This window comes from Wolffia australiana, chromosome 7 (genome assembly GCF_029677425.1).
Source record: "Wolffia australiana isolate 7733 chromosome 7, ASM2967742v1".
Classification (NCBI taxonomy): Eukaryota; Viridiplantae; Streptophyta; class Magnoliopsida; order Alismatales; family Araceae; genus Wolffia; species Wolffia australiana.
Genome location: NC_135841.1, coordinates 9,150,001 through 9,221,305, shown reverse-complemented (window position 1 = coordinate 9,221,305; position 71,305 = coordinate 9,150,001). Strand labels below are relative to the sequence as shown.

Here is a 71,305-nt window from a genome sequence, read left to right as displayed (position 1 = left end):
AATGTCGTCAGATACTCTTCACTTTGTTTGAAGATAATTTGACTTTTGGGTTTTATTATTTCTTTGAACGTGATAGGAAAAAAGTTGAGTATTAACCTGGTATTTAAAAAAGTAATCAAAGAATAATGTTATTGTTTTGTAAATATAATTATACCTATATATAAATGACATACACAAAAGGGAAGTCAACATGGATGGAAAATGATTCAGGCTTATCCCAAATTCTGTATTATATTATTTATTTTCTCTATATACATACCCTCACATTTCCCTAGAAATAATATAAGTCACTGAGGCCTCATTCATACTAGGGCAAAATGAAAACACTTGAAATCTGATTGAGCTACTCTTCTGAAAGATTCTGGTACTCTTCTTGAGACACAGAATCATTAAAAAATTTTAGATGAGTTATTATCCTTCAGACTCCAAGTCCTCTCTTGGATTATTTTTTCAACATGCTTATATTCAATATTTTTTAAAAATAAAAAGGTCAAACCTTTTGACCAAGATTTAGGCCCCTTTAAAAATTTTAACAGATAAAGGTAAACATCTTATTTAAATTTTAGCAGAAAAATATTTACAAAATTATAAGACTATTTAATGTTTATATCCACTTAAATTGGGTTCAATTTTATGTACCAAAAAATTACCTTTTATATCTTTGTTTCTGTTTATTTCAATCATCCCTCATAAAATAGTAGTGTAACTCAAAAGGATTGACTATATTCAATATTTTTTAAAAATCCAAAAGAGAAAATTTGAAAATTAAGTTCATCCATGGTTTTGAAGCTGAAAAACTCTGTATTCACAAACCCAATTTAACTCAATTACTTTATTTCTATATGTCCACTTTGACTTGAAAAATATATTTAAGTCATTCTCTCTCAATGTTTATCTCATGTAGAGTGTTTATGTTTATAATTTTATCAATATAAATGCAATTAAATCAGAATAAAATTAAATTAAAATTTTTCGAACATAAAAATCTGTTTTCAAGCCAAATCATAAAAGTCTAAAAACGTTTCCCTTTTTTCTATTGGTCTTTTTTTCCTTATCCCTCTTTACTTGAATCTCTTCCTAAAACAAATCAATTATTATTATTTAAATTAAACTAATATATAGTAAATTAATCAATAATATAATTTTTAACGAAATTAAACCCAAGGATTTGATTCTTACAGGACAATCTCATACAAGATTACAATTTTGAATTCAAGATAAATGAAATCTGTAGTATGTAAAAATAAATAATATTTTATCTTTTTGTTATGAAATTCCTTAATTATTCTGATTTTATATCTGATATTTAGTTCTTTTATTTTCATGAAACTTACATTGGTGATCAATACATTTTAAATAATAAATACATTACTAAATGGTATTTGCCTTAGTGTAGATTGGAAAATGTGCTTGATAAGTTTGTCCCCATTTCTTATTCTTGATGTAAACTGATATGTTTATTCAATGATTTTTAGGTGAAAGCACATTATAAAATCTGAGGCAAACAAAAAATGCATCATAGTTTAAATGACAATGAAATCTTCCAAGAAATATCAATCAAGGTTGGATGTTTAATCTATTCTAGAGTCAGAACATTAATCTTAGATATTTTTTACTATAATTAAATTTAAATTAAGTCATTTAAAATTAGAAATAATATAGTTATATTTTTTGATTATTTGGAATAATTTTAACACAATGACTTGCCTTTTAAATAACATATTTTAAGGTGAGTTAATGGTTTTCTCATTTTTTGGGTAGAGAGCACGCCACATTTTGCCATTGCATCATGTCCGTACAAGCTCTAATCATGTCTCAACACCTTCACGTCATCATCTTGTCATTATATTTATCGTCATTCACCTTATACAACTTGTAATTTACCTTGCTCCCATGTAGTCTTCTCGTTATTGTCGCTTCATCCTTGCTCTAGCTCAATTTTCTCAAATCTTTATTATTATTTTCTATTATATACTATCATCATCTTAATAATCGTACTAATTATCATGCTCTTGCCTCATATTTTCTCATCACTTGACTCCAGATTAAGAATATCTCATCTCATCACAGGAATCACTATATTAAGATTATCAAATTTTAATCACCGTTCACTGTCGAGATGATCCGTAATCATATCTAGCTAAGTTAACTTAGTACAGATTTATATTTTTATTTATTAATATTAAAATTTACATCTTCTTCCTCTGATTCCTGAAACTTAATTCTAGCTATAACTAACCCTCTATGCGCAACATAAAAATCTTCACTAACAGTATAAGACACTAATATATTAAACATAGATTCAAGACTATCATAAGTAAAAAAAATTTAAAAAAATCTAACCTTCATCCCCCTCTTATACCTCACTCTCTGGATTCTCTCTATAGTAGAATCAAAAGTGTGCTTCATGTAATAATAATCCCAGATTCTCTTCTATGCTAGTTCCTAAATATCTAACCATTCTTGAATGTTGATTCCTTTATATCCACGTTAGCAAGTTCATTCATATCCTCCTCAGGACTCGAAATATGAGTCATAGCCTCCTTCAGTGTTCTATACCAACCATAAATTAAAACCCTAATTCATGAGATTATCATTAGTCATATATCTTTAGAAAAGCTAAATTTTTTTTGAAATGTTATGGAAAAATTAAATAATTCCAGGAAGATATGAATGTGTTAGTATGACTTTATGTCTGTGAAAATTTCCTTCAATAGTTTAGGATCAAATAAATACTACGTTTTTTTAATATGTATTAATCCCTATGTGCTGAAAATGCCATTTGACTATTGGAACAAATTTAGATTCATCTAAAATCCTGATAAATTATAAAATACATCCTAAAATTCATTTATTGATAAATTAAGCCCAAAATATTCTGTTTTGATTCGTGGATGTTGTGGTCAAGTTATAGTATCTTCATAATCATGAAGATTGTAGGTAAATACTCTTTAAGTTTTAAACTCATATCTGTATTCACAAAATGATTTTTTAAGATATATTTTTACATGTATTTATGGTTGAACATGAGTTTACCTATGTCCTACTCAATTTAATATAAATTTATTTGTACATTAAGGAACTCTTTATGAGTTAAATTGTTTTTTGATAAATATACAAGTTGATCGTTGATGTTCGTGAAATCAGATCATCTGGAATACGTTTTTCTCTTCAATTTTATAAATTTAATCTGATTATTTTTCTAATAATTCCTGATGAAAATCTTGGTATTTGATCATTGAATCAAATGTTATTTCTGTAATATTCAAAAATCATAATTTAGTATTTGAGTAAATTAATATATATTCAGTTAATAGACAAGATTATTTTTTCATTTCTCTTTTTCAAAAGGGTATTGAAGTAAAAACAAGATTATTGTTTCACTTTTTAATCTCTCTCCCAATTTTCTCTATCTAAAATAAAAACTCTATCCTTCTCCAAAAATGCAATGATTGATATCTCATTCTCTCGACTGCTCTCAAGATTGGTGTGAAAAAATCTTCCTCTTACTCTTTCCCTCTTGTGCATGAAGTATAACTGATGGGCAACTGGTTTTGAAGCTCTTAAAATGTCTGATTGGGAATCAAGAAACACCCATAACTTTCTCTCCAGGGATCAAGGAAATGCATATCTTCATCTTAAGCTTTCTTGCTTGATCATAATGTGATAAAGCCATCATATGCTGCTTGAAATCACCTCCACAGAGTTTCATATAAAAAAATTGAGATAAAATTGTGATGATTGAGTTCTTTCTTGAAACTGATTTTCGTAGCACACTTCAAAATCCTTGTCCTTAAATCTTAGCCTTCTATCGGGACGGCTATGTCATTTACAATCCCAGAAGTTTTGGATGCTTGAAGGCCCCACTGACCCAAAGTGATTTAGAAAGATTCTTCTTTATGGATGACTTTCATCAAAGATTTTAAAATCGTATCTCTTGAATTCAATTTTCATTACGGGTTTCAAACTTTTTAAATTTGATTTCTAATAAATTTAAGATCGTATTTCTTGAATCAGAATTTTCAAAGTTCATTTAAGAACTCTCTGATTTTGAGAATTTAAAAATCGACATTATTAAATCCCACTTAATTTATTTCAGAATTCTGAATCCTACATTCCCATTTCAAAATCTGATTTGAGAAACTGAACACAGTACATTTCAGTTTCTGATTCCTGAAATTCCTAGATCATATTTCAAAATATGATTCCTCAAATTCTCAGTTCATATTTTAAAATAAAATTATTTAAATTATCAATTCATATTTCAAAATATTAATCCTGAAATTCTCCATTTATCTTTAAAAATTTGATTCCTAAAATTCTCCAGTCGTATTTCAAAATCTGATTCATGAAATTCTTAATTCATATTTCAAGATCTAAACTTTTGACATTCACATTTATCTTTCAGAAATACATATTTTCACTTTAATTTTTTTGTTCAGAAATATCTCACTTGAGTTCTAATTTTTGGTTTCTGAACTCTCTACTCAAAACTATATTTTCTGAAATTTATAAAATACAAATGTTTTAGTGACTAACTTTCAAACTCCTGAACTATTGTTTTGATCTCTTTTAATTTAGGGTTATTAAAATAAATATTAGGGACAAAATTCTGTCCATTTGAATTTTTATCTTGACTACATTTTTTTTCCAATATAAACTTAATTGGTCCTTTGAATATCGTAATTCTCATTTTGAAACAGACATATTCTTCATCTCATCAAATTCTAGGATTTCAATATCTTAAAATTTCTGAATCTTTATCTCCTTGAAATATTAGAAATCGATCTGGATTTCAGTCAAATTTGAATTTTTTGTGAGAAATGTGTAATACTTTTCTTGTGTGGAGATTTCTTTCCAGACCTTACCCTTCAGTTTGACTTAGAAGGACAGTTAGAGATATATCAAGGCAATGAAGTACATATTCCATTCATTAAACATATATACATTTAGGATCATCATAAAGATTCAGAGGGTACATAGGCCCATGTAGGATGATACTTTATATTCTATATGTTAAAAGGCAGATGAGACAAAAGTCCAAGAAGTCAGCAAAAGACTCAAATGCATTAGCAAAATGTCAAGTCAACTTCCTAAAGTCAAAGTTGAGTTTAGGGTTGAATTAGAACACACATATTTCACTCTTAATTGACTTTGGGAAATTTATCCTAATGATAAATGAGAGTTTGGATAAAATAAGTTGTTTAAGGCTCTATTTATGCAACAATATTTATATATTTTTGCATAGTAGAGTGTAAGTAAGAGTGAAATTCGAAGGAGCAGGTAATAAGTTGAATAAATTGCACTTCAAATATATTTTAAAAAATTGTTTTTGGGTGGTTTTCTATTTTTATGGATTTTAAACTATTTTTAAGAGAAAAATCAATGAAATGAGGGAAAATCGGTCAAAACTATTTAAAACTAATGAAATAAATATTTATTTTGTTTTGGATAAGTTAAAATAACATATTATGATTTTTTAGAACTTTTGGGATATTTTAGGGAAAGAAATAAAACTTTAAGTAAAAGTGGAACCTTTGTCTACCCTTCTTGCACCAAAATCTACGGGTAGTCGTGCTGGGTGGCGTGCAACTTATGGCAGTGGCATGCCGCCAGGCAACAAAATTAGGTAAAAATGGGTAGTACAGAAAAATTTGTTACTTTTGCTCCAAGAGGAATTTTACTTTTTTTTCATATTTAAAACTCTCAAATTCAAGTTGTAGGTTGGTTCCATATTTCTTGCCTTAAGTTGACCCAATTCTTAAAGCGTTTTGAATGAACTTCAAGAGTGAGCTTCTTGTGCATTGGGCCTCTTTTTTATTATCTAGGAGGTGACTTGGGTTTCTTCTTTACTCCAATTTATAGCCCAAATCCACCATTTTCTTTACCTAAGTGTTGTATTTCAAAAAGATGTGAGAAATCCACGACTCCTTAGAGTCAAGTGGGGTTAGTCTAAAAAATCAATAAAATATGTAAAAATAGATCCTAGGAAAATAAATCTTAAATTTCTCATTTATCCTTAAATGGTGAATAATATAAAAATAAGTTGTAAAAATGAAGTAGAAAAGCATATATTTATTGATCTAATTTGATGTTATTACCTGACTAGTGAGGGTATGGGCTAGACTCTTAATAATAGGTCTAAGACTGGAGGCAAGACTTCAAAGATACAAGTCAACCCAAGGGGGTAGGGAGTTGTGAGTAGAGCTCTAGAAGTCAGTTTGTGGGAGACACATAAAGTGGAAATCCACCAAAGGACCCAAGAAAAGCGAGGTCACAAACCGAGAGTGAGAGTGAATCAGATCACAATTCATATTGAACTATGACTCGATCAACCCACCTATGTAGTAATTGCTACTGGGGGTTTGGATACCCAGTCCAATATTAAAAATATGGTGCATGAGAGGTGTACGGAATTGAGTGAGTAAAAAAAGTTCAATAAACTAATTAGATAGCACAAAAAGAAAAGAAGGAACTAATTCACACCCCTTTTAGTCTCGATAAGAAAGAAAGATTAAATTTAAATCAAAACATCAAAATTAGACATTAATATATTATATCTCACATGCTTCTTCTAGATGGTATTTTATTTTTTATCTCTCTTTACCTAACTAAGAAGAAAATGTATACATGGGGATTTATTTTAAAAAATCCTCCACCAAAAATTTAACTATTATTGATGTAATATTTTCCATCAGTAGTTGGTGACATTACTTGGATGAGGACAGTTATGGGTCAATGAATTGGGGGAAATTCCCCTGTTATCTAATAAAATAAATGTTCAAAACATAAAATAAATTAAAGGGCATGATCAACTAGTGGTTAAATGAATTTTGACCTAATTCAACTCATGTTCTCACATAATAACATTCCAGCAAGCTTCATGGAGGATGCTGACGTTGAATATCTTCAAGCTACTTTTTAAAAAAAGGATATGATGAATTATCTATCCTTAAAATCATGTTTTTCAGTACTTTTATGCATCCACTGTCCTCTTTTGCGTAGGCATGCTAAATGAAGGAAAAATAAATCATTGAAAATTAAAATAGAAGGAACAAGAAGAGTATAAAGGCGTGTTACCTGAACTACTTTCCATGCAATTTCCCATTTTTATCGCAACTGTTAGTTTATTTTTCATGGAAGAGTGAACATTATGATTTTAAAGATTTATAAAAATAATATAATTAAAGAAGATTGAACATTATGTCAAGCCTTTATCTTGTGAAAGCAGTTGCGAGACACCGACCAACTATAATGGAACATTTAAATGAAATCAAAATAACAGTGTAGTAAAAAAACAAAGGATAAATTGATTAGTAAGTCAAAAGGTTTTAGGAAATGAACTCTGTGGATTAGACACCAAGTTGGTTTGTGGAAGCCCCAAACCTATATAAAAATATTTTTATTCTATTTTATGCACATTAACAATGTGACTAGTTTTTATTAATTGTTACATATATACCTATATTGGTTTAGTAATTTTTTTTATCATTCAAAAACACGGTGCCGGGTACGACCAACCCTACAGTTGTGCCCGTAGACCAACCCATCCATGCCCTGGACACCATCAAGGGGGTTTTTATTGATTAAATAGATTATTTATTAGCATTTATAGGCGTGGAGTGAGCGTTCATGTCCCAATTATACACGTACTCTACTCGCCTACACCCATGATGCAGGAAAAGAAAAAAAATACATGAGTGATACCCATTAAAAACTGGGAGGTGGTCACTCATGCCAGTAGTAGTGTGTGTAGCCTCATAGTGGTGATAATGCTTGGAGTGTGCGCAGTCTTCCCCATGTCCGTAGATGTCGACGTTGAGGTATGCGGCATGTCAGACTATCAGGCGGGAGGACGAGCTCTCCCGCCTCCAGCGCTCCATGCAATATGCCAGTCCCGTGGGCCCTTCTTCGACAGTGTGCGATGCGCATGAAGGGCTAGCAAGCCGAGGCGTTTAACGTGATAGTATCCATGAGCTGTTTGGGGGAGTTCCTGTCAAGAGAGGAAAAGAGAGGAGTGAGTTTGTGTGCATATAGCGTGGTTGGCTAGGGCATCCACCGTTTGGCTTCCCTCGCGCAACTGGTGACAAACACTAGTAAAGCGAGGGTGGCACCACATGATGTCCTGCCATACGCATTGCAGCTGCCACTGGGAGCATACACCTGCACAAAGCATTTCAACTAACACATGTGAGTCCGATTCTACAACGATATTGTGAAGGTTTTTTTCCTCATAGAGGACTAAACAATCCCATATCGCCATAGCCTCGGTTGTTGTATTAGTTTGTATGCCATAAAAAGATGAAAAAGCAAAGAGAATACTCCATGTATGGTCACGGAGGATACCACCCCCTCCTACTGGCCCCGGGTTTCCTTTGGCCGCACCATCTACATTCAACTTGAGGATGCAAATTGACGATGGATACCAATGGACAATATGTAGCCGAATGGTGATGGGGGCGAGGATCACTGGAGTTCCACAAGTGGAAGGAGGTCACATGTAAGGGTTGAGGTGCGGGGGGGGGAGTGATACAAGATGGTGGGTGCGTCATATCCATTGCTTGACTCATCTCATGATGTCGAATGTTCACATGGGGGTCCCTGCAAAACAAGAAGAATTTCACCCTTTCCAGATCTCACATAGTTAGTAAGTTATGGTGACGTGAAGGAATGGGCTCTGCTTAGAGCATGTTGGAGAGAAAAATATTGCCAAAACATACTAGTAGTGTTAGAGTAGCAGGGGTACATAGTAATGGGCGTCAAAGGTGTGTGATTTGGTGCCAACAGTGTAGGACTGTCTGACTATGGAAGAAAACGTGTTATACAGTCTCAGCCTAGGGGAAAGTCGGGCACCAATGGCAACGCAAACTGAGAGAATGTCCTATACGGGTCACCCAATCATCAATCGGGAGGCCACAATGCATAAGTCTCCAGATGAAGAAGGAGATGCAAGGAGGGATCTCTCTCGTAAATGCTCCCAAGAGGAACGACAAGAGAAGGACCCATCAAGGGTGAGCATCCATATAGGTCGGTCATGAGAGGTCCCTATGGTAGTACGTAAAGCCTGGTAATTTCTGGTGGGAGGCCATGCTGCTCCCTGAGGTTGTTTAGTAAAAAATTAAATACATGATATATCACACCTTTAAGGAAGTCCTTTAATGACATAAACAAACAAGACATCACGTTCTTTCTTATAAATATCATTCAAAAAGTCATCCCATCACAAATAGATTTCCATTAACGAGTATTGGAGATGGCATGAATAGAGATCTTACCTATCTTTTTGGCTTGTTCGAGCGAATTCCACATGTTAATAACTCTAAAGTTAAGTGTGTAGGGGTAGGAGAAATTTGGGATAGGTAACCAAATGAGATGTTTGTCAAAAAAATACTCCACCAGTAAAAAAAAGTTTTTTTCTAAAAAGTCATCAAGCAATGCACCAATACCACATCACATGTAAAAGTTCTGGGGGAAATAATAATATCTTTAACAAACCCAAACATTTTCTGCAAAACTCTCTACAAGTATGGAGTTATATGAAACTTAAAACTAGTATGGGCTTATGGAGGAGGGATGCGTCCTATTGATAGTCATAAACAATATGTTATTTTAAATAGTAATTTCATAAATTTTATGTGCTTATTGTTATTGAAATAATCATAAGTTCATGCTATTAAAGATTAAAATGATTTATTGAACTTTTAGAACAAAGTTATGATTTTTATTTTTTTATGGTATTTTGACAGAATTTTCTGATACTAATATAATAATGAGAAAAACTTAAAAGTCAGGAAATACATTTTTGATTGATTAAACTAATTATAGGGATTTATTATATTCTTATAATGAAAATAGGATTCTCCCCAATTTTATGGTAATTTTTGGAATTTTCTGGCGCTAAATTCATAAAGAAGATACTTTTACTAGTTGAATATATTTTTAGTGTTATTTAAATATTTATGAGGACTTTATTTTGGTTCATTCAATTTTAAATATCTCCTCCGCCACATATTGTGATCCAATTCATTTGGATTGTGACCAATGGTTGGTTGTGGCAAATGGTTGGTGTTAGGCAACCGATGATTGTGACATGTACTTGAAGGTACTTTTTTATTATTACTTTTAAGCTCAGAAAGTGTGTAGCCAGTAGGAAAAACGATGAATTTTCTAATAAATACAGTACGATGTCCAGGATGCTTGGTGAAAGTAGAAAAATTAAATATTTATCCTAATTAAAGTCCTCTCACATGTGGAAAAACCAAAACAATGGCTATGTAATTAGGAAGAAAATTTTAATGAGGAAAAAATTTTGTTTTTTTCTCTCTAATTTTCAGGTATACGTAGCACCATGGAATTGGACAAACAAGAATCATGGAAACTTTCTTTACATGTGTTAGCAAGTGTTATAACACACATTTTGATGCTAATTATTAGCAGATTTTTTTCCAACAGTGGAAAGTTTCCAATAGGGGAATTTTCCATCCAGAAAATCTGATGTTTCAGTGCCACATTGGCGATCCATAATGAGGAGAGAAAAAATGTTAAGGGCTACTCTTGCTCCAACTTCAAAGGACAATATCTTATGATCCAATAGGGGTTTTGGGCAGAAATTTTAAGGGTAGCTCTCTACTTACCACCTTTATTTATCTATATTCTTGGATTTACAAATATAACCTCCATCAGTGTAAAAATTCACTTTTAGATTTTGTTTCTAATCCCAATTACCGGAGTAATTTGATCATTTAGAATCTCATGTCTTCATCCATTTTCCTAGGTTATCATCACCAATTTCCTAGGTTTTTATTTTGACTAGTGACATCTTAAACCCTATTGCTTGTTCGCATGCATCTGCTTCCATCTCCATCGCCACTGAGAGATGAAAGAACATTGTGAAATAGAAAAGAGAGGGAAGATAGTCAAGATAAATCATAAACTAATGAATATGAAATAAAAGAGGAGAAATAAGATTGTGAAACAAGGAAGAGGGAGGAGAAGAAAGATTGTATGATATAAAAAAGGAGGAAAAATAGAAACTAGAGTGGGATAGTAAAATAGATATAATAGATGAGAAAAAAGGAGAAAGTAAGGAATTAGAAGAGAGAAGGTGGAGAAGTCTAAGACAGAAATCCGAGGAGAAAGGGGAGACAAAAAAAATATATTTTCATTCTGCCATCATCTGCTTTTTACTTTGAAAATGTTAGGTGATGTCTACTGAGAGCTCCATGTGCAACAAAATGAAACAAGCCAATAAAAAAATTGAGTTATATTTGTTGGGAAAATTATTTTGTTCGAGCCTGAATTTTATTTTATGTTAAGGATTGATGCACTAACCATGGGCCTAAGGCCATGTAACTGTAATAGAATCGTTAGGGTATTAATAGAACTTCTAACTCCCCTTAGAATGCTGCTAATGGACCCCTGGAAGGCCCATTAGCAGCCCAGTAATGGTCCACTAAGGGCCCATTACAATCCCACTAAGGGCCCATTAAGGGCCCATTAGTGAAGGCCCACTAAGGGCGGGAATATCAGGCCCACTAAGGGCCTGATATGTTCTGGGCCTGTCCTGGGCAGGCCCAGAGTCCAACGGCTAGTAAAACTAGCCGTTGGACCCTCCAACAGTTTCTTGTTTAACAAGTAAGACAGTTACTTGTTAAACAAGTAACCTCTCTTTTGAATTTGAAAGGGCCTAGTGCCCTGGATTTTTTGTGTATAAAAGGGGAACTCTTGGCAGTAATAGATCATCTTTTGTGCCCCAACTCTGGTGTTCATCTCTCTCTCTCTAATTCTCTCCCTAGCTTTCTCTCTCCTCGGATTACTCCATTTCACAGTTATTATTCTTATTTTGAACATGAATTATTGAAAATTTTTAAGAAGAATTTGTTAGGAAGTCATTGATAAAAATATTTCAAGGAAAAGATTGAGTGAACAATCTCAAAGAAGATATCATTACTGAAACATATCCTTAGATAATATGAGCTATATATCCATGATAAATATCTGCTGAAATTACTTGGAACATATTCAATTGAATCAGGTGAAAATAAATTCATGTTGAAACTAAGCAGAGAAAATATTTGAAATATGCTAATTGTGATGGATCAACATTGATTCTGAAATTGAGCGAAGAATTAAGTTGAAGTTTTAGGTTCATTAAATTCATAAAAAATCACTTTATGAGCCATAAAAGATACTTAAAATATTTTTTAATTTTCAATCTTCCTAAAAATTCATGCCATGCTGAAATCACCACACAGATATTTAGGTTCATTAAATTCCAAATTCTCCAACTTCAGATGTAGATATCTAACTATCCAAAGTTAAATTTGCACTAATATTTTGAGTTTAATTCTGTCTATACCTTCTCAATCCATGCTCCATCTTGGATCTACAAATAGACTGCCCATTCTTATTAAAAAAAAACCATTGGATTCTGAATCTCATTATGATTAGTAGAGTGATTTCCTCATTTAAAATCTTCTTTTGGTCCATTCATGCATTCTAGACAATCGGAACATCATTTTAAAAATTTTAAAACATTTTTAGCCTTAATAACACATATCATGATCATTTTAATGAAAATAAACATGTCCAAATACATAAGTTACTATCAAGATTAGAATTTTATTTGTGATTTACAAAATACCCCCAAAATTAATTATTGTTAATCCCTTATCAAAGCCCATTAAATTTTTCTTAGGTTATCCATTCTCGCTGAAACAAAATAAGCCATGTACATGAAGTGATAGCTATAAATTTTTAGCATGAATAATCCCTAAAAAAAAATTAGACACTAGCTTTTTCAGGAATGTGTGAAACTAGCTCATGATGAGTGAAGCATGCTAATCTTTGGGTATGATACTATAACCCTAGAATTTCTCACTTGCATTAAAATGATAGGTCTCACACCTCTTGCAAGCAAGATCACTCTCTCACAGGGGTGGTGGATACTTAGTTTATGGGGTCCCACTAACTTCTTTATACCAGGAAAATAGGGAATACATATTCTTTTTCTCATGTACAAACATAAATCATAAATGTGCATAAATGAAACATGGGGGATGAGGCTCCTATCAAACTATGGTGAATAAAGAAGAGAATGGTGGGTGGTACAAAAGAAAGTGTTAGGGAAGGTAAAGGGTGATGGAAAAAAAAAAATGCTTTGATAGCTTACTCCCAAGAATCAAGTAATGATAATAATAAACTGTATGGGTGTTGCTAAAGATAAGGATGGTGGATAATATAGCTGTCCATCCACTTAAGAAAGCGATGATAAAAAATAATGATCAACACATGCTTAAAAAAAATAATTTTTTTTTCCAAAATAAGAAAACACATTTGTCTTTTTTTTGTTTTATTTTATTTTATTTATTTTTTTAAAAAGGGTGATAAAATACATACAAAGATGGAAGGGTTGATTCATAAAATAAAGGAAACACTGATCAAATACATAGTTATTTTCTAATTCATAACATGTTAGTGAAAAAGAGAAGAATGAATTGAAAACACGTAGGCAGAAATCAAAGAAGGGGATAAGAAGGAAATGATATCATGAAGGACTGATCTCAAAAAGGGATAGAAGAGAAAAAACATGGGATTAAAGAATATAATAAATAATTTGGGATAATGGGGAAGAGATGGTTTCCTATAGGGATAAGAAACAAGTGGGTGAAATGGTGTAAGGTAAGCTGGGGAAAATGTATGAAGAGAATATATAGGTTTAAAATATACTTTTACGATTCTCAGGAATGGTGATTATTCACTTATAAACTTGAAGAAATGCATAAACCAATCCCAGAATAAGGTTCATCTAGTGGGTAGACAATGCACTAAGTAGGGTTGACTCATAGAAGGTGGCTGTGAAGTGGTGGTTCACACGAGTCACTGATCACTCCATCTTGGATAATGATACTTCAACCCTTTGATTTTTATGTCTGAAACCCTCCACATATTGTCTAAAATCATAGTTTTTACCATCTATAATTTTTTTTACTAATCTGCTTTAACTTTTTTAAATTCTATGGATAAATCTGAGTTGAGGGGAAACAACTATTTATCTCCATCATCATTGACTTGTTTAAAATTTTGAATTTTCTTCCCATTTATTTAATTTTATTATAAATTAAATTTTTTGAAAAGAAAAAGAACTAAGAAAAGCAAAGGAAAAAAACAACAGCAAGAACATTAAGGTAAAAAAAAACACAATTTTAGAAGAAAATTTATTTTTAGTTTTGAGAGGAAAATCCTGGAAATAAAGTAGAAATCATGGATTTCAAAAAGATATGTTCAATAGCCATATGAACAAATTTATATTTAAAATGTGGTCTCAAAACTAGATTTCTCCGGGATTTTGATGACCATCATATTCTTCTTATAGTGTGAACTATGGTATATTTAGAAGTTAGGTCTTTTAAAACTAAAAACAACTCAGGATAAGAATTTATGAAAGATAATGAATGATCATCACGTGCTATATGAATTTTTTTAATCTATTTAAGCTGATCAATATATTTTAATGATATTTCATTAATAGTTGTCTCATCAGTCATATCCAATTTTTCCTTCTTATCTGTGTAATAAGAATCATCATTAGTAATGAAAATAGCCTTCCCCAATATCTGTTTCATCCAAAAATAAACTATTTATATGAAAATTAATATGATCATCTCATTCTTCAAATGTCGTGTGTATCTCATTAATAAATTCTAACAATATTTCATTAATCTTAATCTCATCAGTCATATCTAATTTTTCCTTTATACCTTTTAAATAATAATCATCATTAATAATGGAAAAATTAGGGACACATTAATGATATTCCAATTAGAAATTACATTCCCCATTACCTCCTCACTCCAAAAATAAACTATATGTATGAAACATAACATGATCATCACATTCTTCAAACATCATATGTATGTCACAATTTGTTTCATCCACTTCAACCCCATGATATTCTGTAATTAGTTTTAGATTTGAATTTGTTGTTGATGATGATAATGATCATAACAACAATGGATTATGATTTAATAGACTACTTTGTAGAGGATTAATATAAGATTGAGTGGAGGATTGTCTTACAGCATAGTCCATCTTTTTCTCTTCATTTTCAGACTTTTTGTTGAAGATGAAATTAACCTGCTTCACTTGTCCTTGTTTGAAGCCATTCATGTCATTATGTAATTTCCCTGAATGTTGATCACACAGACTTCCAGGTGGAGAATCTATGTGATATTCTCCTTGAAAATGCAAAAAGGACATTCTTCTTCTTTATGATCATAAGTAAAACACCAAAAAATATAAAGGAACAAAGTCGAATTTTCATATGCAATATTTTGATCACAACTTTGTGCAGAGTTTATGCTCTGATTTTACACTCTATCAAGCCTCTTCACCAGCTCCTGAATTTCTACGGTTTCTCCCGCATCTTATGAAAAAACAGTTATTTAAATTAGGAGATTTTGATTTTTGAAAATGTTTAGAAGATGAAGCTTGTTATGAATAATTGTTAAAGTGGGGAGGATGAGGTTTTTTCTGAAATGAAGGTCTAAACTTACTGTTGAAATGATGGGTTTACTTCTGAAATGAAGATCAAGGTCTAAACCCACCTTGACCCTAGTCAAACTTGATGACATTGTCCTCCTCCATTTCTTGATATTCACCATCTTAATGATCATCTCTAAAAAAACATAACAACAACTATTTTGCGCGCATGATTTAAAATATAAATAGGTTGTTTTTGCTGAATTATTTTAAGCCCTATACTCATCAATAATTTATGAATTTTAATTTCTTAACATCCCCATTTCTTTTCAAAATAAAATATTTTTAGCGTCGTTTCATTCCTCAAGATATATCCTTTACATCATCCAATAGTTTTGAAAGACATTCTGCTGTTGTATATGAATCAGTATATTCAGCACACACATTGTTAACAAAAATGAAGTCATTGTATAAACAAAGACATTCATACTTGATATTATTTTGATTTCTCCAAAAATAATGTCTAAAAGTATTGGTCATTTTTAAGAGATTCATTCAGCTGAGAAATTTTAATTTTCATTAAATCCTAAATATTCTTAGAAAAATATCTGGAGGAACAAAAATTTTCTTAGTAGGCTTATAATTATAATGGTACTGTTCAGATGACACATATAATGGCTTCCATTAGATCTAAGTTCACAATTTCTTCGACATGAATATGAAAACATTGCATTTACAACTCAAAAGATAAAGGGAGTAGGTATTACTGAAGTCCTCCTTTGATTCATTTCTACACTAAAAAATATATGTGAATGAATAATAATAAATTAGAATTCATTAACTTAATGAAACCCATTCCCTGGCAATAGGACTAATTGATGAACCAAAATTTGAGCTTAAATAGCACCATTTAAGGCTTATGGTAATACAACAATATTTTTATTTTTATTAGGTGCATATAAACAGGGGAAAAGTATTCAATAAGTCAATATATTATTCATGATACATGTATATATATATTTAGAAAATTAGACCTAATTGAAGAAAATTTACTACTGAAAACTTATTCAAAACAATTATAAATTAACAAGAAGATAAAATTTATAACTAAAATAATTTATTTCAATATATAAATAAATTTGGGGATTTGAATAGAATTAATAGTAAAAAGTAGGGTGATGGGAGATGATGTGGTGTGAATGGAGTGAGTTGATGAGTTTGAGTGTCATAAATTGGACTAGAGAAGGCTGTGAATATGCATCGATGAGAGGAGTTTGAATCTCATGATTAGGGACTCGTCAATCATAGTAAAAATATAGTTGTGCATCTACAAGATGTCATTGGTGTCTCAGGCAAAAGGACTACTCAGATAGATGTGACAGTAATTAACTTGATCAACATTTATATTAGGGAAGGTCCAAATGTGCGAACGAATTTTTTTTGTGCGTTTGTGCATTGCGGTGCGCCAGAGAAGAATGCGGTGACATGGACGGCGGTCGTGTCAGGGCCGGCGCAGGCGGGCCGGCCAGCAGATGCACTGACTTGGTTCGCGGGGATGCAGCGTGCGTGGGCGACGCCGGGCAGCGCTGGTCTGGTCGGCGCTGGCCTGGTCGGCGCTGGCCTGGTCGGCGCTGGCCTGGTCGGCGCTGGCCTGGTCGGCGCTGGCCTGGTCGGCGCTGGCGTAGGGCCAGTGGCTCCACGGCTACACTGCCGCCACTGCCATCGGGGTCCAGCTTGGCACGGCGCTGATCAAGACGTATGACAAGTACGGCAACAAGGTAGCAGCGGAGGCGGTCTTCGAGGAGATGTGGGAGAGGAATATGGCGGTGTGGATGAGCATGGTGGTGGCGATGGCGGCACACGGGCGAGGGCCGGCGGTGGTGGCAAGGTTCTGGGAGATGGAGACGATGTGCGAATTCGTGCGATGTGCGGTGTGAATTTCTTCACGAATTCACACCGCACATCGCATGGAGCCTTTCGTGCGATTGAAAGTTCAAACGGGCGGTGCGAAAATTTGCACCGCACCGCACGACATTATCTAATTTATACTGAACTCCTTGAATACTTTCAATGACTTGGGGAATTATGATATAATCATTATACAATGATTCAGTAGTCTTTAATCATGTGCTCATGTTTGAATCAATTTTAGCATGAAATGGTTTCTTCACTAGGTTAGGATTGGGACACATATCATATTTACTAGCTGAGCTATGATCTGCAACAATGGGTATCCTACCTGTCATTTACGATAAAATTACATGAATAATTGAAATGGCCAAAACATACATTTGGATAATGTTAGAAATTATTTTAAAACTTTTATCAAACATGATGGTATATTATTTAAGGCACATTTTAATAACATAAAATTAAAACTCATAAAATCCATAACCTGGAATAAGCTATGGCATCCATTAGTCAACAATGACATCTTTTGATAACTCATTAATGATTATGTCATAAGAGATAATGATTCAGTTGAATTATAGTATACCTTCTATAGGTTTTGAGATATTTTTGGACACTAATGTATGGATATACATAAGAAAAACTTGGGATAAAATGATGAGTAATATAATTGTGGAAAGGATTGAAGTCATGAATATAAATAAAAGACTAAGGATGACTCTTTAGATGTGAGAGGAATTTTGGAAAGTGCAAATGATATAAGAATTAAGTATTAAACATCAGTACTAATAAATATGTAAAAATATTTATTGACTTTATTTAGGAAAACAAAGACAGTCCAAACCAACTAGAGATTAGAGAGCCAAGGAAATCATTTTTTTCCATTGTCAGGATCCTTTTCAGTGCATTAATCTAGCGATATATGATCTGAGAAAAATTTGAAAAATTATGTAAATCCACTCACTTAACCTTAAAAGGTAATAAAAATTTTAAAGAATACATCGATTGAATTGGGAATTCACAAGAGGGCCTTTAATAAGATCTGCTTTGGTAACATAGGCTATTAGTCAGGTCTCTTCCTGAATGAGGAAAGAGGTGTGTGAAATTGGGAATTTTATTTTGAGGTTTTATTACCTAAAATTACTATCCAAATGAAAAAATATATTTATAATGCCATTGTATTTTTTCCTTATTTTCCTATCTATTGATCTCTACCTGCATGTCATGTGAAGATTTACACTGATGTGACCTTATATACTTGGGTAAGGTTACTTTTGTGAATATCCATGTGGTCCACTAACAGCTAATATGATGTTTGATAGTATCTCAATAAAAGTCAGTGATGAGTAAAGACATGGAGCTTCCATGTTCTCAATTTTATACAATCAGGGGCCTCTAAGATCTTAAAATAAACAGTACACGGACTAAACACTGCACCCATCCCATGTCATCATTCAATTCCAATAAGCCCATGTGTTATACATCAGTATTTATTTCATCCCAATCATGGTCTAACCAGTGTCCTCATTATGTATCCCATGTATTTCATTATTTGTGTTATACACCATTATGTATTTCATTCCAATCATGGTGCTAAAGATGCACCAAAAAACATGTGTACAAAATTCAGAAGTTATTAAAATATTAAAACTGGAAATAACCACTCTGCATTATTGAAGTCATTTGGAATTGTTCGGGAAGAATACGTAAAATTTCAGAATCAATGAAATATAGGTTTAACCATAAAATGGGTAAACTCCGACCAAATTGCATGACAATACGTATTATAGACTACATGTATAACTTTGGGTGTGGGACATAAACATATAATACCTTCATTTCCAAGGTCCAATAGCCGTTCTATACCACATAGTTATTTATTCATTATTCTTCCACAAGCTCATATTCTACATATTGGATCATACATAATCCTTGTGCAGGCCCCTAATCTATTCACTCATGATTGGAGTCACAAGACCAAGCATACATAGAGAATAAACCATAAGTATATAATGACCAAATTAAGGTACATATTAAAATATGAAAAAATGTAAAATGAATGACAACGTCCATTAAACAAACTAAGTGAATGTTATAAATAAGTTATAAAACGGTGCATAATTATAGGTGGAAATGTATTCAAACAGAAATATTATTAATCTAAGCCTTTTTGGGATAGAAACTCGACTAGACCATGGTGAGAAAGTGAGTCTTTAGGGAAATATAATGCCAAATAAAAATATGAGTATTTCAAACCTCTATTGAAGTGTAGTATTTATATTCATATTGTTAATCCAAAAAATGGGTTTGATTCCAGTTATTGCATCTTCAAAACTGGCAAATCCTATTCATTATATCTTCCTCCTCTTTCTCCTCCATCTCACCGCTAGCTCAATAGAGTTTTTGTGATATCAATTTTCCCAAAAGGTGCATCGTGATTGGCATGGAACTTTACACCTTTTACGCAGTCATATTGACATAAATAAATCTGTCCATGTGTCTCTACACAATCCAATCAAGAATCAATGGCTGTTAGATAACTAACATGCATACATCTTCCTCAAATTGCAGAGCTTTATACATCTTGGAAAATTTGACATGTGCCACAACAAATGATGTTAAATTATCCCCTTTTATAAGGCCACATTGTCACAATTCAGTATGCATTTATTGAAAAAGAAATGTACCTTTTCTCAGTAGATCATGTCATTTGCGCTTACATTCATTGTAGAAAAAAGAGCAACATTTTTTTCTATTTCAAACTCATCAACAAATCGGTAATCATATGTAATGCCATTACAAATTTTGTTTTTTTTATTGACATGTGTCCTTACATGCTAAACATGTCTTGATTAGCATCCAGATTGTTCGTTTGGGCTCACATATCATGAGGCCAAAATGATGTGTCTGCTAATGATTGTGAAAACCAATCATCACCAAAAAAATTTTAATTTTATTGCGACACGTATTGGAGTAATAAAAGCCAAAAAATCCCATAATTTCATATAAGCATATTTTTCAACTGAAAAATTACTTGATGTCTCTATGGTCAAAATTTTTTTCAAAAGAGCCGTAAAAAATTCTTCAAATTAATACATAATTTTTAAATTCAAAATAAATATTATATGATGTATTAAGTAATTTCTAACTGAACCTGTAGTCAGAAAATCTGTAAAAATACTAAAAATATTTAATATCACATAATTTTATTCCAGGTGAATTTAATTAATTTTAATTATGATAGCATTCAAATATGATCCCTTAAATGCATAAATTCAAGAAATATGCATAATTTAATTGCAAGAAGCAGCATGTTATTTCATATCTCCTTATATAGACATTATAGTTACTTATTGGATATCTAGTTACACATCTTTTGCAAAACGTTTTAAATAACAAATTCAACTCTTCTTAAATCATTCCCCATTTAGTATAACCTGCTAAATAATATGTACATTTAATTATTTTATCATAGAAATAAGAGAAGATGTGACGAGTTAATTAATTAAATTAAATAAAAGTTCAAGATATACTTGAAAATAAATATTGTATGAAATAAAATTTTTAAAAATATTTTAAATATAAATTCAGAGATAAGACTATATATACAAGTATGAAGAATTAATGACATAGAATAAAGAGCATATAGCAAACTTGGGACCCTTGTTTAACCATGATCATGCAATTTTCTCCAAAAATATGATATCTTCTTATCTTAGATAATTCACACCTTCACCCAATTTCAATCATTCACAAAAATAATATACCCTAAAGTATAAGTTCTCACCAAAGCTGCTTCAGCCTACACTAGGTTCTTTCGTATGCTTGCACATCATGTCTACTAGACATGGCTGCTTTAAGTGGTGTACCTGCTGATCATAGCTTTAATCTTCATTTTTTGTTCTTCTCCAACTCATTTATTTTCCTAATACCTTAAAATCTAAAAGTCTCAAGAAGACCATTAGTCCCTCATAAAATTGACCTGAAAAGTCAGGGATTACAACAGAATATGCAGCCAATTTAAGAGAGCTGTGAAATATAAATGTTTAGACTATGCAAAAGCCGTGAATTATGATCTCTGTGGTTTGACTCCTCACAATATATTTTTCATGAAGCATTTAAAATGATTTTATGAATTTATTGCATACATCCATTTTACAGAACAATGATATATTTTACCCTAAATAAGACTTATTTGCACCTACCAAGTCTTTGGGGGAGTGGAATGACTAGGAGATTTTCTTAGATTTCTAGCAACCCTATTCTGGAATATGGATGGGGGATTCGATCTAATTCGATCTAATTATTCAATTCGTACTCAATCTTCACATCAGATTCAGATCATGGTTTTTCATGTGGCCCAATGTTCTGATCAAATAATCCATTCTGATTCGATCCGACCAGCTCGGATGGGACCAGATTGGATTGTTAGAATTACCAACTTAAAAATAATTTGTAATAAATGAAACGGGGAACCTAGAGAGAGAGAACAAGAGGTAGAGAGCAAGCGAGAGAGAGAACAAATGAGAAATCAAGTGAGAGAGAAGAGAGAGAGAGAGAAAGAGAGAGATTAACAAGAGGGAGAGAGAGAACAAGAGATAGAGATCAAGCGAGAGAGATCAGCAAGAGGAGAGAGAACAAGAGAGAGAAAGAGAGAGATCAGCAAGAGGGAGAGAGAGAAGAGATAGAGATCAAGCGAGAGAGATCAGCAAGAGGGAGAGAGAGAGAGATCAGCAAGAGGGAGAGAGAGAAGAGATAGAGATCAAGCGAGAGAGATCAGCAAGAGGGAGAGAGAGAACAAGAGATAGAGATCAAGCGAGAGAGATCAGCAAGAGGGAGAGAGAGAACAAGAGATAGAGATCAAGCGAGAGAGATCAGCAAGAGGGAGAGAGAACAAGAGATAGAGATCAAGCGAGAGAGATCAGCAAGAGGGAGAGAGAACAAGAGAGAGAAAGAGAGAGATCAGCAAGAGGGGGAGAGAGAACAAGAGGTAGAGATCAGCAAGAGGGAGAAAGAGAAAAAGAGAAAGAGAGCCAGAGGGGATAGAGAACGAGAGAGAGAGAGAGTCAGAGGGAGAGAGCCTGTGAGAGAGAAAGTCAGAGGGAGAGTGCCAGTGTGTGTGTGAGAGAGAGAGAGTTAGAGGGAGAGAGAGAGCCAGAGTGAGTGAGAGAAAATGAGAGAACAAGCGAGCGAGAGATAGAGACCACGAGAGAGAAAGAGCGAGAGAAAGAGATATAACGAGAGATAAAATGTGTGTTAGAGAGAGCATGAGCGAGAGAGCCAGAGGGAGAGGGAGAGAGAGAGAGAGAGAGAGAGAGAGAGAGAGAGAGAGAGAGAGAGAGAGAGAGAGAGAGAGAGAGAGAGAGAGAGAGAGAGAGAGAAACAGCCATCTTGTTCGAAAAATCCGACCCAAACAGACACGCAGATCGTGTTTGGATTCGGATCTGAACTGGACAGATCGGTGTTTGGATTCGTTCGTTCCAATGCCCGATCCGATCGAGCATTCGAACGATCTGTCTGAATCCGCGATCCCTAGAAGGAGGGAGAGAGAGAGGGAGAGAGAGAGAGAGGGAGAGAGAGAGAGAGAGAGGGAGAGAGAGAGAGGGAGAGAGAGAGAGAGAGAGAGAGAGAGAGAGAGAGAGAGAGAGAGAGAGAGAGAGAGAGAGAAAGAAAGAGAGAGAGAGAAAGAGAGAGAGAGATCACATGAGAAAAAACCTGAGAGCATGAGAGAGAGCACGAGAGAGAAAATGAGGGAGAGCCGGAAGAAAGAGAGCGAACATGTGCGCGAGAGAGAACAAGCAAGAGAGAGAGACACAGGAAACGAGCAAAAGAGAGATAAAGAGAGAGTGAGAGGGAGATATGAAAGAGGGAGTTCTCATTTTTTCTCAAGCTGTTTGATTTCATTTGAACAGTTCAGATAAATTTTGATCAATTTCGATTTTTCAAATCGAATCTACCAAAAATCTGGATCGAATGCGACCAAACACCTTGTTCAATCGAAATATTTGATATGTTTGGATTGAATCTCATTCTGATTAATCTTAACATTTTATCTAAATATCTGGAATGTAACAAAATAATTAGAGAGCTATCAAGGTTCGCGTGGATACATCTATAACCCATGCAACTGGGCGGCTTGAAAAAAGTCATTGAAGGGATCATTTGAGTGTGGATTAGACTCCGCATAGGGTGATTTGTTTATGGACATATTTTTTTCATTGGGAAGATCAAAATTTTATTTGATTATTTCCCAATGAAAAAATCTAATGTGAAACATAATTCAAAACACAAAGTTTTTCCCATGTAGATTTATCCTTAATAAAAAAAATTTAGAGTGAACAATATAACTCTCATGTCTTCAGGAAAATAAACTAATTATTTTTCACATAAATAAACTAATTATCTTTGGCATTTTAAGGTTGACGCACAATGATAAAAAAATTAATTAAAATTGAGTTACCATATATTTTACTCTCTTGATTTCCAAAGGAAATATGAGACTTTATCTCTAAGATATCCCATTTGATTCATTGGATTTTATTACCGCAACATTTTATTTAACATATTTTTATGCACAAATGGAACTCCAGATGACAAGATAGATGTTCGTTTGTGAAAACCTACAAACATTCATAATGACTGTAAAGTTAATTAGATGATTTCAATTTAGTAATTATTTACAAATACATACTAGACATTAATGAGTTGTTGATTCCAAAAAACTAGATAATATTTCTTATAAAGGCCACTTCTTAACATTTAACTATTGTCTTTGTGGACCCAAGGAAACTCACGTCCTGTATTTATTGGGGCTCTCCTCCTTTTCTCTGCATAGAGGCATACAGAGGATAGAGAATACTAATTACATAATATTTATATATAACTAATATAAAATAATTTGGTTTGTCATCTGTTGACGTCATAAGTCAATGCCAGTGATGATGGTCAATGCAATGTATAACGTCAACGGATGACGCAGACAGCTTCCTCACTAACAACAATGACACCATCAAACTGTCCGGCGAAATGACAAATGACGATAAGGATGCCAACGACGATGACGTGAAAGATGAAAAATTTCAGAGACTCCACAGATGGACACTATTGACGCCAATTGAAGATGACCTCATTGTTAGTTGATGTTGACGTAATCATCCCATATGACGATGTCTAATTGTCCGGTGACAATGACGACGACGATGATGATGACGATAAGGATGACAATGATAATGACATGAACGACGAAAAAGTTCAGAGACTCCACAGACGGACAATATTGATGCCAATTGACGACAACACCATCGTTAGTTGACGTCGACGTTGTCATCCCATATGACGCCATCTAATCGTCCGGCGACAATGACGACGATGATGATGATGACGATAAGGATGACAATGACAATGACATGAACGACGAAAAATTTTAGAGACTCCACAGATGGACAATACCGACACCAATTGAAGGCGACACATCATTAGTTGACGTCGACGCTGTCATCCCATATGACACCGTCTAATCATCTGGCGACAATGACGACGACGACGATAATGATGACGATAAGGATGCCAACGACGACGACGTGAATGACGAAAAAAGTTCAGAGACTCCACAGACGGGACAACATTGATGCCAATTGAAGACGACACATCATTAGTTGACTTCGACATAATCATCCCATATGACGCCGTCTAATCGTCCGGCAACAATGCCAACGGCAACGATGATGATGACGATGACGTGAACGACGAAAAAGTTTTGGGACTCCACAGATGGACAATATTGACGCCCATTGAAGACAACACCATCGTCAGTTTACGTCAACATTGTCATTCCATGGATCCATATGATCACGCTGATCCATGGAATTAGATCCGACCCGACCCGACCCGATCCGATCCGATCCGCTCGTAGTCCCCAATTGTTGGCCCACATTGGAAATGGGCCAATTGGGCCGGGCAGGAGCGTAACGGAAACTAAGTCACTGTCTCACCGACGGTAAATAAGAAGCGATCCGAGTACAAATACAACAGAAACAACTCGGCAGCTCTGGTTTCGCGACGAAGGGAAATTTCCTCGTTGAAGGCGGTCGAGCTCCATCGCCCTCGCATCTAGATCGCCGCCATCGCCGAGATCTTCCTCCTCGTCGGGAGCTTCGTCGACCTCGGCCATGGCTTCTTCCTCGGGGCCGCCGTCGAGGCCTCCTCCGGGCTACATCCCGCCATCTTCCACAGTTCGGCAGCCGAATCCGGCAACCCTCGCTGGTCCGATGCAGAACCTCCAGATCGGGCAGCCTATGGCTCAGCCGGGGCCGAATCCTGCCCCCTACGGCGCGTTTGCAGGCCAGGGACCGATCTCTCGGTTCGGGCCGCCCGGCCGGCCTTTGGGATCGCCGGCGATCGCCCCAATTGGTCCGATCGTCGGCAACGGGCCTTCTTCATCGGCAATTCCTGGGCAGCGGTTCCCTCCGCCGGCCAATTCGCAGTATCCTGCTGGTAGAGGGCCCGCCCCCCCTTTCCAGTCCCAGGTTCAACCCGGCCGTTCATTTCCAGGAAGCCCGCCTTTAGGCGCTTCTTTGAGCTCCCAGACACTGCCGCCTGCCCAGAATTCGGTCCCATCTCAGCCAATTCCTCGAGCAGTTGCCGCCTCGCCGCCGTTCGCTGGGCCTCCGTCTCAGTATCCGCCCGGAGTGCCGCCCTTTCAAGGGTACCCGGGTCGGCCTTTGCAGCAACCGCCGCCGGCAATCCCCCCCGCCTCCTACTCAGCTACCCCCCAGCCTGCTCCTCAGTCGTTCTCCGGCCCGCCGCCTCCGCCTTCCTTTACTGGGTTGTCCAGATCTCAACCATTTGCGGCTCCTGGGCCATCCCAGATGTTTTCAAGGCCGCCGATATCTTCTTCTTCCTATCAGGTTTGTTAAATCAATTCTTATTGATCAGTCATCCTATTATGATCCTCTCTTGTTTCCTAAAATCGTTTGAACCAAACGGCTACTTTGGTCTTTAATTCTATGCCCAGATGGCTTGTTTTGTTCTGACAACCCTGTTCTTTATAGGCTATGAGAGGGTACTTGGGATTTATTTACTCACTTCTGTTTTCATCAATTGAGGGGCTCTAATTTTTACCTTACCAAGTGTATTTTAAGACACATGGTTAATTACTTTTCTGTCACTCAAGGACCTTGTTACATGTCGTATCGATAAGTCATTGTAATATGATCCTTCCAGTTCGAATGGACCATACAGATAGACGCCTTTGGGCCGTATTTGTCTAATTTGGAGTTTTATTTTCCATACTGGTTATCTGGTCGAAAAAATTCAGAAACTTAGAAACATTGTTACATCAGTCATGGTTAACCTTTGCTTACAGATCACTCAGTCTATTAATATCCTTCACGATATCCGATGGTCAAGCTCAAATTAACAGTACAGCCGTAGTTATCTGACTTGATGTTTAATTCTCTATACTTTGGTTGTGTGGTTAGAATTTAATTGTGGAACTTCGATATCTTGATGCATGAGTTATACGGGTATCTTTGGGATTTCTTTTTTTTTAAATGTATGGCATCTTTTGGATTTAGGTTCCTCCAAGCATGCCGGGTGTAATGCAGGCGCCGCCAAGAATGTATGGGATGGCGGCTCATGGACAAAGTACAGGATTCCCTACTGCAGTGGGGCAGTCTCCTATAGCTGCCGCCCAAGGGTCATCGCCTTCAAAGATCGACCCCAACCAGATCCCAAGGCCTGTGCCTACGCTCTCAGAGACCATCTTTGAAACACGACTGGGCAATCAGGCAAACCTTCCTCCTGTAAGTATCTGAAATTCCCCATCTTGGGCAATGCTCAAACTCAGCTGTTTCTTTTATGTTCATGTCGTGAAGTGGATTTTTCATGGCCATTTTTTTTCTTGTTAAAAAATCTGACTATGTTTCCTTGTAACTGTTCTTCTGATTAAGCCTGCATCGAGTGAATATGTCGTACGAGATAATGGAAACTGCAGTCCTCGCCTCATGAGATGCACTGTCAACCAGGTGAGCAACTTATATCCCTCATTTTTTTGACACCCCTATTCTTTTGGAACAGATACAATTGATTTCTAAGGTGTCATTTTTTCTTATTTTTTAAGAAATTCACTGGTGTTTGATTTCTAAGGTGTCATTTTTTAGATTCCATGTACCAGTGATCTTATTTCGACATCTAGCATGCCACTGGCGCTGCTCGTCCAGCCTCTGGCTCTTCCTCACCCATCAGAGGAGCCCATTCAGGTCCAACCTTCAAAGCTCTTTCAGTTGTTTTTCTTGGTGAAGGGAACTCCTTATTGTCTCTTGATTATTTTCTTCTTTTGTGTAGTGTCTCTCGTATTCTATTGTTTTAAGCCTTTTTTTTACTTTCAATGGTTTGATATGTTTTTGAGAGCGGTAATAGTTAAGAATGACGTTCATTGTTTTACCTATCGATATCTTAGTTTATGCCCAAATATGGTAGAACCCTTGTGTTCTGGATAGTTTTATGTTCAAATTTTACCGTGGACCCTTTAGTGTGCAGTATATTTGGATTGTAACTTTAAAAGAAAATCTCAAATAACTTGAAATTACAACAATCTTTAAAAAAATATACTGGGATTGTAACCTAAAATCTGCCCGAGTTAGCCTAAAATTATTTTCATGAGAGCTGTTTTCCTCCAGGAAGCTATTACTTGGCGATCACTTTCAACTTGAAGACCTACGCATCTACTTATTTGTTCCAAAGTGAAAACAAATAACCTTATTATTTCTTCAGTAGTACAATTCAAAAAAAAAAATATTTCTTCAGTAGTAGTGAACATCGTACTATTGCGTGCAATGGGTATTTTCTTCCAAGGACAGATGAAGAGTTTGAAAGAATCAATGTGTTGTTTATTTAGGCTTTCCATTTACTCACGGTCTATGCCTCATCATGCACTTTATCGTTTTAACTTTGACATAGCTGAGTCACGAACGTTAATTTTCCCCATCCAGGTCGTGGACTTTGGAGAGAGTGGACCAATTCGATGTTCTCGGTGCAAAGGATACATAAACCCTTTCATGAAGTTCATCGATCAAGGAAAACGATTCATTTGTAACTTATGTGGTGAGTATCTTTTCAAGGAGATTCAATAACTGATTTCCCATGAGTTTTCATGCTTCAGATTTTTCCTCTGCGCTGGAAAAAGTTGAAAGTAACCTATAAAGCTGCTCTATAGTAGCTTAATATCAGTGCCAATAATTGTCTTTGATCGGGGCCCTTTGTTTTTTCGTGAAGTATTCATGACGCCCCTTTGTTTTTTCGTGAAGTATTCATGACATTTGGGGGTTTTGAGAGAGTTTCCTTTGCAAAAGTTCTATTTTTTTCCAGCAGCTTTTGCTGCATAGTTGTTAGATCCCATCGATGTATTCACATGTCCTCATTTTTGTAAAGTTTAGTTTCTATTTTGGGCCTCTATATTTCCTGTTGAGGAACAACATCCTGGTTAAAGATGAAAAGTAGCGCCCTTGCTATCTGCTATAGCTTATAGCACAGTTGGTAAGCGCTTGATTTCGACATGGTATCAGAGCCAGGTGGCAGGTTCAAATCCCAGAAGCAACACACTGCACGCTAGGACCATAAATAGGCCAGCGACAGGTGTTGTGGGGGAGTGTTGAAGAACAACATCCTGCTTAAGGCTGAAAAGTAGCGCCCTTGCTATCACCTATAGCTTTTAGCACAGTTGCTATCACCTAGTGCTTGATTCCAACATTTCCATTGAATGACAAATAATCTAGTGGAACGGTTTGTTTTCTCTGATACTGGCCCCGTATTATTTCTTCAACTTTTTACCTTTTAGTATGATTATCTTTTTGTCTGTATTCTAGTAATGAGAGTGTGGTTTGATGACACGATCCGTAGGGGGTATCAAGTCGAGGTGAAGAATATAACCGAAATCCTTTTATAGAGAGGGATAAATCGTCTTGAAAATCCACAAGAGAGAAAGATAGATGTCTGGCTATTTAGCGGATCAGATTGAGAGGAATGGCAGAAAGAATGTCACCGAAGGGGAGACAAAGAGAGAGTCAACGATGAAGAGGGATGGAGGAAATAACATCGCCAAGGAAGAGACAAACTGTCTCCTACGCAGCAGGGAAGATCATCTAAGAGTAGGCAAGAGAGGGTCATGTCCATGAAGAGGAAGAGCAGAAGGAACACCAAAAGAGGAAAGGGTAACTCACGGGTCTATTTCACCGTTCCTTTCCTTATGTTGCCAGCATCTTTTATTGGGATTTGCCTCCCTACCGGGTTGGCTTTGCTCATACACCCGGGATGGTATCATATTATTTGATGCTGATTTCCTATTTTCTCCCCTGAATTTCTATATTAGCTTCTATATTAGATGCTTATTCAAATTTATCTGTACTCGTTGAACTTTACTTATCCTGACATTGCCCCGTTTCCTTCTTTTGCGAACCACTTGTGGCTGTTGCAGCTTTCTTATGAACCTCTCTTGTTTGAATGATCAATAAAATGGGGTGTTGGATTCAACTATGCATCTTGTTTGAATGATCAAGCCCTTACCAACTGTGCTGAAAGCTATAGCTGATAGCAAGGGCACTACTTTTTTATCTTTAAGCAGGATTTTGTACTCCAAAATGGATCAAATGACTTCTGAAAAGTATCCTGATTGGTTCTTACCTTGGATCCTAAGAATACTCTGCTGTATCCATGAACAGTGTCCAACATTTCAAGGATGGTTGGACCAGTTCGTGAAGTGTGCGAACATCTTCCAAGAAACAATGGAAATCAATAAATAGCCGCTGTATTTGTGGGTCTCCTGCACACGAAATATTCTATCCAGGAGATGCCACAGCCCGCCTATTTTATCAGCAGTGCCAGGTTCACAGCTTGCCGTTGTAGAACCCGACAAACACCCCCCCCACACATATCTATGAGCCACATCCCAGAAGACCAGAGACACCTCCCTGCTATTTACCAATGGGAAGCCTTTCCAAAAAAATCTTCATCAAACCTTCCATGTGGTCCAAAACTCTTATAAATTGTCCATAAACTCTGTCCCCACCAACTCTTGCATCACCAAATCCAAATCAACCTTCTGCTTCTGCATCACCCTGGTGGCCCTCTGCCACTTCATCTACTCCAGCTTTGGGTCCTCTGCTCAGAAAAGGCCCAAATTGGTCCACAAGAACTTCACCAACTTCCTGTGCCCCAAAAATTCCTTGTTCCCCACTTGTAGCTTCAATATTTGGTTCAATCTTCTCTTTCCATTTGCGATGAAGTGAAAAAATCTTGTGCAAACGTCACCCTCTTTCAGCCATAGTTGCCTCAATCTTCTCCCACCATTTGCGATGAGGTGAAAATTTCTTGTGCTAACATCACCCTCTTTCAGCCACAGTTGCCTCAATCTTTGTCTCCAATCCATCGCCAGTTTCTTATCTTCCTCTACTACCACATCCTTATACTCCTGTTATTCCCTTGTCTCTTCTTCTGATAAGGTTCTTGAATCTTACAGGACATTCTTTAACATTCTGCCTCCTGTTCCTCTCCTTCAGTATTTGCTTCCTGATTTCAATAAGGTGCCTTCAGAGCTGTGCAAGTTTCTTAGCCAGCCTCACTGCTTATGCGCCCTTTCATGGCTGTGACCACTGCCATGTTACCATCTCTTCCCTGAAACCACTCTCCGCAGCCAGGATCTGTCCATCTTGAAATATGTGCACCAGCCTTGTCCCCCATGCATCTGCCATACAATTGGGGAGTGATCTGACAGCGATCTGGAAGTGCTCGCATGTTTCCTATAGGGAAGTGCTCCAACATTTCCTCTGAGAATAGGAACCTGTCCAGGCGAGAAATTATAGTGGGCCCCTTGTGCTTCTCCAAGTGTACATACAGTTCATCTGGTCTTCTTCCTGCAACCCTACCGCCAATATGAAAGAATAAAAAACCGTCAAACCCAGGTCCTGCCCAACAGCTCCATTAGTTCTGTCCCCCATCTCCAACATCACATTGAAATCCAACTCAAACAATAATGGGAGCTCTTGTAAAGTTGAGACCATTCCAGTCAGCTCTCCCCATAGAGTACTCCAATAAGAGGCATTGATATTGGTAATAACCCTCTCAAAGTCATCATTCCGCTTCTCAGCTTCACTGCTGCCACGAACTGCCCTGTCAACAGATCCCCTTTAGAAAACATTGATGCATTCCAAGCAACCACCAAGCCCCCGGAGCAACCCATGGCATTCACTGACAGGAAACCCTTGAGAAATCCTTGCCCCACCAAATTCCAACCCCCCATCACACAACTTCCTGCATAGTCTCTTGTAAGGAGGCCACTGTGTCAACCCAAGCTAGAAGACCATGTATGTCGTTTTTGTTATATTGTTGGGTTAAAATGTCTTTCCCTAGTTTCTCAGGGGGTTTGTGTAAAAGTGTAAAAGTCTATCTCCCTATTTAAGGCATATAGAACATGAATGACATTGGGAAATTCCACTTATTTTCTAGGGTTTTCATTCCCTCGCTCCCAGGGCAGCAGGAGGAATCCTGCCGCCCTGCCTCTCATTCGCTCCTCCGATCATCCACAAGTTGACAGTTTTTTTCTTTTTGTCCTGGTATCTCCCGACCATTCCTCACTGCTACTCATCAGATAGTCCTTGCACGTTGCATGAGACACTTGATAGCTGAACTGATTTGCCCCCACCCTGCTTATGTATCCTCTGCAGGGCCACTCCCTCAGCAATCGCTCTTGCCTGCTGGTTCATGAGCAGATCCTTTCCCACCTCATTGTCTTCCAATCTGCTGACATGCCCCCTTCCCGTTCTCCCTCTCTGTGTCTTCCTCCAGCATTGTGGATTTCCCCCTCTGGATCTTGTTGCTATGCAGCAGCCCTACCACCCGCTGGTTCCCTTATGCGACACTTTAGAAGTCCCTCAAATACAGTCCACTTGTGGTCTCCCAACTTCAGTTTGATTCTCTTGCCCCGTCTTGTGTTCTCTCTTCACCTTGTCCAATATTATCAATTTCACCTGGTCATTCAAGGTTATCTGTTCGCCTAAGTTTTCTTGTGTGTTTTCAATATTTGGTCTCTGATACGAGACGATTCTTCTCCAAACACTACCAAAGGAAGAAAAGGAGGCACGTGTGAGAAGACCCACCTTGACTAAACACATGCAGGATCTGATAATCATAAAGAGAAAGCGGAAATAAGGGACAGACTCGTTTTTTCAAGATTCAGTTGCCGAAGAAGGCTGAGGGCTGGGGGAGTGGGATCAGGCCTACCAACTAGAAGGGGAGAGCTCAAGGAAATCTCCATCTGATTACGTCCACATTCATCTAGTTTGTTCTCACTATTCTTCTACATTCTTCTTTCTGATTTGTGGACGGAAAGGTTATCAACATTCAATCGATCAAAATTGCAAGATTTTGCATTTTAGAAGATAGATATCAGTCTTATTTCATGTCAGATTTTTGGATTGATATCAGTTTCCTTCAGTTCTGCATCTGATGAAATGATAACTTTCTCTGCAACCTGTATTGGTGAAATATTTCAAAGCAGAACAACTATTTCTTATAAAACAATTCCTTTGGTTTTAATGCCTTTTGGTTCCTTGTGGGTGTCTTGAAATATTTCATCACTCGTGTCTTCTCAGCCTTTTTGTATCCCGTGCAGGAGCTGTGACTCAGCTATATTATGGGTTTGTTGTCATTTTTTTTACTGTTTTTGATCTCTCAGGTTTTACTGATGAAACACCACGTGACTACTTCTGCAATCTTGGACCTGATGGTAGACGGCGTGATGCTGATGAACGACCAGAATTATGCAGGGGAGCTGTTGAGTTTGTTGCAACGAAGGAATATATGGTAAATCCAAATGGATATCTTGCTTCAAATGGTTTTTATTTAGTCATTCATAGTTTAATCCATGTCTGATTCTGCTGTCTCGGTAGCTCAATTGAAAGTCCAAAAGTTTTTTTTTGTGGAAAACATTTGGGGAAGTCTTCAGAGTTCTCAATGCAACAAGTGAAAATATTCTGATGGCTATTGTTTACTACCTATAACACTATTTTGAGCCAACCATCGACTACCGCCTCTCATGGACTAGACACAGAGATTGTCACCATGTATATGATAGAGACAGTGGAGGTGCTGAATGAAAGAGACAAAGACCCTTGAATTAGTCTCCGAGTAAAGGGGAATGCTGCTGCGGTGGGACTGCAGCAGGTACAAAACAGGGGCGGGGGAACCAATCTTCAATCATGATGTCATGGAACATTCGAGGCCTCCAAGATGAGTGGAGGAGAGGGATAGTGGGAAGGTACTTGAGATAATGATGAGTCTTGGTGGAGTGTTTGCAAGAAATTATGCTAGAAAGGTGCGATACACGAGTGGAACAGAGTGGGCAGAGGTTTCCTTGGAGGATTCCATGCGGGCAATGCAGTTGGACTCTCGGGAACAGTGATAGCTTGTCGTGAAACAGTGTTCTCTAAACTGGACACTTGGAAGGGTCAATTGGCCATTGCAGTCAAACTTTAAAGGAAAAGCAATGATTTTGAGATAGTAGTAGTCTCTCGGTATGGCTTAATGAATGCCGCAAGGACTGATCTACGGAGGGAGTTGGCAAGAGTGGTGTCCGCCTTCCAAGGGTCACGGATGTTTGGGGGGGACTTCAATGTGCCTCTAGAGGCAAGAGACAGATTCAATGACAAGGGAGGGCAAGATCCAGACTCAGAAGACTTATGGTCATTTATCTCCAATGCGACCTTACAAGAAATGGGGCCAATGAACTGTGTGTATACTTGGAGGAGCGTGACAGGACGCGGTATGCAATCTAGGTTGGACAGGTTCTTTTGTTCAATCAAGTTGGAAAAGCGTTTACCGTTTGCAGTTGTGAGATCATTGTTGCAACTAGATGATTTGGAGGACAGTAGAACCCTATACATGGAAGAAAGGCATGAACGTCAAACATATCGAGGGTTGTGGTGGAAGAGGACAGGAAACTCGTGATGGATTGGAGATGACGCTGAAGACAATTGTGGTTGCATATAGACAACGGTAATACAATATTTTTTCTTCTTGTGGAGAATGGTAGGAGACACACAAACCAGATCTTTAGAATAATGATAGAAAACCAGGAACATGTCAGTATTCAGGCAGTGGGATGGGCTATTGCTGACTGCTCCGCTCTTTCTCGAAAAACGGGAAGAGAATTCAGTGGAAGCAAAATGGTAGGGGGGCAAAGATGGTGAGTCCAAAGCACCAAGTAGAACTGGTCAGACCTTTCTCACAGGAGGAGGTCAATGTGGCAATTAGGAGACTAAATGGTGAGGGGTCATTGGGATATGCTTTTATCGTGAGTCTTGGGAGCTGGTTGGGCCTGATGTGATAGCCACATTCAAAGAATTTCATCAAGCACAGGGTAGCGTGGAGAGGATCAATAAATCGCACCTCTTGTCAGTTAGAGGGCTTTTATTATTAACCCACTTTATGCTTATTATTTGTAATGGGCCCATTGAGCCCAGTGTGTGTAAACTCCCTGTGAGCCCATATTATAAAGGGACACAGGAAACCCTAATGAAAGACTAATCTCGTTTTTGCCACATCTTCCTTCTCCATCTCCTCCCTCTCTTTTCTCCTCGACCTAGGGTTAGGTCAAGAGAGTCTCACATGGTATTAGAGCAGGAAGCCTGAAGGTCGTGGAGCAAAGTCGTGCGAGGAACTCTCTATCTCGTGCGAGGAGCAAAGTCATGCGTGGAGCAAAGTCGTGCAAGCAAAGTTGTGGATCGTTGGTGCGAGCAAAGTCGTGCGAGGTCAAAGTTGTTCGTGCGAGGAACTGAAGGACTGCAGCAGGTCGTGATTGACCCTGGTCGGTGTGGATCTTGGTTGTTGTTTGATCGTTGGTGTGGCTGCTGGGCTCTGGTGTCTCTGGTCTCGGTTGACTGTGCAGGTCTACTACCAGGTTCGACCTACACTTATCAACTGCAAGGTGCATTGCTGTGGCGTTCTTCTTGTTGGCTTCCACTCAGATCCGTTGTGATTTGCATTTGTCTTCTGTGGAGTCTGTTGGTGCCAGGGGTGATTTGTTCAAGTTCGACATCTATTGTTTGGACAGTTGGTAATGGCTAGTGAAGCAATGTCCACAGCAGTAAGTGGAGCTCATGGCGATCTGAGGGATTCTCACAGTCTTTTGCCGTCTGTGATCCCTCCGGTGGCAGAACCACTGAGATACAATGGGAGAAATTTCACTCAGTGGGGTCAATTAGTGGAGCTCACCCTGATTGGGCGAGAGTTGAGTGATCATCCAAGTGAAGAAATGGATCCATCAAATCCTTTGTACAAGTCTTGGAAGCGAGATGATGCTATCGTCCATGTGTTTCTGCTCAGCTGTATGACCAAAGATCAACTCCCCAAGATGGCATTTCTGAAGTCCGCGAAGCAAATTTGGGATTATGTTGAGAAGAATGCTCTTAAGAAGAGTAATCTCTGGAGAATGTATGAACTTGTGATTAAAGTTTGGAATCTGCGGCAGGGAGACAGAAGTGTAACTGACTATGTTAATGAGCTGCAGGCCATTTGGTTGGAGCTGGATCACTATCGGCCAATTCATAATCCAGACGAATGGGAGTACACACTCCGAGACAGAATGTTCAAGTTTCTTATGGTTCTCAATCCTGAATACAAGTCTGTACGGAGTCAGATTCTGAATTGAGAAAAAATTCCTGATCTGGAACAGTCTATTAGTCTTATATTGGAAGAAGAATGTCGTTTGCAAGTTGCTAGTAATACTCTGACGGATGAGACCGGGTTGGGAATGATGGCGAAGGTAAAGAACCAAAAGATTGGAGAAGGAGATCTTCGAGGCGCTGATAAGGTTGCTGGGCAAGAAGCGCATGAGGCATATCAAGGTCGTAAAGGTCACGGAAGTAGAGACAATAAGGGCTCTGTTGTGTGTCACTATTGTAAGCGGCGAGGGCACACCAAGGACAAGTGCTGGGATTTGCATGGGCGACCTCCCAGAGTTCAAGCTCACTCTGTACATACTGGAGTAAGTGATCCAGGAGAGGCTGAATCCAATGACCAAGCGAATGTGAAGTGTGTGATGAAGCTCAGTACTGAGGAAGTTAGTCATCTCAGAGAGGAGCTGGAGAAGTTGAAGGCCCTAGTCAGCTCTTCGGCCATGGTCAGCACGGTCACCAGGTCAGGTAACTCACCTTCCCCAGAAAATCTAATTTACCGAGACTGGATCCTGGATTCAGGAGCAACGGACCATATGACTCCGTATAAGGCTAAATTCTGTATATATCTCCCTTGTGACGGAGGAAGAAAGGTATTTACTGCAGGAGGAGCAGCATTATCCGTCATAGGCGTGGGTAATGTAAAAGTTGAAAGTGTGGGAATCATTAGAAATGTTCTCCATGTGCCTGATCTGAGGGCTCAATTAATTTCACCTCAGCATTTAGCTCATGATACTGGATGTACACTAATTTTTAATACTGCTGGGTGTTTTATCTATGATAAGGCAAGGAACCGGAGGATTTCACCCTTTGAAGAACGAAATGGACTCATCTACGTCAAGGATGGGTGGAAGGCAGGGATGATGGTGGATGCTCGGAGACTTGAAGAGAAGAGGAGCAAACAACTTGAAGAATTTAAATTGTTGCATTTTCGTCTGGGACATCCAGCTTTTGTATTGATGGAAAAAATGTTTCCTTTATTTGCTAAGGACCTTGAGATATCTCAAATTATATGTGACTCTTGCCAGTGTGCTAAGCACAAGCGAATGTCTTATAACGGGACCGGTGAAAGAAGTGGAGTCCCATTTTCTCTGATTCATGGTGATGTGTGGGGACCATCTCCTGTTGCATCTTTGACAGGAGCAGGATGGTTCCTTATCTTAGTCGATGATTGTACCAGATTGACTTGGGTGCATCTCCTTAAGCAGAAATCAGAGGTGGCTAAGGTAATTAAAGATTTTTGCGCACGCATTAGAACTCAGTTTGGTGTGTACGGAAAATGAAGACGGATAATGCGATGGATTCCTTCAACAATACTTTGTCATCGTTCTTTTTGGAACATGGAATAGTACATGAGTCATCGTGTGTGTATACTCCACAGCAAAATGGTGTTGCCGAGAGAAAGATTGGCCATGTGGTAAGTACAGCTCGAACACTCCTTGCATCAAAATATGCCCAAACTCTACTGGGGTGAAGCTATATTAACTGCAGTTCACCTAATCAATGGGCTACCATCGCGAATTCTAAATTATGATAGTCCGGTTGAGATTCTGTCCAAGTATATTCCTCATGTTGATTTAAAGACTAAGCTAAAGCCCAGGGTATTTGGCTGCACAGCCTTGGTTCATGTACGCAATCCAGTGGATAAGCTCAGTCCACGGGCAGTTAGATGTGTATTTGTTGGATACTCTCAAGAACAGAAGGGTATAAATGCTATGATCCTAAGTCAAGGAAGTTTTATATCTCAGCAGACGTTACATTTGATGAGAATTGTGCGTTTTTCCTTGGTGAAACACCAGAAAATGTTCAAGCAGTATTTCCTGCAGATGTGCCTGCTACAATCGTTAGCACTGAGTCCCAGCATAATGAATTACTGGAGCCTGGATATTCCTCAACTGGTATGGATGTGACTGACGCTAGCGACAACAATGGAGCATCTGGAGAGGAAATAAGGTCAAGCGAAGATGAATCAATTTCTCAAGATAAACAAGGAATAACCTCAGAGAATGAAGCGACCCATGATGGTGAGCATCATATGATTGAAGAAGTAATTTCACCAACCCAAGATGATGAGGCTGGGTGGCCTATTGCACTCAGGAAAGGGAAGCGGTCATGTACCCAGGGAGTGAGATATCCTATGTCGAACTTTGTGACATATGATCGTACCTCTACTGAGTATCAGGCATTTCTAATTAAGATTGATTCTATCCCTATTCCAAAGAATGTTAGAGAAGCTCTAGCCGATGACAGATGGGTGGACGCAATGAACGCTGAAATGGAAGCTCTTATAAAAAATTGTACATGGGATATTGTTGATCTTCCAAAAGGTAAAAGGCCAGTTGGATGTCGATGGGTGTATACTGTGAAGTTTAAAGCAGATGGATCTATTGAAAGATATAAAGCAAGGCTAGTAGCCAAAGGATATACACAATGTTATGGAATTGATTATGACGAGACGTTTGCTCCGGTGGCCAAGTTGAACACAGTACGTATATTGATTGCGGTGTCAGCTAGTCTGGGATGGAAATTACATCAATATGATGTTAAAAATGCGTTTCTACACGGACAGTTGGAGGTAGAAATTTACATGCAGCTACCTCCCGGATATTATTCTGATTTATCTCGTGACAAAGTGTGCAAGTTGAAAAAAACGTTGTATGGCCTCAAGCAATCTCCAAGGGCGTGGTTCGGAAAATTTTCACAAAGCTTGAAGCACATGGGTTATTCGCAAAACCATGGTGATCACACTCTCTTTGTGAAGCAATCACTTTCTGGGCAGGTAGCAATTTTACTTGTATATGTGGATGATATCATCATTACAGGCAGTGATGAAGAAGAAATTAAAATACTGGGTATGCGTTTGGCTGAACTGTTTGAAATTAAGGCCTTAGGGCCATTAAGGTATTTCCTGGGCATTGAAGTGGCGTACTCGAAGGAGGGCATATTTTTATCACAGCGCAAGTATATCATGGATCTTCTACATGAAACAGGGATGAGCAATTGTAAACCAGCTGCAACACCTCTTGAACCTAATGTTAAGTTGGGTTTGTGTGAAGAATCAGTCCCTGTCAATAAAGAGAGATATCAGCGTTTGATTGGAAGACTTATTTATCTCAACCATACAAGGCCAGATGTAGCTTTTGCAGTGGGTATTCTCAGTCAATTTATGCATAGTCCTCGTGAGCCTCATATGGAGGCTGCTTACAGAGTGCTTTCATACCTGAAAGGCACAGTGGGCCATGGCTTATTATACAAAAGAGGTGGCAATCTTAATTTGTCTACTTATACAGACTCGGACTATGGCGGATCTCTTTCTGATCGTCGGTCAACGACAGCATATTGTACATTCCTTGGAGAAAACCTAATCACATGGAAGAGCAAGAAACAGCATGTGGTTGCACTATCCAGCGCAGAGGCTGAATTTAGGGCCCTTGCTAAATGCATTTGTGAAGGTATATGGCTCAAAATTATTCTTGAAGATCTTCGAGTGCGAAGGAGCTTGGCAGACTCTCCAATTATTCTTTACTGTGACAGTCGATCAGCTATTGATATTGCTCACAATCCCGTCCAACATGATAGAACAAAGCATGTTGAGATTAATCGCCACTTCATCAGAGAGAAGATCGACCAGAAGCTAATCAAGCTGGAGTATGTACCAATGGCCGATCAAGTGGCAGACCTCCTCACAAAGAGCGTTCCAGGAAGGATTTTTCAGAAGCTGCAATCCAAGCTGGGTGTTAGCAGTATCTACCTATCAGCTTGAGGGGGGGTGTCAGTTAGAGGGCTTTTATTATTAACCCACTTTATGCTTATTATTTTTAATAGGCCCATTGAGCCCAGTGTGTGTAAACTCCCTGTGAGCCCATATTATAAAGGGACACAGGAAACCCTAATGAAAGACTAATCTCGTTTTTGCCACATCTTCCTTCTCCATCTCCTCCCTCTCTTCTCTCCTCGACCTAGGGTTAGGTCAAGAGAGTCTCACACCTCTTCCTTCTGCCAAAATGCCAAGGAACCCCTAGAATTGAGGACTATGGACCCGTTACATTGTCCAATTCAATCTGCCTCTTTTTTGCAATGTGTTGACAAACAGGCTAAGGGATGTGATCGGAGAGCTTGTTGGACCCTCCCAATCCGCATTCATATCGGGATGGCTATTGGTGGACACAGCTGTAACGGCAAGAGAGATAAAATCATCGTGGCGAAGGAAGGAACCCAAGGGTTCATTTGGAAGGTCGATTTTGCCAAGCATACGACTCCTTAGGTTATTAGTTTTTGTAGGCTTCTATGAAAAGGAGGGGCTTCCCCAAAGAATAGATCATGTGGGTTTAGAGATATATTACATCTCATGTATACTTTGTGTTTGTGAATGGACACTCAGAGGGAGGCCGAATACAACCACAAAGGGATGTCAGGCTAGGGTGCCCACTAACAACACTATCGTTCATCTTGGCACTGGATACACTCGACATATGTACCAATGAAGTGTGCTCCAAGGACTATTGTGGGGCTACCAAACAACAAGCTCCCATGGACTTTATGTAGATGACACTGCCTTCTTTATTGAAGGCTCCGTGGAGGAGGCGAGGAAGCTGTCCACTTTACTAGACCTAATCGCAGATTTTTCACGTCTACAAATTAACCAGACCTAATCAGCTTTTCTGTGTAGTGGGCAATGCAAAGAAGAGGAGAGTCAGTGCACAGAGGCATTTGGAATGCAAATTGGGAGATTACGAATGAGGTATTTGGGCTTGCCATTGAAGAAGGAGAGGATGACAAAAATGGATTGGCAACCAGTCATAGAGAAGGTTGAGCAGCAACTTGAGGGGTGGCAAGCCAAGGTGTTGTTGAGGGGGGATGCTTGGAAATGGGGAGAAGACTAAACAGCATTATAAGATGCTTATTATGGTGAGTATCGAGGCCAGAACAAAGCTGTGAGCTCGCGATTGTTGCATGTGATGTTGTGTGTCAACCTATCAAATTGGGAGGATTCGGAGTCTTACAGATACAAAGTATGAACTCAGCAGTGCTAACGAAGTGGGTGGAATGGATTATGAATCCTCAGGATGACCTCACCATTCAAATACTGTGGGACAAGTATGGCAGGGGGTTGAATTGGGAGAGAAAAGCATCTCTGTTCCAAGGGGCATCACCCTTTTGGCAAGGATCAGATAGATCTTCCCCCAGGTACGAGACTTTTTTAGCCAAGTTAGGCGATGATTCAATATTTCAGTATTGGTTGGATACATGGTCGCCACAGGGCATGTTGCATGAAGCATTTCCTCACTTACATACACTCACATGGAGCCCAAATGCTAACATGGAACCCAATCTTAGTTTGTGCCCTGTCGAACCAGAGGGTTGCAGAAATTCTTGGACATGCAGCAGTCCCCGGCACAATTAAGCCTAAGGTGCAGAGAATAAGATGGCTGGACATCGGTTAACAAACACTTACATGCGGATCCAAAAGGAGCAAGGGGACCAGACAATCACCCGACATGTAGGTTCATGTGGCTGCAAAAGGTCTCAACGAAGATACATATTTTGCCTGGCTTCTAATACGGAGAAGACTAATGACCTGGATCTTTCAAAAAGGCTATACCCAGATAATTTTTTGTCATGTGCGTTATGCCCAAGAGGAGAAGAAGACTGCCAACACCTATTTTTCAATTGCCCTTTTTCCCACATTATTTGGGCCAGCAAAGAGATATCAATGGTGGATGTGAATTCAGAAGAGGTTTTTTGAGGCTCAATCCAGAGCTGCACGTGTAAAAGGAAGGAAGAAGGTGGTTGGGCACTGGGGGCATTGTGGGCCATATTGTTGCATAGGAATGAGGTATCGTTCAGGGGAAAGACTGCTTCAAGCAATTGGGCTTTCCATGAGTTAGAGGGAGGGACTTAAGGCAGCCAGGTTTCCTTGGGTCGTGGATGGAGAGAGGAGGGTTTGGACATGTTTGGATAGACAAAGATTGGCTTGCAAGGTTGTACTGGGAAGGTTGCTGACTAGTTGGGTGATCATCCCTTTAAATATTAAAAAAACACTATTTTGAGGATTTTATTAAAAAAACCTATTTTGAGGATCACTTGAGGACACGTATAAAGTCTAGACTTTCACCAGTTTTGAGGTTTTTTGAAAATAAACTTGGAATTTTATAAAAGACCACCAAGTCAATGTGCTGCATGTTGAAGAATCAATGAAGGTGGTGAAACTCTCTCTCAAGACATCTTTGTTTTCATGACATAAGAACCCACTGCAAGCAGTTTATGTGTAGTCGGGGATTGATCAGAGTTCGGACCAAGTAGGTTGGAAGGAAGCCCTCCAACCCAGAGGAAATCAGATGCAGCCCATGGCTGACAAGAGGATTCTTTTTAGCTTCTTCTACCTTTGGAAGGGAACGTATTGAGAAGAAAGAGGGAGGAGACCCTGGCGGGATGGATGAGGCCGAGATAGATGAGGTTGGCGGAGAAGTGGCAGATTGGGTGTTGCCGAAGGGAAGGGGAACCGACGAAGTGGATGTCGTCAAGAGAGACAGTAGCTACCAAACATAAACAATAGATTGTAACCTCGTGTCCCGCTCTCCAACGAGGAGGGCTACATATTTAAAGGGAAATGTAAGATGAGAATAATGCAAATACGAGAATGTCCATTGTGGGCTTGCCAGAGGGAATAGATCATGACAAGAAGCCCTTTCCGTAAATTGCCCAGTTATCTCATGTGTGGCATTGACCTGGACCCAAAAGTTCTCTTGTTCTGTCTCTAGTAGGACTTATTTTAGCTCCATCAGAATCGTGCTGTTCTTCATCTATGAAAAGCCATTGGATAAATTACGTGGAGAAACTGATGTTGAGATCTTCATGAGAAGTTAGATGCCCTGTCACTTTTAAATCTGGATCTTGACGTGTTTGATGTATTGTTTTTTTTCTTCTTCTTCTTCTTTTTTTCACAAGTAAATCTGGATCTTAATCCAAAGCTTTTCATTGTGTTTTATCCAGGTCCGAGATCCGATGCCTCCAGTTTTTTTCTTTCTCATCGATGTGTCAATGAATGCCATTCAAACTGGTGCCACTGCTGCAGTGTGCAGTGCGATTGGCCAGGCGATTGCAGACCTCCCTGTAAGTTTTCCGTTCGCTCTTTTTCTTAGTTTAAATGAGTTAACTGCTGGTTAAGAGATAAAACTTGTCTTGATTTTCATTGAGGTATCAAGTTCTTCTATGATAAATCTATCGTGTTGCTATGTGGTCACATAATTCAGAGATGATTGACTTTGAGTAGTCTTTAGATTTACATATTTTCCAAAGAGATCAATGCATTCCTGTTAGGATCCCATCACGATATGTTGATCATAGAAGAACTTAATACCTCAATGAAAAGCAAGACAAATAGTTCAATGCATTCCTCTAAGCATTGATCAATAACCTAGACTTCATGTTCTAAGATCCCAAAGAAGATTGATATAAACTATTTCAAACAAGTCAAGTTGCTCAAAACGTTATCATAATCCAGAAATTTATATTTGTACAGTGTTTTAGTATATTGGCACTCCTTTTTATTGGCTCATTTTTAAATATGATTTCGTTTGGAATTTTTTTGCAGGAAGGTCCTAGAACCATGGTTGGTCTGGCCACGTTTGATTCCACGATTCATTTCTACAGTTTAAGGAGAGGTTCACAACAGGTATCATCTTGGCATGATTTTTTAAGATAATTTTTTTAGTTTTTATATTCCATTCTGACCTTCTCTCATTTAATTCGAAGACTCTGCAAATATAGGATAAGTATTGTGTTACTTCAGTCTTTTGGTGTTGCTTGTGAGAGGGGTTGTAGAAACATGTTTCAGTGTCTCGTATTAGTGGGAGACCTGTGCAGTGGGGCCATAAGCATTTCATGAAAATGTGTTTTTCTTTCCGCCGAACTTGTGAATACCCTTGATTTTGGCTCTTTTCATGATACGAAGCATCTCATCTTAACTTCTTAAAAATAATTTTCTTTTGAGCTATATTTTGAACTATTTTGCTTTCATTAAATGGTGGTATTGCCACAATACTAGGTTTCCGTTTGGTGATGCAGCTTTGTCCTTTTTTTCAGCCTCTGATGCTTATTGTTCCTGATATACAAGATGTTTACACCCCCCTTCATTCAGACATCATTGTTCAACTAACTGAGGTTTGTCCATTGTTATTGAGCTAGGTGATCCTCGGCTACTTTTAAAAAAATCGCTATTATTAATAAGTTTCTGGGGATGCAGTGCCGCCAGCATTTAGGACAGCTGCTGGAGAGTATTCCATCCATGTTTGAGACTAACCGGATTTCGGAGTCTGCTTTTGGTGCTGCTACGAAGGTACACCGCTTCTTGACAACTTGGTTGTTTCAAACTGTTGGTTTTCATATTTTAGAGTGTTATAGTGTGAGGTTCTTTGGGTCATTGACTTTGGACTGATGCCAACTGTAAATAAATCTTCTCTCTTTTCATTCCTCTCTTACTGTTTGATTACTTATTTCAGGCTGCTTTCTTGGCGTTGAAGCCCACCGGTGGGAAATTGCTTGTGTTTCAGTCAGGCAAGTTCTTTTTCTTTCTTTTTTACCCTAGCCAGAGAAAATACAGATCATGGTCGAAGTTCAACCTTAGTATTTAAATTACGGTTCTTTTTTCTGAATATATGGATTTTTAATTAGCTCATAATGATATCAATGATTCTCTTCAAAAAAATAATAATAATGCTATCAATGATCATTTCGTGCATTCTGTCCTCTAATTAATGTTCATGACGGAAGATGGAAAACGACCAGTTCTCTGAATTAGCAGTGTCCTCTAATTAATGTTCATGACGGAAGATGGAAAACGACCAGTCCTCAAATTAGCAGTGTCTTTATTTTCTTTTGTTCAAGTATTCCATGATGTTTTGGCGCACAACCATTTAAGGATGAAGATACCACTTGAGATTGTTGAATTCAGTTTGCAGAACTGAGGTTTTTGTGGGAAAATACTAATTCGGTAAAACATTTCTGTTGGGTGTTTACCAGATATCTTCTCAGGGTATAAATCCTTTTTTTTGGTATTTGATGTTTCTTTATGCATAAATATTCCTTGTGGTTGTGTGCTTGATACACCCTTCGTATCAAAGACAAATCAAGTCCAAGGACTATCTATGTCCCAATATGAAATGTAGATCAAGACAACGCAGTAGATGGAATTATGGTAAGACTGGAGATGATCTCAACGGCTCCCTCTTGGTGAGCTCCTTCTTGATCGTGGCAGTCCTCCTCTGTGGGCTGGACTCCTCCCTCCAGGTCGTATGGAAGGGCAGCGCGCTCGCAGCTCCTCCCCAGGATAGCTGTAACAACTTCTTGCACAAGAAAATAATATCCCATCCCAGCAGGTGTACCCCTTTATTTATAGATCTCGCTGGGGTCACTTATACTGGTCAACTGTCTGTTGACCAGATCTGAACTTCCTTCTTCTGTTGTCTTCGAATAGCGTCTATCAGTGCTATTATCATTGCCTTATGTAAATGGATCAATGATTCGATAGACACCAATAACCCAAAAATATTTTTGTCTTATCACAAAGTAAAATGTACGATGTGAAAAAGGTGTAACCCAGATATCATTGATTTTTTTAAAGAAACGCCAGATATCATTAATATATCCCTGGGTTGTAAGCCAGGGATATTATTTTGTTTCATTTCATTACTTTTTCTCCATGACGTGGTCTTCCAATTAATGAGCGGCATTTTCAGCGGCATGCAAGTAGATCCAGTTCTTGAGTATTCTCTTGGGTTCTAAAAATTATCTTGCTTCTTGCAGTGTTGCCCTCAGCTGGAGTCGGTTCCTTATCTGCCAGGGAAGCTGAAGGGAGAGCCAATGTTTCATCTTCAGACAAGGTACAATCTTCGAATTACCAAACCCTTTGCCTTTCAAAACTTTTTTTTGTTTCGGTTGTTCCTCTCTTCAGCAATAACTCATCAGTCCAGAGTACTCAGTCCCGACAAAGCAAATAAGAAGCATCTTAGAAAAACTTCTGTTCAGAAGCAAAGATGAACTAACATCGCAGTGTTTTTGGGTGATTACCGCTTTGTCGGGTGATCGTCGACTTTTAATCATCTTTCAAAAAAAAAAAATGTTGCAGTCCATCCTCTGGTCATTGCTGGTAGCATCATGGATTTGACGAAAATGGTTGTCTAATGGTATCGATAATTCTCAGGAGGCTCATAAATTGCTCCAACCGATTGATAAATCTTACAAGACTATGGCGCTAGAGTTTGCAGAGCAGCAGGTGTGCTCTTCGTTAAATTATCTTTTCTAGCATACCAAAAAATCTTCAAAATATTCCAGTTTCGGCTATGTTGAATCTTTAATCGATTGTCAGGTCTGCGTGGATGCCTTCATCACTGCCCAGTCATATGTAGATATGGCATCCATCTCTGTCATATCAGCGACTACTGGTGGACAGGTAGGCGCAAAAGATTGCCATCCTTCGGGGATTGGTTGCTGTTATTCGTTTCCTGTAGTTTTATTTTTATTTTTATTTTTTTTTAACTTGCCTACTTTCTTCTCAAACAAACGTATCCATTGTTGTGATGATTTTGCTTTCATTATCAGGAGGTAGGTCATTCATCGTTTCGTCCGTTTCTATCAGTTGGTGTTATGACGTTATTGTTGCCATTATTGGACCTAGATTGTGTTTCAAGTTTGTCCTTGTGTCATTGAAAAGCAAATAATTAAAAATATTTTAATTGATTTACTTATAAATCCTTTTCAGGTCTATTACTACTACCCATTTTCTGCAGTTTCGGATTCTGCAAAGCTTTACAACGATCTGAGATGGAATGTAACAAGGCCGCAAGGTTTTGAAGCCGTCATGCGTGTACGATGTGGTCAGGTAACTTCTACGCTCTTTCGTATCTCGAAAATCCAAAAAATTGGCGAGCAGTTTAAATAATTTCCCCCACTTATCTGGTGATAACTTGTCTTTTTCGTGTAGGGTCTTCAAGTCCAGGATTATCATGGACACTTTTGCAAGAGAATTCCTACGGACATTGATCTCCCTGCGGTTGGTTTTTACTTGGTCTTAAGTATACAAAAACCTAATTTGAGATTCTATCTTCAGACTGTTATTTTCCTCTTATTTTTGTGCCACGTGGCCAATGACGAAAACATGGCTTTCAAAGCAGTTGCCTATTGACGTCCAATCACACATACTATATTAAACTCTATGCTAAACAATCTCAACGGCTGTTAGGCCATTTGATTGGAAGGGGGAGCTGAGTTATCTTTTTTCACGCAATTTCTGCTTCCAATTTTTGTTATCTGAATTATGTACAAACATGTCTGCTTCATTTGAACCAATGTTTTTATCATAATTTCTGGGCACATAAACCAATTTTAATGATCCCTTGCTTCTTCTATAAACGACTGATTTAAACTTTTCTTGCTCAAATCAACTGTGTTTTCTCTCTCCCTTGACTGATTCATTCAAGTGGATGCCGCAGATCGATTGTGACAAGACGATAATGGTCACTTTCAAGCATGATGATAAATTCCAAGAGGGAACTGAATGTGCCTTTCAGGTTTTTTCTCTGAATTTTTTCTCTTTTTTCCTTTACCGGATAAAATATATTTTCCTGAGGCACTCTTGTTCTTCATGCAGTGTGCCCTTCTTTACACAACCATGTACGGTGAAAGAAGAATTCGCGTCACAACTCTCTCGCTTCCTTGCACAAGTATGCTCAGTAATCTGTTTCGTTCTGCTGACCTGGACGCTCAATTTACGTGCATGTTGAAGCAAGGTAGTGTCAGGCCGCATGAAAAGTTTTTTCCGTATTTCTATATTTTTTAAGTCATTTAATATTCTTCTCACTTTCTAGCGGCAATGGGAGTCCCGATAAATTCTCTCTCCCAAGTCAGGGACCAGATGACCAATTTCTGCATCAATATTCTCCACTCTTACCGAAAATTTTGTGCTACTGTCTCATCATCTGGTCAGCTGATCCTCCCAGAAGCTCTCAAGCTTTTACCCCTGTATACGTTAGGTACATATTCTGCCCTCTTTATCATTATTGCTTTGGTGATACAGCCATTTTATACTAATTTATATATTCAATGGCCAACGGTGTATTATCAATGTAAGATGTTTAAGCCGTACAAACTTATCGTCTATTCTTCCTCATCATCCCTATCCGTAACAAGAAAACAACGGATTGGCATGTCCAAGATCTTAATCTACTGGAACTGGTTTTTATAATAAAAAAGAAAAGAAAAGTCGGAGCTTCCAGTAACTTATAAAAAAATGCCAGATAAATTTTGGTTTTTTGTCGTTTGGTCTGCAATTTTCGTAGTTTGGCCTAAAACTACTCGTCTTTTTTTTTTTATTTTATTTCAGCTCTTACTAAGAGCATTGGACTACGTTCTGATGGGAGATTAGACGAGCGATCCTACTGGGTTAACCGTGTCGCATCACTTTCTGTACCACTGGCGGCTCCTCTCGTTTATCCTCGCCTTTTCGCAGTTCACAGTCTGGGAACGAAGGTGAGTGATTTCCTTGCTTCCGATGCATTTCAACCAATCAGAATCTTCCATGTGTTAAAGGGTGAGCTTCCCCCCCCCAGGATGACGACGAGTCTGCAATTCCTCCTACTCTACCGCTCTCCAGCGAGCATATAACAGACGATGGTGTATACCTCCTCGAAAATGGGGAGGATGCTCTCATTTACGTGGGAAATTCTGTCAGAAATGAGATGTTAGAGCAAATATTCGGAACTCCATCTGTTGATGGAATTTCCTCGCAGGTACGCTGCTTTCTATTCTGATGTGTATGCGTAGATTTGTTAACGATGCTCTATGAGGAATAAGTTGTCGTTTTTAAGTTATAGCATGTAGGAAGTTCTTTAGGAAATTCATTTCGTTGGGGTAATTTTACTTTTTTTTTCAGTATTTTACCCTAAATAAAAAATGTGTTGGCTCCTGATTTACGGCCCTCCTGCCGGATAATTAGGTTAAAATTTGTGGGCAAATTAGGCTTTAAAAGCTCGATTTGGTACTTGACCAAAATGGTGTCCCTCGATGTAACTGAAACTTGTAATTGACTCACCAAACATCAATTTTCATGGTTAAACCTAGGAATGATACCTTTTATCAATTAAAAAGCCATCTTCCCATCTCTTTCTGTGCAGTTTGTGTTGCAGCAACACGACAACGAGCTGTCGAAGAGGCTAAATGATGCAATCAACGAGATAAGGCGCCAGAGATGTTCCTTCTTGCGGTATTCTTTCCATCTTTTCCGACCTCTTTGTTTACAGTTTGTTTGATGGTTGTAATTGGTTGGGGGAAAAACTGGGCCAGGACTTCAAATTATTTTGTGAATTATTTATTTGCGTAATTGACTTTGTAACGTGACCCCCGAGAATTTTTTCTATGTTCTGTCTGCAGCTTGCGGCTGTGCAGAAAAAGTGACCCATCTGGTGAGTCCCCCTATTCACCAAGGTGGTTGTTCCACGTGGCGTGTTCTGATTGGTTTGAACCGTGCAGGTATGCTCTTCTTCTCCTACATGGTGGAGGACAAGAGTCCCAGCGGGCTATCCTACGTGGAGTTCCTCGTCCACGTCCATCGGCAGATCCAAACCAAGATGGCGTGATCCGGACCGCACACATGGCATTCCATATCTCATCCCAGTTTTCGTTCACTTCCAATTTTTCAGAGTCAGGCGCCGGCCCTTTTTCTAGACAGTGTGGGCTGCCAATAGTGGAATTTTTTCGAGTCTAATACTGCTTTGTTATTTCTTTTGTATTTTGACGATCATCCACTTGTCTCCCGCAAGTAGGGAACAGCTATAGTCATCCGTCACGTCAGACGTCACCGTGACGGAAACGTGATGGAAACGTGACGGATGACGCGACGGTGACGGTGACAGAATGCAGGGGTAGTGACGGTGACGTGACGGTGACGGGATATCCTAGACGTGTGATGTGACGAAATGTCCGTCACGGATGACGGCCATGACGTTGTTTTATGCATTTTAATGAATTTATTGACAGAAAATATAAAAATTTTATTTGTTTTATTAAATACATTTTAGTAATTAATTTTTTGCTGGGAAACATGTATAAATAATTTATTAATTAATTTCTTGACGAAGAAATTAAGGATTTGGTGACGCATTTTTTAATAGAATTGAATAATTTGTTTACGGATAAATAATTCATAATTACATTTTAATAATGAAAATTATGAATTTAATAATTTAAAAAATTAATATATTGATGAAAAAATTAAGGATTTAGTGACTTATGTTTTAATATGTTGTGATATTTAAATTTTTGACGTAAAATTGAGAATATAAATAATTTAACGTAAAGTTCTTGATTGAAAAATTAAAGATTTAGTGAGGTTTTTCTTGAAAACAATGAAATACTTTAGTGAGGATAAATCATAACTGGTACAGATAAACACATAATCTTTCAAAGTTTCTTGAAGAGATTCAGCATGAGCTTCCAAAAATGGGAAATCAATTCAGTTCTGACGACGCGTTTGCCTTTTGATTCATTAATAATTATTTGAAATAGTTAATCAGATAGGGAAAGCGCTTATCAGAGAAACTAGTAATGTGGAAAATCAAAAAGTAAAGGGGGATTTCCCACAAAATTTCCCAGTTTTCTAGGGGGAGAACAGAAAGAAAACCCAGCGCAAATCCTTAAATCATGACGATTACATACCAACACGGAATATTTCAAAGTTTCTTGAAATTAATTCAATACTGGTGATGGTTTTGAACTATGATCAATCAGAAATCATTTATGATAGTTTATCACAGAACATACAGGGAATATTTAAATACTATTTGAAAAAGAGAAACAGAGACGACATTTTCAAGAAAATGGAGGTGGTGGAAAAACAAAAAAGAAGTATTTCCCACAAATTTTCAGAGTGTTCATGGGAGAGAACATCGAGAATTGAAAATTCAACTCAGCTCTAGATCAGGAGGATTTCTGAGCCTTTGCCGCCTTGTCCTCTTCTTGCTTCTTCTTCAACGATGGCGGCGGCCTAGGTACGATGCTCTTCATCCACTTCCTGTCCAGTTTTCTTGAAAGTCTTTTATTAATTCCCTCCTCAATCTCCCTCTCCCTCTATACCGTCAGCATTCTGGCTATCTGAAAAGAGAAATTCAATTCCGGTGAAGCAAAACATAATTCAGAAAATATTATAAATCTAAAAAAGAATCAAATGCCCATCAGTCTGAGTTTTGTCTGAAAATAGAGACAAATTGTGATGATGATACGATTTTTTTAGCAAGCAGATGGAATTGTGACTACGCAAGTCAAATTTAGGATTTGAAATCAAAAGTGGTTGTTTTGGATTAAAGGGTATCCCTGTGAAGTGATTTTCAAGAAAATAAATGAAATTATAAGGAAGATTAATCTCAGAGTGGATGGTGCTCATCTGATGAAGTAACAAAGGGGCAGGGCACTTCAGATTTCTACAGTTTTGTTATCATCATATTTCGATTAAGCATATATCAATGGCCATCTATAAATAGCAACGGATAAAAAAATTTCTAGACAATTCTTCGCCACTAGTGTATCTTGGTGAACGCAGTTCCTCACAAACTGAATGATGTTACAGAAATATGAATACTATATTAGAAGATTTTAACCCCATCTCGAAAGAAAGAATTCTAACGCAAGAGAACTAACCGACTTCTCAATCTCAAGACAGAAAGAACTCGTAGTAAATCTGGATTTCAGCTAAAAAAATTACACCAATAGAGATCTCCAAACTCTCTTCAGACATCAATACCGAAGTTTAAGAATTTTTCACGGCAGACTGATTAGATTTTGGCGTACCCGTATTAAATCCTTCCACTGGGTCTTCCAGAGAAAACTCGAAAAAAAAATCAAAACCCACGCATCCAAGAAGCGACGAATTTGAGATAGGGAGATATAGAAATAGGAAGAGCAGAGAGAGATCGAGAAATAGAAGGATAGAGAATTTGAGATAGGGAGATAGATAAATAGGAAGATCAGAGAGGGATGGATATAGGGAGATAGAGAATTTGAGACAGGGAGATAGAGAAATAGGAAGAGCAGAGAGTGATCGAGAAATAGAAAGATAGAGAATTTGAGATAGGGGGATAGATAAATAGGGAGATCAGAGAGGAATGGCGATAGGGAGATGGAGAATTTGAGATAGGAAGATAGAGAAATAGGGAGATCAGAGAGGGATGGAGATAGGGAGATGGAGTGACCGAGATAGGGAGATAGAGATATAGGAAGAGCAGAGAATGATTGAGAAATAGAAAGATAGAGATAGAGATGCAATGATCGTTTCTTCAGTGAAGAGTACGAAAGAAAGTACCTGCGCTCGGATCAGTACAAAAGACATCGGTCGGGGAAGAAGAATGGAAGAGACAATTTTCCCAACGAAGATCGCCATAGCTGCAAACAAATTGTACAATAAAATTACTTAGAAGATTGAACCGATAGAAGTAAATAAAGAGTAACAACTTACACTAGTCGTCATTAGAAAAGTCATTCGCACTGTCTCCATCACGCAGCTGAGCATTCTCTGCATGTAACCAACATTTGACTGTGACCAGGAGCTCGATGCTTTCAGCAGTAAGACGTGCCCACTTGAAAGTGACGACTGCACGTCCCGCGGAGAATAGATGTTCTGCTGGGGCATTGGTTGCACATACTGAGAGAAACTCTTGCGCAAGGGTAGAAAGTCGTGGGTAGGTTCGTGCGCATATGCGTGCCCACCATCCTAGTGATGTCTCATTGTCCCTCTCTGTTGATTGTAGATACACCTCCAATTCCTCGGCTGGAGTTGGTACTCGTTGTTCCTTCTCCCTAGCTGGCGCTACGCCATCAATGAGTTCTGTGAGCCAGTCCTCATCCTCGGGGTCGTTACAAATTATGTCTTGCTCACCATTTTGGGGCATAAGTCGGCGGACAAATGCCAATGCATCCTGAATGCCACTAGGATTGAGTGATGCTCCCTTGTTAAAAGGGTCAAGAATTGTTGTTGTTGTCGTCACTCAGTTTTTCAAAATCATCTTCTCATACTTCAACATCTTACCCTTCATGCTCTCACAGCCTCCCGCATGGCGTCCAAATTGTCTATATCAGCGTCGTAATCAGGATCATATGTTGCGTCCGTGGTGCTGCTGTCAGGAGTCTTAGGAGGAGGTGTGTTCACCAATACACGTAATGATTTCAATGCAGCCTGGACGATGATGTTTAGCACGTGGGCAGCGCACGGGACATGTTGGTCCTCTATAAAATGGTCATTAATCGGCTTGAATTCCTTTGCGAGCAGTGCTATCATCTGCGCGTTACTTGAAGCATTGTCCATAGTGATAGATCCAACCTGCATGCTCAAAACGCTAGTTTTGCAGTAAGGTAGTACGACGCAAAATGAAGCCAGACGGGATGTTTCCGACCTTCATCTTCAACCCGAAGTCCTCCAATGCTTGGATGACTATTGCGCTCATATTCTCGCCATCGTGTTTACCCACTAGCTTGCGTATAGCAAGTACACGTTCGCATAGTTCCCACTGGTTGTTCACCCAATGAACTGTGATGCCGAGAAGACCACATAAATTCTCCGCGGTCCACGCATCCACCGTTAGTGAGACCCAGGGGACATTTGCCAATAACTCTACAAGCCTCCCCTTCATGGTCCCGTATAGCTTACGCGTCGTAGCCTTTATTGCCTTCAAACCTGGCGGGTCAACTATCGTCTCCGCGGCGTACTTCCACATAATCTTGAACCCAACATAGTCCACTATGGCCCATGGGGAGTCCGTGAGGCAAACAAACTGTGCTATGATCTCCTTTGTCTTCTCCAACGTCTTCTTGACGGCACCACCTGCCCGTACGCCTCAGCTATTGTCTATTGATCGAGATTAGTGGCCTTCAGCTCGTGGTATAGTCTGGTATGACTGAACTCCAAGTGCCTCCATAAAATGTTAGTAGACCCATCTTTTTGCCGCTTCAACCTATTCCGCAATGGGTCAACGCCCATACGCCTGACCCGACCTCCGTGAAGTATCGCAATATTTCAGCCTTCCCTTTGTGTTTGGGATGTGACGGCCCTACCACCGGTAGAGGGGTCTCTCGAACATCCTCCTCCGATGACTCTACTGCCAAGTCAACACACCTGTCGCCAATTGGAGTTTCCATTGGCAACTGTGTCATAGAGAATAGGTGGAAAATCTCGTTTAGTCAAATTCAAAAACTAACTCATTCAATGGATAAATCTCCATAAAATTAACAAGAAGATACTATGAACATTAGAGATAACATGTGCAACAATTAGAGCTACGTCACCATCGCATGAACACTATTCTTTATGAGATTAGGCACAAATATTTTTAAATATTTTCAAGCCTCTGAATATATGAATAGCGTAGCCGTCACTGTAATCTCAAAAGGAATCACAAAAATGCAAATGTGTATATAATCACTGGTTACAGATCACAAAATAGACAGCATAAATGTGGAGTTATGTGTAAAATTATTGCCTTCAACTGTGCCTCATTTACGGAGCACCCAAATTTTGACATTAAAACTGTCGTACTACGAATGGCCTATTCTCCATATCAACTGTCAGAATTTTCGGTAGAGAATTTGAGGTAGGGAGAAAGAGAAATAGGGAGAGCAGAGAGGGATGGAGATAGGGATATGAAGAATTTGAGATAGGGAGATAGATAAATAAGGAAATCATAGAGGGATCAAGAAATAGAAAGATAGAGATTTTGAGATAGAGAGCAGAGAGGGATGGAGAATTTGAGATGGAGAATTTGAGATAGGGAGATAGATAAATAGGGAGATCCGAGAGGGGTCGAGAAATAGAAAGATAGAGATTTTGAGATAGGGAGAAAGAGAAATAGGGAGAACAGAGAGGGATGGAGATAGGGATGTGGAGAATTTGAGATAGGGAGATAGATAAATAGGGAGATCAGAGAGGGATCGAGAAATAGAAAGATAGAGATTTTGAGATAGGGAGAAAGAGAAATAGGGAGAGCAGAGAGGGATGGAGAATTCGAGATGGAGAATTTGAGATAGGGAGATAGATAAATAGAGAGATCAGAGAGGGATTGACAAAGAGAAAGATAGAGATTTTGAGAGAAAGAGAAATAAGGAGAGCAGAGAGGGATGGAGAATTTGAGATAAGGAGATAGATAAATAGAGAGATCAGAGAGGGATTGACAAATAGAAAGATAGAGATTTTGAGATAGGGAGAAAGAGAAATAGGGAGAGCAGATAGGGATGGAGATAGGGAGATGGAGTGATCGAGATAGGGAGATAGAGATAGGGAAACAGGAAGAGCAGAGAGTGATCGAGAAATAGAAAGATAGAGATAGAGATGCAATGATCATTTCTTCAGTGAAGAGTACGATTGGATATGTCATGGAAGAAGATCAACGTGAAGGAAGAAGATCGGATATAGCATGGAAAAAAAATTTGCACAACTCACCGCGAGAGAGCGAGGATGAAGATCAACGTGAAAGGGAAATTTCCAGAGTTGTCCTTCACAAATTGCCAGAGAAATAGGAGAGGAATGGGTCTTCTTCCGTCTTCGACTTCAACTTCGACTTTGACTTTGACTTCGACTTCAACGGTCTAAGATAGACCTAACGGGGCTCTGACTCAGAGAATTAGAAGTTACATTATTATGTTTCTTAACATAGTAAAATAAATAATACTATTTCCGTCATCGTCACCGGTGACAGCGTCACAGTGACAGTGATGTGACGGAATGAGGAAAGAGGGATGCGTGACGGGTACATGATGGATTTTTCAGAATCCTCGGATGTGTGACGAAACGGTGACGTGACGAACATGTCGTCACGTCACAATTCGTCACGCGTCATCATCCGTCCCGGGCGTGCCATTCCCTGCCCACAAGTCTTGGAGAAAGATGATGGATTGAAATGGACAGAACGGGACAGCACTGCATTTTTTCACAGAGTTTGCAGTTTCATTCTGTTTCCAACGGAACAGATAACCAAGATCCAGGAATGGAGGACTGGACGGATGACGAAAATAAGAGGAACGAATAAAGAACGGATAATGAAAATCATACAGGAATGGATGACTCATGTGAGGACGGAACGGATAACGAAATCAGGACGCAAAGGATGACAAAAAGTAGAATGGACAGATACAGTTCCGGTTGACGGGGCGGACGAGGAAACAGATTACGTAACTGAAGATGGGAATGAGATGAGACGGATGACATATTTGGTGATTAGAAATCGGAGAAGGAATGGATGACGGAAAATGAGGACTCAATGGATGAAGAAACGAATTAGGGAACTGATGACGAAAATTGGGACTGAACGGACGACGAAACAAATGACAAACTGTTGACCAATTAGGACTGAATGGATGACGATAATCGGGACTGAGCGAACGACGAAACGAATGACGAACTGTTGACTAATGAGGACTGAACGGATGACAATAATCGAGACTGAGCGAACGACGAAACGAATGACGGATTGTTGACCCATTATGACTGAATGGATGACGAAAGTTGGGACTGAACAGACGACAAAATGAATGACGGGCTGTTGATCAACTAGGACTGAACGGACGACGAAACAAATGACGGGCTGTTGACCAACTAGGACTGAACGGATGACGAAAATCGGGACTGAACGGACGACGAAACGAATGACTGACTGTTGAACAATTAGGACTGAACGGATGACGAAAATCGGGACTGAACGGATGACGAAACAAATGACGGGCTGTTGACCAACTAGTACTGAACGGATGACGAAAATCTGGACTGAACGGACAACGAAACGAATGACGGGCTGTTGACCAACTAGGACTGAACGGATGACGAAAATATGGACGGAAGGGATGACGAGGTAGGTGAGAGGAATGGGTAGGGATGGTTTGGTGGAGAGGGGGGGCTTTAAAAGGGAGGGAACAGCCATCGCTTGTGCGAAGCAGTTGGCCATGGCGTCGTCTTCGTCGATGTCGTCGGCGTCATTCCTCGGGGCTACGAGGACGGAAGGTGGCTGCGGCGTCGGTTTCTTCCAGCCGTCGGATCTCCATCGGCTCTGCGCGCGAACCGTTCAGATCTCTGCCCGGCCGCGAACTGTTTCCACGAGACGGCTAGGTCTGTGATCTGTTCCGCGTCGGAGATCGGCGAAGGAATTGAGATTCGTTGTTAATTTTATTTGACGTTCGTTTGTTTTATTAGTCTGCCACTTCGTGATTTTCCGACTAGGTTGATCTTTGTGCAGCTTAATTTTTAATTGTTTTATGTTGAGTTTGATGAAGTTTGATTTGGAATTGTTTCACGGATTGCAGAGGTTCAGGCCACTGGTAACCAGTTCGGGAAGTATTTTCAAGTTACTACGTCTGGAGAATCTCATGGCGGGAGCGTTGATTGCATCATCAGCGGATGTCCGCCTCGGTTGCCCCTCTCAGAAGCTGACGTGCAATTTGAACTTGATCGGAGGTAGTGTTCGGGTGATTTATCATTCCGTCATTTTGGTAGTTTTTTTTTCTGGAAGCACATTGATTTTAGTGTACATTTGTCTTAATTTGTACCTTTTTTATGTAGGAGGCCTGGACAGAGCAGGATAACCACTCCGAGAAAGGAGACGGACACTTGCAGAATCAATTCAGGGATCGCTGATGGTTGGATTTTTTCTTGATTATTCATTAAGGTTTTAACCGTGAATAATTTGAGCCGATACTTTGCAGGTTTTACCACAGGCACTGCGATTTGTATATCGGTCCCTAACCAGGATCAAAGGGGATATGTAAGCTATTTTCGATATTTGGCTTAATTTTAGAAGGCTTGCAGACCAAAATCACATTAACTGTTGAAGAAGAATCGTCTCTTTTCTTGCGTCGCACGAAAATAATTTTTTATTGCAACAGTACATCCAGATAAAAGTGGAGCTTACTGTATGATTTTGATTTTGCGTGAGATTTATGTGCCTTGTTGATTTAATTGAACGACTTAAGGTTCTTAGATTGACCACCTTTCAATGCCTGAGCTTGATGCTAATTGAACTCTTAAGGTTAATTGAACAACACGCGCTATTCATTGCACTGACCACTTCTCAGTGTCCGTGCTCATATTTCACTGCTTCTAATGGATCAACCATGCTGAAGACGGCAACTTTTTCTTGATTTATGATATATATTAATTATAATGTCTCTAATAGAGAGGGATTCTCGCATTATTAATGCTAAAAAACGTATCAAAATTTTAATCTATCTAAGAAGATAAAGCATATAGTCCTTTAAACATGCATTTGAAACAAAAGGCTGATAGTCTGTGATTTTAATTGCTTTTATCCATCTCAATCTTTTGGCTATCGAACAGGATTTATGAATCTAGGGCTCATAGAATGAAGTGTGATTAGTCGGATGAGTTATCACATGAAAATGGAATCATTTCCACTCTTATGGATCTGAACTCACCTAATCCGTACAGCTGTAACATTAAATTCAATATTATTTTGCCTGTCTTCCCATTCTAGTTGTGCCAATATTTTTGTCACACGAATTCCCTACTTCATTTCGTTCCAGGACTATGCAGAAATGTCAAAAGCATACAGGCCTTCTCATGCTGATGCGACGTATGATTGGAAATATGGTGTTCGGTCCATCCAGGTGCCCCTACAGTTGCCTGTTTCTCTTTTATTTGGTTTCTGCTCCAGCAAAGATTTAAAAATTCAGAGATAAATCTAGCATGCTTATAATTTTAGGGAGGTGGTAGATCATCAGCTAGGGAAACTATTGGGAGAGTGGCTGCCGGAGCTGTTGCCAAAAAAATTTTGAAGATGAAGACTGGCACTGAAGTATGCTATAACTCGATCTGACCCCTTGTTTCATCCCAGATATAATTGATTATTGAAATTTTCATTTTCGAAAACTCTTAGATCCTTGCATTTGTGTCCCAAGTCCATAAGGTTGTCTTGCCGGAAGAATCCATCGACTTTGATTCAGTGACACTTGAGCAGGTCAACTCTGGGTTCCTTTTTCTAAATTTATCCAGTTTAGCATTTTCCTCAATACCTTGAAATGTTATGATTCCCAGATTGAGAGCAACATCGTCAGATGCCCAGACCCAGAATATGCTCAGAAAATGATCGATGCAATTGACGCCATTAGAGTCAGAGGTGATTCTGTCGGTGGAGTGGTCACATGCATTGTTAGGAATGTTCCACGTGTATGAGACTCTCTTCCTCTCTCTTCCTCTCTCTTCCTCTCTCTCTCTCTGGCACTTATAAAGCATTTATATTTTCAGGGCCTCGGCACTCCGGTCTTTGATAAGCTTGAAGCTGACCTGGCCAAGGCTGTCATGTCCTTACCAGCAACCAAAGGTTTCGAATTCGGTAGTGGCTTTGCAGGTAAATCACTCAAGAATCAACGGTTCAAGCTAGGTTTAGGTGTCAATGAATCATCGTCATTATCGGCCATTTGGTCATTGTCCAGTTTTTAAAATGTGGTCATTGTCGCCCATATCCATCAACTAATGATAAATCTTCGTCGTCATCTGATTTTGAAGGTCATCAAAATCATTGTAATTATCAGCCATTTGATCAATTCCTCATCATTCATCCAAACCGAGCATGGATGAATCATCATCCTTGTTATCATCATTGTCATAGTTTTTTGATGGATGACAGCGACATAACTAAATTCAGGGATGAGAATGATGATAATGATGATGAATTCCTCACCAGCTGCCAACCCTAATTCATGCTCTTACGCCAAACTTCTGCCGCAGGCACATTCTTGATGGGCAGCGAGCACAACGATGAGTTTTACGTAGATGAAAACGGCAGAACCAGGACAAGAACCAACAGATCAGGAGGAATCCAGGTTCAGATTCAACTTCTCTCTTAAAAATCCCTTCTCTCTTAAAAAGCTCATTAACTCCTCTTTTTCTCCAGGGAGGAATATCCAACGGAGAGACCATCTACATGCGGGTCGCCTTCAAGCCCACATCCACCATTAGCGTAATCAGTCAAAACTTTCTTTCCTCTCATCTCTTTTCGTCTTCTGCGGAACTAGTGCTAAAGAAACTCGCGTCTCAATAATTGCAGAGGAAACAGAACACAGTGACCAGGGACGGGCAAGAGACGAAGCTGATTGCTCGAGGCCGCCACGACCCTTGTGTTGTTCCTAGAGGTGCATTAAGATCTTCCAGACGGATAGTTTTATTTTAAGCTTCATGATGTAAATTTTGATGAATTTCTTGCAGCTGTGCCTATGGTGGAGTCCATGGTGGCATTGGTGATTGTGGACCAACTTATGGCCCACATGGCGCAGTGCGAGATGTTCCCCATCAACCCGTCTCTGCAAGAACCAACGAGCCCCCCGGCCACTGCGGACCTTGCCGCTGCGGCCCACTAGACCGCCATCGCGGTTGACAGGTTTGTCGCGTTCCTTTAACTCTGCTTTCTTGGGTTGATTAATTTGATCTTGGTCTTGGGTACCAATAAAATAATGAGGTTGTTGTATTATTTAGTTAAGGAAAGATTCCAGCATGAACTGATAATTCTTGTGAATGCAATTGAGGGACTTGGTATTTAAACTAAGGCGTGAGGGTGCTACTTTTGGTGCTAAGGAGCGTAGAAGCGACAGCGCGACGAGGGAAGAAAGAAAACTTACAGACCGGAAAAGATGCGTAGATAAGAGTACTGGCTGTATTTCAGAACGAAACTTACTACAACTTGAACTCACATCAGAAGAATCAAAAAGTGGAGGGTTATCATTTTTTGCGAATATTCTAATTATATTAATAAAGAACCAACTAATGATGCTCAATAAGGCGTGAGTTTACGAGCAGAAACGATTCATTGAAAAATAATGCGCCTTCTTCTTAACACTTCGTGTTATTGTCGCTCGTAAACTCGCGCCTATTGCTCCAGCCTCTCGGTGTAATAGCTTACTTCTCGGGTGGCTCGTACCATGGGTGGTGTGGCTGAGCCAGAGTGGGCTCAGCAGTCGGCCTATGTATCCGCACGAATGCGTAGAGGCATGGTTAGTTCCACGAATCTCGCTGCACTCACCGTAGTGAGATAAAACTTGAAACCTGGAAGATTACTTGACTTAGTGACTAGGCTTGTTCAGCGAAGAGCCACTTTTTTATTGCAGAATGTCTATCTTTTTCCAATTAGAAAGTGAACTTTACTTCATAACCTTTGTTGACTAGCTTCAGAGAAATCAGAACCTTTGGAACCTAGCCTGGCCAGCTCTCGGTTCTTGAACAAGCTCCTCTACCGCGGGTAGGGCAGTCCATTGTCTCATGTCTTAATTCCCATCTTTCTTCTTTCAGTTCATATGCAAGATTTTATAAGTCAAGAAGCGTTATGTAGGTGCGAATGATATACCTTTTGCTATGAGGAAGGAGCCAACTTAGAAATGGCAAGCCAAGGTGCGACTCTAGTGATAATCTCAAATTTAAGGGTTTTAATTCGTCGTTGGTAATTGAGATGAGTGTGGATCGTCTCCACAGGGAACAATGATTAAGGATTTAATTTTCTCACTATAGTGATTATCGGTATGAGAATGATAAATACGAGAATAGAATAGGGGGGATAGTGATATCGAGGAAATATAAGTAGAATTACGCGAAGTATTACGAGAATAAGCTAGAGGGTGTGATGGATATGATAGTGATCGAATGCGTGAATGGTATGATGGTAAAGATAGAGACGAGATAATGGGGACGCAAGTAAGTGAAATGATAAATGAAAATATGATAACTAACTATAATTTTGATAACAATGATGTCGGGAGAGAAACAACGTAAGGTGAGGACACACCATAGATCCTTATGTTTCGCTAGGATCACGACGATTTACGAGTGTGGGTAAGTTCCCCCTCTTATGTAATGCTTCTTCCCACACACCCAAGACACCAAGAACACACTTGATGGATCTCACAACTCACTATCTTTCAATCAGCCCACACAAATAGGAAGCAAGTTCAAGATGAATTTCGCAATGATCCAAGCCTCTATTTATAGATCAGAGGAGGGGAAAGAGGGTATGGATGGAAATAGGAGGGGAAGACGAAGCAATGCTGAAATTTTCAGCTCAATCGGAGTTGTAGATCAAAAGTTATGGCCGATTGAAGTTGAGCCAATCCTAGCCCTTGATTTCCTTCTCTCTCCTCGTCAGCGTCCTTGTTTTCCATGTCCGTTAAGAAGTCAAAGCGCTTGAGATTCTGCGCTTTTCATATTCCATCTAGGCACTTTTTGTATTCCGCGCCACGTGTACCTGAAAAAAGGCCAAAGAAAAACAAAAGAAAAAGAATAAAAAACTCTTTCTCGACGCTGATGTGGCGATACATCAGCGCGCCACATCACCCTCTGTCTTCTTTCTTCTTTTTTCTTTTGTTCTGTAGGAGTGGACGTGAGCACGCCATGTCACCCTGCGCCAAAAAAGGTAAATATATTTTTAAATTTCATATTAAATAGAATAAAAGCCCAAAAACTACGTATAAATATATATTTCGACTTAGAAAAATCATATCCTTCCAAATTTAGTGTCTAAAAATTCCAGAAAATTCATATTCTGTCTTAAAAAGTATATTCTTTTATGATCTATTGTCAGATAATTCTCCAAAAAATGCATAAAATTTAGCAATTTATTCTAAAAATAGATTTAATCATTTTAAGCTTGATAACATGCAAATATGAGTTATCTAATGCAAATAGACATGTAAATATGATCATATTAATGTACTTAACATGCATGTGATCATCTAGGAGCGGGTAACCAAAGGTTCTCTCATTGTTAAGGAACCGAAGGATTCCTCGCAACAGTTATAATATAACCAAAATGTCTATGTACCGCTAGTAGATGGGATTTTACTTGCCCCTAAAAAAAGACCCCTTTGGAACCGAATCATTATTTATTTTTGATCATATCAAGTATCTAGTTTATATTATATTCAACAAAAAAACCAAAATGGCAATCTTCTTTGATGGTTAAATAACGATGTGGAAAATAAGAAAGGGAATTCAGATTCAGATGCTAAGAAGTCAATTCAGATTGAGTTGAAGAAGAAACGATGAAACGATTCAGATTCAAATGCTAATCGCGGACAAAGAAGGAAAGAAGAAGAAAGGTTCCGAAGGTAACGAAGTTATGATAAGTAAGCTGTTCTCAATGGGCTTAGCCCAGTTCTCGCCGTTCAGCAGTGGTGGTTCATTGTCCATGATTAGCATCCATACTCAAGAAATGAAGTCAAAGGCGCGAGTTTACGAGCGGGAGATATTCAGATTCAGATTTAGGTACAAATTTATTCACAGAAGCGGCGAAGGCATGAGTTTACGAGCGGAAGCAGGAGCGAGTTCACGAGCAGGAGCAATGAAGATTCAGATTCATGTTACTAAGGTTATTCAGATTCATCTTCAAGTACGAAGTCAGAAAGATTTTATGTTTTAACATAAAACGTTACAAAGTAAAAGGTTCTGCAAGAACACGTTTTGAAAGAAACAAAATCAAAGGCACAAGGAGTGGGAGCGAAAGGACAACGAAGAAAGAATGCTCATAAGTGCTAAATTCTGAGTATGTGAAAGCACAGAGGAAATTATGGGGAGCTCTTAAATTCAGAAGCTGCTCTTATAAGATTTACAAGATGTCCTAGAAATAATGCTCTCATTTAGAAGTAATTTATAATTCTACTTGATCATGAAACCGATATGGGAAATAGTTTCTGGGTGAATAAATTTAGTAAATTAGTCTAAGTCAATATCTAGACCTTTTTCACAATTTTTATTATATGTTTATCTAATTATAAATTCTAAATGTTAATGCAGAATCACATGCCTCAATTAATTAAAAAGTTGAAGCAGACTATCTGTCAATCACTTAACTTTCACTCATATTATCTTCTACATTTGCCTTAGTATTAGAAGCGTCAAACATAAGTCTTTATCTCGATGATTTTTCCTGACTAGCATCATATTTTGATATTCTGCTCTAGATTTTCGCCTGCTTCAATATTTTACTCTAATTATATTCTATTTTCTCAATTTTAATTTTATTTTAAATTTCTTCAAATACTATCATGTGGTATTTTGGTATACTACATGTGCCCTACATTTTGGATAGCCCATGACTAAAAGTTTCTTCCAGTATTCTACTCTTAATTTTAAGGGGATATGATTTGGAATTCAAAAACAGAGAGAACTTTAATTCTGTCAATTCCTTTTCTAAATTAGGAAAAAGTCATCCTCCAAGAAAAATGATAGTCCCTAAAGCCAATTTACAAACGACTTAAGTTTCTATGAACATGTTGGAAAACATATCCTGAATCTAATTTCTTAAGTATTTCAATATAATGTGCACACAGGGAAGGCCGGTGTTTAATATTGAGGAAAAGTCTTATTCAAAGAGAACAAGTGTAATTGACAATGCATTCCTTTTGGAATTTATCATAATGTACATGATATTGTTCATTAGTGTGTGAAATGAGAGAGAAATACTTTATCTCTTGCATACATTTATTTGTTTTTATTTAGTTTCAATATATAGTCTTTTGTTTATTCATCTCATGATATAAAAAATATATTAAAGGTTATGTTTTATGAGTTTTTAAACATTTAGCAGCCTTTTACTTATGATTTAATCAAATAATTAATACAATCATTTAGAATAAAATGTCGTCCATGGTCTACCTTTTAATTTTGATTTTTTAATATTGTCACTTGTGCAAGATAACAACTTAACTCCTGTATTTATCTATTTTGTGTGATTATTTATATCACTTAGTTATCTTATAATCCCTTCGTGTATGTTTTTTCTTGCTACAATCAGGACAAGGGATGTTAAATATATTCCCCCAAAAGATTTCATTTGGAAAAAAAATCTTCTGAATTTGGATTTGGATGTTAACAATTTTGTGATGGAGCTAATCATTTGAATTTATGACCACATTCTCCGTTGCACCTTCTTATATCTTCCTTCTTCAAGCTTGGGTGATGGAAGAAAGATCCAAAAAGCAGATACCATAAACAGCCAGTTTTATTATGAAACATTACTAAGAGATATTTTATGCCCATGAAACCCATCCTAGAAGTGGAAAATTTTAATTTATGGGATACTGATTTCTTGTAACCTTACATCTCCATGGATGTTGTTTATGCTTGTAGATGGGTAGGAGCCATAGCCAGTAAAATGAATTATGGTAAGATAATAACTAGTTTCATTAAGGAATACATTATTACTACATTTTGTTGTCCTAGGGCTATCATTAGTGAAGATAGATTCCATTTTACTAATTTTTGTGTCAGACTTTTTGAAAAGAGATTTGATGTGCAGCTTGGAGTTACGACACCCTACTGTCCACAAGCCAATCAACAGTTTGATCTAGGCATTAGGGAAATAAAAAATATCCTCATAAATATTGAGAGACCTTATGAAAAAGATTGGTCGAGAACATGGGATGATGCATTATGGGCTTTTTTAACTGCATACAAGACTCCCTTAGGGATGCCCTCTTTTAGACTAATATTGGGTAAATCATATCTTTCTTGTGGAGTTGGGTCCAAAACCTACTGGGATATAGCGAAGTAACTAGAATGTAGAATTCTTCGACTCCATTATTTTCCAGGAAATTTCAGGTGCATGACAAAATCTAAAAATCCAAATCTATATAGCGAAGTAACTATGAAATTGTCAAATCTAAAAATCCAAATCTAGGTCGTACATGACAAAAACATTGAGGGGAAATTTTGTTTAAAACAACAAGTTTGGCTTTTTATTTTGAGGCTTAAATTATCTCCTGGAAAATTGAAGTCTAGGTGGGATGGACCTTCTATTGTTTCTAAAAAAATTTGATGTGAAGCTGTGTTGATTAGTAACCACAAGACAGTTTTAAAGTCAATGTCAAGAGGCTCAAGCCATCTGTAGAACCCGAACCCCTTCATCCAATCATTGTCATCAACCTTCCTAATGAAGAGAATGAGAAGACCGTCTAGTGGTTCCAGCCTTCTTTCTTATTTACTACATTTCTTATTTTTTTCATTTTCTTTGTATGATATATTTCATATATTTAATGTTTTAATAAGAGATAATCGCTAAGAGGACAATAAAACAATCAAAACATTTTATTGTTCTTATGTGTTTATGCGATAAGCTAGTCAATAGAAAAGTTTGTCAAACCTTCTTGGATAGGTAGCTTTCAGTTCACCATGAATTTTGGATTTATATTTTGGAATTAAAATCAAGAATAATAATCATATTGTGTTAGAAGAAACATTTTTGTCCTTACAAACATTTCATGCATGGAATAATGCAGTATTTTTATGACGATTTTAACAAACATCAGTGGTCCGTGCATAAAATAATATGGGGGAGTTATTATATGTACTTATAAAGTATTTTAAAAAATCATTGATCAGCATAAGATGAGATGAAATATTCATGAACTTGTATATAGCCCCAATTTAGGAATTCTATTTACCCATGAGCATAGGTCCACATGTAGACAATTTTGGCTCCTATAGTGGATTATGATTGTGTTCTAAAGAATACAAACTCTGAGTTTAGACAATGTGTGGTTGATTCCCAAATGGAGAGTATATATGGTAGGTTGATATAATAAACATTGAATTCAGTGGGCTGAGATACTATAATACTTGGACTGAGTAACGAGTGACTTGTGTGAAGCTCCACATCACCACCACCTTTCATGAGCTGACCCTTACTTATATACCTTGGCCACTTATTATGTGAATATTATTTTGGAGCAGGGTTATTTATCTCTTTAAATTCTTAACCCCAGAATGTGTTTAAATTCTTTGAGCCGCCTGAAAGTTACATTTGAAAGTTATATATGTAGCATCTTCACCCCTTTTTCATGGCCTACCGTGCTCTATTTTTTCACCCCTTTTTGCATATTCCTATTGGAACTCATCTCGCTGTTGGTTGATGGGGCTTTGATTAATTGCTTAAAATCAAATTTGTTTCAGCAGAAAATGGTAAAATCTATATAAACTAATTCTTCTAAGATGCCACAATCTTCAAAGAAACGCAGACGATCATATGATCAGGGAAATAATTACATCCTTGACTTTGTCCGTGTAAGAGTTTCTTCAAGCCATGATGTTTACAGCCTCTAGACAAGCCACCAGTCGATCTCCTCTTCTTCTTCTCCTAATGTTCTTGAATATCTAGTAGATCGCCTCGCCATCAAGTCTCACTAATTGAGTGATGCAATGAGAATAAAATAAGGAGCTTGCTAAGTTTGTCTTGCATAGGCGCCTGAAATGGGTGCTCCTATATATACCTGTTTAACAATTTTTCCAAAAAAGTCCTATACCTTAAGTATGTCCATCGACGTCCAAAAGTCTAATGTGTGTGATCCTCTAGACCCATGTATCAGTCTAGGTAATATCTTTAATGGCCCAATAACAGTTATTTGCCAAAATTATATAGATTAATTCTTGAATATCTAGTAGATCGCCTCGCCATCAAGTCTCACTAATTGAGTGATGCAATGAGAATAAAATAAGGAGCTTGCTAAGTTTGTCTTGCATAGGCGCCTGAAATGGGTGCTCCTATATATACCTGTTTAACAATTTTTCCAAAAAAGTCCAAAAGTCTAATGTGTGTGATCCTCTAGACCCATGTATCAGTCTAGGTAATATCTTTAATGGCCCAATAACAGTTATTTGCCAAAATTATATAGATTAATTCATTAATTAAGGATCAATTCAACCCAATCGATAGGTTCAGTTACTAGCCCATGGGGTGTCAAGCTACACCTCATGTTCTATAAGATACATAGAAGTGATCAAACTGTCTCGTGGAATCTTTACCATCATTGGTCACTATATAAGTATAAGCCTTCATCTGTGCGAGACTCCCGCACGACTTAGAATATAGTTATCCATCAAAGCCTAATTTGACATTCCACCTAATACTGAGGCATAATGGGGACCATCAAAGAATCCCTCCTTTGATATCCCCATTAGCCTTGCTAAGAATTTAATGCATCTTCTTTCTCTAGTCAATCTCATCGTAAACTTTGGCCAAAAGATATCATCTCGACCACTTAATCACCTTCATGTGTGTCTTACTATATACAAGCTCACTTTATTACTATATCATGTGATTAGGGACTCATAAGTTGTAGTCAAAGTATATGTGTCCATGCACAATATGTGTTTGGCGTCCCAGGTCAAATGGCCACTTATACAACCATGACACTAATCAACCTGATTGATATTTAGGTATATTAGTATTCAGGGATTTGTGCAGATCAATTTACTGAACTTTTCCCTGAATAACATCCATCAACTTTCCTTATTGTCCCTACACTACTAGCCACAATATCAACCATAGTTTTCATGTTTGTTATCATCGGCGGCAGGTAGTTATTATTATCATTAAATAGATCATACATTTATGCTAATGTCTTAAAATATCTTATTATAGATTTAGACTAATATTCTTATTTCTATCATTTTATATTTTTTTAAAGAACTTTGTGACATCAAATTTGCAAACAGATTAATTTTATAAGTAATAATTAAATTTACATTTAGTTAAATAATCGTATGACTTTAAATGCATTTTTTGTGTAAAAATCTGCATTGAAATCTTGCACAATCATACTTTTTTAGTTTGTGGCCAATAATTTGTAACTACGAATCACTTTAAGCAATTAATCATTAGTTGTCACCAATGATTACATACATTAATCAACTTTTTACTTGGAAAGTTCATCGTCACTGGAAAGATGGCTGATTAAATTTTTTTAAAAAGGTGTTCTAATGTGAAGGACATGTCACATAAGGAAAAGGCCACTGATTTTAACCAAACTTAATGCATCTGACAGGTTAAATGTGCATGAAACATACAGCAAATCGTAATTCAACCTATTAGGCGACATTAAAATCACAGATATTTAACTTCATTCCATTTCAGTTCCATGAGACAAAATATGATTGCACATAAGGTCTCAATGTAGATGTATGTGCCAGTGAGTGCACTTTTTGGAAACTTTTAGAACATGTGCCAATAGTGGATCAAAGTGCACTTAAAACATGGATTTGAATGCCAATGATTGGTGCATCTTTTTCCAATTTCAAGGACAAGTTTCAGTAGTTTAAAGCACATTTTAAGTGCATCTTTTGATGTATATATTTAAGAAACCTGATTATTCTATCACCACACTAACTAACCTTGACAGGAATCAAGGAGAGAAAAATAATCAATGATACAAAATTGTCCAGCTTCAAAACGTAAGATATGATGAGCCAGGAGACTTGGCCTAAAATTTTGAGTGTAGCTCCATCTTTTTCTTACCTATCCAATATATTGAAATAATGTTCCACCTACTATAAATTATATTCCAATAATTTAGGGCGTGATGAAGATGAATCTGAATGGAGAAAAAGTAAGAAGTCAGATATGTTATTTCAATATCAGCATTTGGACTTCACATTGGTTTACTTTATTGAATACATTTAAAAATACCCCATGAAGTTCAAAATTAATGTGTTTGGTCAAAAATTAAATATAAGGGAATTAACATATATTCTTAAAAATTATTATTGATTAATTATCCTTGTGGATAGGAATAAATAATTTACTTGTGATCCAGAACAAAACTTCAGTATTATATCACAATATGTTCAGCTTGTATTGGTGGGAGAGCCATTTTGTAATCAATTTTATTTTTGATTTTTGACAACTTTCATAGGCATAATGTAATATACTTTATACGTTACATCTAATGAGCTTCCAGATTCCCCTGAATATCTGATAAGGGATCATTCATAATTATGAGATCAATTTTTCCAACGATATTATTATTATCAAAGATATAACATTTACTAAAAACGACAAGATAGGGTTGATCTTTGTTTGTATTGTTCCAATTTACATAAGTTCTACCAAAAGATAAACATTCAAGTCCTTGGGTTTATTGCTTAAAATATTTCATAGTTCTAAAAAACTTTCAACTTATTTATGTGAAAGTCTATGATATTCATCTAGATCCAAATTTAAAGAGTAACTATAACATCTTCTACACTTTATGTACCATCTCTGTAATTCAAATAGAATTTGATTTCCATATAATTTATGTTCTTCATACCTACACAAATCCTACTAGCATTCCTTATTTCATGATTTCAACATTTATTTTCATTTAGGAAAATACTCATGTACCTCTCACAGTTTTTTTATGAGGAGAGGCATCTGTCATCTTTTCACTGATATCTCATTGAAATTCATTTTTTAATCATGATTGAATAAGTTAAATATGATAAAAAATGATAAAATGGGGTAGAATGAATAAATTTATACATTATAGATGAATAACAAAATAGTGTATCCTTCATCACATTGCACAAAGTTTCAATACCAAGTTTTTACTTTCTTTGCATTGCAGGGCAATCACTAGGAATGAGTCCTACACTACTCAAGGGGCAAAACCCACATAATTGGTTATTCAAAACAACAATTCTGGTCTGGTTGTAAATATTATAGCCCAATTCACTTTCAAGGAAGCGATTATTGTCTATCAACACTGTGGCACACCAAATCGGATAGCTCAGGCAAGCATGACCAGCATGCTAGTGGCATATATGCCATGCACAAGTATGCAGCAGTGTAATGGAGAGTGCATGGGTGGACATGCTGGTCAGCTCTACAGCGACACGTGGGTGATTGCCTAGTTAAAAGCATTATGGTATGGAAGTGATACGCACATAGCACAGGGGTGTGATAAAAATGGCTTACATGCGGATGCATCAATAGGCATGCAAGGAACTCAATGTGAGGATGGTGAGCAAAGATTCAGTGAATGCAGTAATAAGAAAAGCTGTGTGAGGGAATTATGGTTTGCCATTTTTCACCAACCTTTGATAAAGCTGGATTGAACCAAGATTGTCAGTGCTGGTTTACCAAAATTTTGTTACCCATTTCAGTCTGAAAAATAAACAGGATTGAAAATTGAACAAGATCAAGAGTACAAAAAATGAAATAAAATATACATTTCCTACCACCAGGTTTGGAACCCCAATCTCCTCTCTCCTTGCGGCTCACCCCTTGAACCAACTCTGCCACTAGTATCTTTTTGAAATATAAATAGGATTAAAAAATATAAACATGTAAATTTTAAATTTTACTAAAATGTAGAGCCAAGAGGAGATTGTTTCCCACTTTCCCTGATTTCAA

At 38.0% G+C, this 71,305-nt stretch overlaps 2 protein-coding genes across 3 annotated transcripts; both read left to right on the top strand.

The window, feature by feature from the left end:
- The first annotated feature begins 25,436 nt into the window (after positions 1-25,436).
- LOC144705135 (protein transport protein SEC24 C-like) lies at positions 25,437-49,911 on the top strand. Its single transcript, XM_078577676.1, has 24 exons — positions 25,437-26,297; positions 26,967-27,194; positions 27,342-27,416; positions 27,552-27,650; positions 28,383-28,494; positions 33,119-33,246; positions 43,110-43,229; positions 43,711-43,791; positions 44,202-44,279; positions 44,362-44,454; positions 44,618-44,672; positions 45,921-45,997; positions 46,318-46,389; positions 46,483-46,566; positions 46,876-46,995; positions 47,098-47,166; positions 47,606-47,683; positions 47,764-47,902; positions 47,981-48,145; positions 48,496-48,641; positions 48,722-48,901; positions 49,286-49,374; positions 49,542-49,573; positions 49,641-49,911. Exons 1-24 carry the CDS (start codon positions 25,560-25,562, stop codon positions 49,745-49,747), a joined length of 3,165 nt encoding a protein of 1,054 aa, XP_078433802.1. The 5' UTR covers positions 25,437-25,559; the 3' UTR covers positions 49,748-49,911.
- A 7,146-nt stretch (positions 49,912-57,057) lies between these two features.
- On the top strand, positions 57,058-60,693 carry EMB1144 (chorismate synthase, putative / 5-enolpyruvylshikimate-3-phosphate phospholyase). Of its 2 annotated transcripts, none has more exons than XM_078578433.1 (13): positions 57,058-57,249; positions 57,444-57,594; positions 57,700-57,776; positions 57,855-57,901; positions 58,680-58,763; positions 58,859-58,951; positions 59,033-59,113; positions 59,191-59,322; positions 59,401-59,503; positions 59,884-59,978; positions 60,050-60,115; positions 60,203-60,287; positions 60,361-60,693. In XM_078578433.1, the coding sequence occupies exons 1-13, from the start codon at positions 57,087-57,089 to the stop codon at positions 60,510-60,512; spliced, it is 1,329 nt and encodes a 442-aa protein (XP_078434559.1). In that variant the 5' UTR covers positions 57,058-57,086; the 3' UTR covers positions 60,513-60,693. The 2 variants fall into 2 exon arrangements, with proteins under 2 accessions (XP_078434559.1, XP_078434558.1); XM_078578432.1 differs by having other exon boundaries at positions 57,059-57,249; positions 57,843-57,901.
- The last annotated feature ends 10,612 nt before the right edge of the window (positions 60,694-71,305 follow it).

Bases quoted from the DNA above. Each gene is read 5' to 3' on its own strand.
- EMB1144 (XM_078578432.1), top strand. From the start codon at position 57,087: ATGGCGTCGTCTTCGTCGATGTCGTCGGCGTCATTCCTCGGGGCTACG. The intron at 57,595-57,699 runs GTAGTGTTCGGG...TTTTTTATGTAG, and splicing joins CAATTTGAACTTGATCGGAG to GAGGCCTGGACAGAGCAGGA. The intron at 57,902-58,679 runs GTAAGCTATTTT...ATTTCGTTCCAG, and splicing joins ACCAGGATCAAAGGGGATAT to GACTATGCAGAAATGTCAAA.
- LOC144705135 (XM_078577676.1), top strand. From the start codon at position 25,560: ATGGCTTCTTCCTCGGGGCCGCCGTCGAGGCCTCCTCCGGGCTACATC. The intron at 47,684-47,763 runs GTTTTTTCTCTG...TTCTTCATGCAG, and splicing joins GAACTGAATGTGCCTTTCAG to TGTGCCCTTCTTTACACAAC. The intron at 48,146-48,495 runs GTACATATTCTG...ATTTTATTTCAG, and splicing joins TTTACCCCTGTATACGTTAG to CTCTTACTAAGAGCATTGGA.